This window comes from Peromyscus maniculatus, chromosome 5, assembly GCF_049852395.1.
Source record: "Peromyscus maniculatus bairdii isolate BWxNUB_F1_BW_parent chromosome 5, HU_Pman_BW_mat_3.1, whole genome shotgun sequence".
In the NCBI taxonomy this organism is placed as follows: Eukaryota; Metazoa; Chordata; class Mammalia; order Rodentia; family Cricetidae; genus Peromyscus; species Peromyscus maniculatus.
In genome coordinates, this window is record NC_134856.1 from 90239510 (window position 1) to 90311598 (window position 72089).

Genomic DNA, 72089 nt, shown 5'->3' on the forward strand with positions numbered 1-72089 from the left:
AAGAAATGCTCAATCATACCACAAGAGCGCTTGCTCAGCTATGTTCATATCAGCATTGTTTGTAATAGCCAAAACCTGGAAACAACCTAGATGCCCTTCAACTGAAGAATGGATAAATAAATTGTGGCACATATACACAATGGAATACTACTCAGCAGAGAAAAACAACGACATCACACGGTTTGCAGGCAAATGGATGGATCTAGAAAAAATCATCCTGAGTGAGGTAACCTAGACTCAGAAAGACAAATATGGTATGTACTCACTCATAGGAAGATGCTAGATGTGGAACAAGGATGACTGGACTGCTACTCACATCACCAGTGAGGCTACCTGGAAAACGGGATCCCCAAAAAAGACACAGAGAAATGGACGAGATCTACATGAACAGCCTGGTCATGAGTGGGAACAATGAAGGGCGACGGTCGAGCGAAAGAGAGTGGGAGATCCCAGCTGGATCAAGAAAAGAGAGGGAGAACAAGGAATAGGAGACCATGGTAAATGAAGACCACATGAGAAGGGGAGGAAGCAGAGAGCTAGGGAGGCCCACGGAGATCCACAAAGACACCCCAGCAAAAGACTGCTGGCAATGGTCGCGAGACGGCAGGAACTGACCTACTCTGGTGATGGGATGGCCAGACACCCTGATAGTTGTGCCATAAACCCCATCCAAGGACTGAGGAATCTAGATGCAGACATCCACGGCTGGGCCCCTGGTGGAGCACTGGGAGTCTAATTAGTGAGAAAGAAGAGGATTTATATGAGCGAGAATTGTTGAAGCCAAGGTTGGATAAAGCACCGGGACAAATAACCAAATGAATGGAAGCACAGGATCTATGAACCAAAGGCTGAGGGGCCCCCAACTGGATCAGGCCACCTGAACGGGTGAGACAGTCAGTTGGCTTGATCTGTTTGGGAGGCAGCTGTGCATTGGTGCCAGGTCCTGGGCTTGTTGCATGAGTTGGCTGTTTGAATCCTGGGACTTATGCAGGGACACTTGGCTCGGTCTGGGAGGGGGGAATGGACCTGCCTGGACTGAGTCTACCAGGTCAACCCCGGTCCTCGGGGGAGACCTTGATCTGGAGGAGGTGGGAATGGGGGGTGGGCTGGGGGGAGGGGTGGGCGAGAGGGGGAGAACAGGGGATTCTGTGGCTATTATGTTGAACTGAATGGTGTTGTAAAATAATAATAATAATAATAATAATAAAAAAAAGAATGGGAAAAAAAATTAGCCTTAGGGAAAGTTCATTAACCATGCTGAAATTGTTTTGAGTAATTTATATATTATCTGCTTATACATATAGCATCATAGAAAATATATTATTTACTCAATAATAGCAAGATCATCTCTGCTGTGGATTGAGGAATCTCTCTCTTGGTATTTTTCTATCATATGTATGGGAAGAGTCTTCCATTAAGAAGCATATATTTGGGTTTGGGAAAGGTCAAAGTGCCCTTTTAAGCAGAAAATAAATGACTCCGGATCCTTAGCAGCTCTGAGTAATCTATTATGCAGAACACCTCGCATAGCTCGCCTGCCCACCTGAATCAGCATTGAACACTGAACTCGCTTGCCTTCTCTGCTTCCTTGACCACATCTGCTAGTTTGAGACTTCTGACCCTCATTCTGTGACAAAGGGCATTTTTAAAGAAGCAATTCAAATAATTCCAGGGGTTTTCATCATGGAAACTTTCTTCTAACAATCCTTAGTAGACTCTCAGACCTCTAGATTTAATTGTAAAGTAGATTCCTCTTATAGTTTTCTGTGTGTGTTCAAGTGTGTACTAGTACAGATGTATGGGCAAATATGTTTACATTGTGCACATGTGTGTGGTTCACATAAGACAACCTTGGCTGTAATTTTTCCAGAGCCTTTTCTATCTTGTTATTTTGAGAAAGTATCTCTCACTGAACTGAGGACTTGATTCAGCTGAACTGTCTAGCCATTGAACCCAGGGACATATCTGCCTTCTTTTGCCTCCTCAGGGCTTGGATTATAAGTGTGTGCAACTGTACCCAGTTTGATGCTGCTGCTGTATTTATTTATTTATTTTTATGCATGGGTTTTAGAGATTGAACTCAGGCCTTCATGGTTAGAATGAAAACATGTTTTGAACAGGGCTATCTCTTTAGAAATAGCTTAAAGTGGATTTAGTCTGCTAAGAAGCCTTGACGATGAAAGGATGAAGCTGACCAAGCCTCACACCTGCAAAAGAAGAGCTCAAAGGCCCTTTATCTGAAAGCTTTTCCACACGGACCACCAAGCACCTGCCAGCTCCACTGTGGTCACATCCTAACAGCTTAGCCACTGATGTCAGGGAAAAATGAAATGAATAGTTAGAAAAGGATGTTCCTCTTACTGCAGCCCACTATCAGCCAGCAAAGAGCTGGAGTCAGCTCTGGAAAGTGATGGAGGGGAAAGATTAGCCTCTGGAACCCTGTGGTACCTGAAATCAGCACTATACCACTGAATTTCTTAGCAAAATACTTGACACTTAAAGAGGAAAATTGACTACAAAAGATGGTAAAGGTAGTAGAAGAGGCTTTTTCAATTTCATTAATTTATCAGGCAGCTAGATGTCTTCCTAACAATGGGCTCAGTGCACACTTGATAAGATTAGATGTTGATGTTGAGGAGTCAATCAAAATGCATGCTTGTGTGATAAATGAAGACTTCTAAAGACAAATATGTCTATGAAATGGTAGAATTTAGCCAGTTTTAAACAGATGTCTTCCAGAAGAATTTTGTCTGTCTAATAGGGTAAGCCTGGGTCACAGAAGATTATTGAACACACAAATTGTGGCTGATCCAATGAAGATCACTATGTTCCAAAATGTATACTTAATGGCCAAGGACATGGTTCTATGGATAATGTGCTTGCTGTGAAATCTTGAGGGCTGGAGTTCAGATTCCCAAAGCCCAGGTAAGGCAGATGTGAGGCACTCAACTGCAATCCCACTGTGCCTAAGATGAGGTAGAGAGACTAGAGAATCTCTTGAAGGTGCGAGGCACTTAGCTCATCGATATGTGGTTTATCAGTGTGCTGTCATCTTTTAAGGAAAAAGACAAGGTAAAAGGCAAGGACCTCTACACATCTGACCTCTACACATAAGCCATGGGATGTGCATGACCACATTCACACACATGTGAACATGTGCACACGCATGCACAATAAACATACACACATACACACACATACACACACACACACACACACACACACACACACACACACACATCATTTTGACACTATAAAATGAATATCCTGGCCAGGTGGTAATCACACACACCTTTAATCCCACCACTCAGGTGGCAGAGCCAGATGGTTCTCTGTGAGTTCAAGGGCAGCCTGGTCTACAGAGCGAGATTCAGGAAAGGCACCAAAACTACACAGAAAAACCCTGTCTTGAAAAACAAAACAAATGCCGGGCAGTGGTGGCGCACGCCTTTAATCCCAGCACTCGGGAGGCAGAGGCAGGCGGATCTTTGTGAGTTCGAGCCCAGCCTGGTCTACCAAGTGAGTTCCAGGAAAGGCGCAAAGCTACACAGAGAAACCCTGTCTCGAAAAACCAAAAAAACAAACAAACAAAAAAAAAGAACACCCTGATGCCTTTTTCATAGTGCTGAAGATTGAACCCAGAGCCTTACACATGCTTGTTAATCACTACTCACCTACACAGCCCCAAGCCCTAGAACTCAATGCCTTACTCAAGCTTGTTAATAACTCACCTACACAGCCTCAAGGCCTGGAACTCAATTTCTTAGTCATAGTATGAAAGTAAGATTGTGAACTGTCTCATCAATGTCTTCATATTTGTTATATCTTAAGATAACAAGATATTGAATACATAGGACTAAATATATTAGAATTTGCTTTTCCTAGTACCTTTTTATTTTTCTGTGTTATTATAAGAAAATTTCACATGGCGTAGTAACATACTTACCTTCTAATGAATACTGAGGCTACAAGACTCCCCTAGATAAGTAAAATGCTGAATTCCTCATGTGTTCCTAAGAGATGACATAGCAGCTCCCTTTTCCAAATTAACTTGACCTCTAAATTCTATTTTGTGAGCACATACAAATATTCATTGTAACACAAATTTCCCACAATGAACAGTTTCAGAACCTGGCATAATACCATCCTCATCTTGGGTGAAGTCCATCTCAGACTCAACTGTCATGGTTCCTCTTCTCACCACAACTTTATATGTGTTTCCCAAACCTGTTAACTGGCAAGATCAGGCTACAGCTTGGGAAACAGGCACCACTGCTCACACACCACTTCATATTCAATCCATTTACCTAAGTATCTGCTAAACCATTAGGTCTTGAAATATTAAGTGGAAACACCTCTTTAAATATTCACATAACTTTATATATAAACAATCAAGCTTACGCCACACAGCTCTGTACAACATAATTGAAACCATCAGTCCATTGTATAAAATTTTCTTAAACGTTTTTAGTATCTTAAAACACAGAAAAGGAATATGCAAATGATCAAATGAGTGGAAAGAATCATTATTAGAAACTGGTGCTTCATTAGGATTAAAAAATATTGATATTTAAGTTAAATTTCAACTTAATTGCATTGTTGCAGGTGTTGGGGGATTGGAGAATATTTCAGAAAAGCTAAATGAGTTAATATACATATGGAAGAGCCTCAACAACACTATTGACGTCCAGCCCATAGTTAAGAGAACAAGGAAGACACAGCCTTTCTTTTGACAAGAAATCCAGGCTAGCTGTTTCACCAGGCACCTAATACCTACGGACAATTGTATGTCTATTAACACATAATATTGTTGACTTACACTTGAAAATTTGCAGAAAATAAAGAAAGGGAAACTTGATATTCATTTGTTTAGCAAATTAAAATATTATTAAATATTTAACAAAATATTAATATAAGCATTTTGCACCATAAAATGGATAAATAGAATTGACTTCTGTGCCTTTGACAACCCATGTGATAAACCATGGGTTCATGGGTGAAGTATAGATTGCTTTAGAATATGTGAATTACCTTTCTTTTTCAATACACATGGCTTCCAGCTTCTAAGTAAAAAAAGACATTGACACCATATGCTTTGAATTTTCCTGAAATATTTGGAAAGTGCTTGAGGAAACTTCCCTCCACCTCCTGCTGTATCCCACAATCCCTGCCTGAGCTATGCTGAGATAAGCTATTTTGAGACGGACTCATCCTGTATGAGCATTTGTTTCTTCCAAACACACCACCTTTTCACAAAGCCAGCTGGAGTAATTATAGCTTAGAGATATAATCTGTCTCTCTAACTCATTCTGGATCATTAAGTCAAGTGCTAGCAGAGGCCTGGAGTGACTGTGAGCTGGCTTGGGCTGGGTGCACATTGGGACCTGCTTCTGTCCCACTTCATTATCTTCTCAAATTCTTCATCAGCCACTGAAATGAAAGATCTGGGTGTCACTGTCAGAATACTGAATGGAAATTCATAACCTCCTCTGACTTGTTATGGGACCGTCACTAAGCTGCCTGCTTGTGCCTCAGTTTCTTCCTCTAAAGAGACACAATCAACAATACTCACATTTAAATGTATTATAAACCTTAAACAAGTTAGTGGGTTCAAAACTTCAACAATGGCACCTAGCGTACCACCCATAGTTGAGAAACATTGGACCTAATCATTCTGTTTTCTTGCCTAATAGAATGATGGATGGAAAAGAGGATACTGGAGAGGTAAAATGCAGATTGCCCCCTTCACTTTCCTTTTTGGATAAAGGAAGGATCATTAGTCTAATAGAGATGTATCCTGAGCGTTATCTATGTTGTCATTTGCTAACTCTGCAACCCAGCAACCCTGACTCTTCTTTCTCAAATCTGAATTTCCTTCTATCAGATTCCAAGATCCAAAGACCCACAGAGTAGTATGGTAATATTTTATTTGTACTAAAATGTGATTTGCATGTTAATAAATAAAGTTGCCTGGGGGTCAGAGCTAATAGCAAGCCTTAGCAGAAGCTGGGTGGTGGTGGTGCACGCCTTTAATCCCAGCTCTTGGGAGGCAGAGCTAAGCAGATCTCTGTGTGTTCAAGGATACAGCCAGCATGGAGACACACGCCTTTAATCTCAATACCAACCATAGAAGACCTGGAGGTCTGTATAGACAGACAGTGACTAGAAGGTCATGTGGTTGGGTTTACAAGCAATGAGAAGGCAGAACAGAAACACTATAAAAAGACAGACGCACAGGAAGTAGGTCTCTTTCGGAGAGGTAGGGCAACAGCGACAGTCAAGGGTAAGGCTTTTACTCTTAGCTATTGCTCTGACCTCTTGGCTTTCATCTCTATATTGGCTCTGTGTTTCTTATTTAATAAGACAGTTGGTTACATCTACAGAGTAGCTGAAGCCACAACCACCTCCAGGAAATACATGTTGTTTCCTGCAAGTAGAATGCCCAGTGGATACCAGGGTCCTGTGCAATATGTAGAGAGCAGCCTCCCACTCAAAAGTGTTAAGAGTTTCCTGATATCCAAAGAAGAGTACCAGATCAAATCCACGATGGCATTTCAAAGCCTAGATCACTCATTAATTGTGCGGTTTAAGAAAAACTTAAGGCTCTCCAGACTCTGAATTTTATCTCCAAGGCTCTTAAATGAAACCTTCTTTAAAGGCTCAGTAAGTGTTCTACACTGATCCCATGCCTCTGTCCTTGTAATTCTGTGTTATTCCTTTAGATGACTGGGAATTAGCATGATAAAGAAAATATTATGGTTTTGTTTATTAAGTATAAACAATTACTATGCCAAGACTTCCATATGTATGGGTTTAAAGTTTATAAGTCCCCATAAAGTGGATATTATCCACACACCCACACCAACAGACACATACTCATTTTAGATACAGAAGTAACTGGAGGTAATTGCATAATTGATTCCTAGGAGTAGCTAAGGTACCTTCAAGGATAACACAGGATTTGAACCTAGTTCTTTTTGATGCAAACTGCTTTTTACTGTTCTGCTGTGCTACTGAGGAAAGTTTATTTAAAAAGCAACTGTCTAATATTAGACATTTTTTAAAGTTATTGAGAACAATAAAGGCTATGACATTATGCCCTTCATGAAAAGAAAATGCAGGTGATTTCAGTACCACGCTCAAGAGAGTGCCATTATCTACAGCGAGTATATATCTCCCCAAGCCCACTCATCAGCCACAGTACATTCACAGGACTATGTTTTTTCTCCTTATAAAGTCTTCCCCCTTATTCAGACTTGAAGGTTCTTGAGGTTCTAACTGCCCTTGTGGAAATCCATGGAGCCTTTGGTTTTTATTGTCATATTTTGCTGCAACACTGAGGATTGAGCTCAGGGCTTTGTATGTGCTAAGTCAGCCCTCTATCACTGAATTCCATTCCTATCCCATGAAGCTTTGCTACAGTTTGCATTTTTCTAAGTTAGCTTGGCTTCTGATAATCATTGCTTTTAATTATTCATTAACTATTCTTGCCTTCGCTTATCAAAAATGCAGTGAAAAACTGAAGCATTCTGTCTCTCATTGTTTTTTTTTCTGGAAAAAAAAAGATAACTAGCCCTGGCCATGTAACCCCTCTCTACATTTTAGCTGTTGATGAAATTCAATGACTAGGGATGAGGGGCTGTCTGACTCCCCTGTATAAATACACTCTAGTAGATTCTAGAGCCTGGATCAGCTTCCTGAACTGGCCATCTATAAAGGTTTATAGACTTGTAAAACTATGTCAGCAAAATTCTCCATGCTCAAATGGGCAGCTAAGACTAAGTCTATTTTTTTTAATGGGCAGATCTTTTAGAAAAGCAAAAAGCAATTCATTGAATTAGGTTTATCTAAGTGGACTGTTTAACCAGCTAATTTAACTTATGACATATTATTACTGTAGAAATAGCATTTCCACTGTATACCTTCATGTTAAAATAAACAATTTTGGTAAATTTGGGGCTATTTCTATTTGGTGCCTCATCCTATCTTTTTTCCAGACATCAGTTGGTTCTCTTTCTTCTTCCTTATATCATTCACCTATATAGTAAACAAATGCCCACAATACCATTGGCATTATGTCATTCACCTGCATACTAAACAGATGTCCTTAATCACATTGGCATCTATGTCATTTGTCTGTATATTAAATGGATGCCCTTAATCACATTGGCATGCATTACACCTGAGACAGTTTTAATATCCAAGATACACAGCACTCGATTCCAGTGATAGAATCAGGTCTTATATAGAGATTTTTCTCATTTAGATTAACAAATACAATATGTGCCTCCCCACATACATATGAAGGTGAGGGTGTGTGAGTTTTATCTCCAGAACTGTCAGCTAATGATGTAGTTGTTCCAATTACAGGTGCGATCTGAAAGTTTAGCCATTTGAGTGAAAATCTCATTCAGGAAAGTCAAATTATGAATAGTACAGGCTTTGCTGCAGGCTAGATTTTATTCACTTGTAAAGTTTCAGTGACATTCTTTCTTATACATCGTGAAAGAGTGCCTTATTACCTTGAGCTGTATAAAGCAGGAAGTTGAAAAAGAAAGAAAAAAGAGAATAAGGGAGAAATGCTATTTGCAGCAACTTTTACCTGAGTTTGCTCACTAGCAACTTGGAGATTAACCTCCAGACCATGGGAAACACTAAGAGGCTGAAAAATAAACAAGGGAAGAAGGGAAGGCCATTGGTGAACTATGCATTGGGGGCCATTCGTGTCCATATAGAAGTGGATCAAACTAGTTTGTTCTTGTAGTTTTGTCAGGGGCATAAAGACACTAGGGACTGGACATACAGCTCTGTTGACAGAGTTCTTGCCTTACATGCACAAGGACATTGGTTCAATCCCCTGTTCACATTGAAAATAAGAAAAGGATGCAATAATACATACATGTAATCTCAACACTCAAGAGGTAGAGGCAGGTGTATTAGATATTCAAGGTCATTCTCAGCTACCTTGTGAGTTTGAAGGAACCTTGGGCTACATGAGACCCTGAAGTAAAAAGAAAGAGTAGAAAAAAGAAGGAAGGAAATGAAACAAAATAAAAGGAAAGAAATAAAGATAGATAGAATAACATCAGGACATCTATGTAGGCCAACATTCATACACATAAAATAAAAATATCTTTTAAAATTATGCACTTATAAAACTGGAGTGACAATTGTTCATATGCGGTGGCCACTAGATATGAAGTAGATTGTGTAACTTTGACCATATATTGCTGAGTAGGGTCTCTTAATCATAAACTGCACTCCACTGAAGGAGCCTCGGTCCTTCCTAGACTACCTTCCTTCACCTTAAACAGCACAGCCAGTTACTGTTGCAGTCCCAATAATCTGGGAAGTTTTGAATCCCATTAAAAACTGTTCTTGTTTCATTTTGTGGCAAACATTATTACTAAAATCAATGTCAGGTAGGAAAGGATTTATTCAGACCACTCCCACAAAAAGACACTAACAAGACTGAGTGCCTCATTTGGATCTAGATCCATACTTGAAATGAAGAAGAAATATCTCTTCTTTTCATCCTGTAAGAGAATTATTCACTCAGACTCTAAGAGGATACAGGAGAGAAATGATGAATAAGATAGTTTTGTTAAATGTTTCTAAATATCGAGACTGAACCAATGTATTAGTTAGTACTTAAAATAGTTCATAAAACCAGTGTCACACAAGAGAAAACCAATGAATAATAGAGTTTATTATGCATTGCTAAATTTGGTGGAAGGAATAGCCTGGGAACTACTATTGCAGACATAACATCCTTAGGCTGAAATATGAATGCAGAAAGAATTTATGTGGACTGGAGTCATCTATTTAAGGATTCATAAGGCATAGATGGTTGAGTTGATTCTGTTGGGTTGTGTTTGCCCTGCTTATTACTACTCATCTGAGTCTGGGGGTTAAATAGCTAATGATTGGTATTTCTGTCTCTTATACCCCTTTCTCAGTCTATAGTAAGACTAGGAGATGTAGCTATGAGTAACAGGAACTACAGAAAAGGAAAAGAGCCATGAGATAGAAGATGTGAGCTTGTGTTCAGCTTTCAATATGAAATAAATTCTGAAGACTCATGCGATGATGGTTGGTCCCCCAGTACAAGGTTCAGAGGTGAGACTTGGGAGAAGCAGTTGAATAGTGAGTGTTCTGAACTACTCAGTGGAATAATAATTCATAGTTGAACTGAGTATAGGGAAGTAGCTGAAACTATGGAGCATAGTCCTTGGTGGAGAGGTTGGTGGCTAGGAGAATGACTGTAAAAAACACATTTTTTCCTAACACTCTTCTTTCTCTGTCCCTCTGCTTCCTGGCCCCCTAGAGTGATCATCCACATAACATGCTCATGCTGCTGTGAAGTTCTACTTCACCTGCAGCTTAGAACAGTGGAACCAGCTGACCACAGGTTGAAATGTTTGAAACCATAAGCCAAAGCAAAGCATTCCTCCTTAACATCACTTTCTTGGGAACTTTGTCACAGTAATTTGTAACTAGAGTTTTCCTGCCTTGTCCACAGTCAGAACAAATCTTTGTGACCTGCCAGTCCCACAGCCATTCAGACCCAACCAAGTAAACACAGAGATTTATATTGCTTACAAACTGTATGGCCATGGCAGGCTTCTTGCTAACTGTTCTTACAGCTTTAATTAATCCATTTCCATAAATCTATACCTTGCCACGTGGCTCATGGCTTACTGGCATCTTCACATGCTGCTTGTCACTGCAGAGGCTGGCAGTGACTCCTTCTGCCTTCCTGTTCTTTCTTTTTTCCTCTCTGTTAGTCCCGTCTATACTTCCTGCCTAGCCACTGGCCAATCAGTGTTTTATTTATTGACCAATCAGAGTAATTTGACATACAGACCACCCCACAGCAGTGATTAGAAGGTGTCTAACACACCCTGGAAAGAGGGTGGCTGCCAACTCCAATGAGAAAATATTGTGGAGGAAACCCACAGCAGTGAGACAGAAGAATTTAGATAGAACTTCCAGGGAAGACTCTGAGTCAAAGAACATACAGCTTTCTGTTGAGCTCAGCAGTTCACTCTCATAGAGAACATTTCTTCACCTGACTAAGAAGAGTGTTTTTTCAAGGATGGCTATGCAAGGGAAAAGCTTCACACTTTGTGCTGAATTTCCTCTCCTATTGAGAAAACCTATCCACTACCAGAAGACCAACACCAGCCCATATAAAAGTTGAAAATATTCAATGAGCACAAAATAATCATGCTACTCATCAACATAGCTATATAGTAAATGGCATCTCTAGATTCGATTTTCATTGTATTATTTTTTATTTTTACTTTGCTTATTTTTATGTGTTCATTTCTATATATGCCTATGCACATATATTAGTAGATATTCAAGGTTATATTGGATTTCTTCCTCAGATGGTCTCCACTTTATTTTTTGGTTTGAAGGCTTCACTGAAACTGGGGTTTGCACACTTGCAGGCGTGACTGATAAGCAGATGCTAAGGATCCTTTGGTCTCTCCCTCCCACAACTGAGATTAAGGGCACATGCCTCCATGCCTAGTTTTTTATGTGGATTCTAGAGAGTCTAACATGGCTTCTCATGTTTGTATGGCAAGCATTTGACCCATTCACTGGGCCATCTCCTCAGTCCTCTAGTTTTCATGATCTGAAAAATTAAATAGCCACTAGAACAGTGGTTCTCAATCTTTATAATGCTGTGACGCTTTAAAACAGTTCTACATGTTGTGATGACCTCTCAACCATAAATTCATTTAGCTGCAACTTCATGGCTGTAATTTCGCTACTGTAATGAATCATAATATAAATATCTGATATGCAGGATATCTGAAATGGGACCCCCAAAGGGATTGTGACCTGCAGATTTAGAACTGCTGCACTAGAATGTCCTGTGAATGAGTATCACTAAGGAAGCTGTGCCTCACTCTGGGTGCCATCTATTAGGTGACCCCTCGTCCTGAACTTCTCATCTGGGAGTGTGGTGTCTCTCCCTGGCAGTCAGGTTGTGTGCTGTATCACTAGTCCTATCCTGCCCTTCAAGGATCTCCACAGCCATGGCACCGGTTCCTCCTGTGGATATGCCAACTGTGCACTGTAATTGTACATGTCATCTGACTGCATCCATGCTGCTGACATCACAGTTTCCATAGCAACTAATGTATTTCAACAGGGAGAGATGGAGAGTTCTCAACTATAAATAGAGTGAAAATTGAAGAAAATGAGCAATAGAACTAAATGCAGGTGATGGGCTTGTGCTTGTGGCAGAGGGAACTTGCATATTAAGGGTGAAGGTCAATATTAAGGGCTGAATTCCGAGCTTTTGCTGTTGAGATTGCCAAAGTCCAGGTCATCTTCAGTTCTATGATCTGTATGACACTTTCCATGCTCATTGAGTACACAGGAATACTTAGCTGTTTTCAGAGAAAATCATTCTCTCTCTCTCTCTCTCTCTCTCTCTCTCTCTGTGTGTGTGTGTGTGTGTGTGTATGTGTGTTGTTTTTGCAACCACAAAATGATAATTACAAAAGATTCTGCAGCATTTCAATATAGCTGTATGTAAATCACCAAGTCTGATACAACTAGGGATTAAAATAAATGTCTTGCAGAATGATCTATTGTTTTAAAAGCAAAAAAGAAAAAGGAGCGAGTAAATCATTATAGATTAGTCAACAGTGAGCTTGCAGGGGTTGTCACATAGACAGGACCTGAGGGAAAGTGGTTCAAAAATGTGCAACTCACTCTACAACAGATGCAAAGAGGAATATCCAAGTATCTAATTGCCCCACCTGAGTGTCTGCAGCACAGACTTCTTTACAATTGTCTTTATGAATCCAATCTACCCCGGGGGGGGGGGGGGTAGTGACAATTCAGAGCATTAATTATTCAGACTAATCACAGAATCACAGGTTTTGCAGGGGCATTGAAAGACACCATCCAGCCCTCTCCTTTCCTTCAGGCTAGATTGTACTTATCATCCAAGATTACAGATTTCACCATGATCAATTTTCCATAGAAAGAAACATTTCCAGACAGAGTCTTAAGCATTACTTGAGCAAAGAATATACCAAAAGACACATTAACACAGAAGGAGAAAATTTCATGGGGCCTCAACCCTGACAAAGAATTACAGACAGCCAAGAAATGCCAAGAGTGGCCAAAAAAAGGAGGCTTTTTCCAGGGAAAGAGCCCCAAAATTGGTTATCTAATACCAAGTGGCCATCCCTGAAGTCATATATAAGTAACATTATATAGACTAAGCCGCTGGTTTTTTTTTTGTTGTTTTTTTTCGTTTTTGTTTTTGTTTTTGTTTTTGTTTTTTTTTTGTTTGTGTGTGTGTGTGTGTGTGTGTGTGTGTGTGTGTGTGTGTGTGTGTGTGTAACAACAACTAAAGAAATAGAGGTCATGAATTTGAGAGAGTTCATAATGGGAACAATTCCACCTTCTTTGGAGATGCAAAGAGAGGTTGATGCAAGGGTTCAATCCTCCTGTGTGGCAGAGCCAGGTGTTAGGGGGCTTCAGGGTGTGCCTCTCCGGGTTATTCACCCTCTAAAAGAAGATGAAGAGGAGAGGGAGGGAAAGAAGATAAGTGGGGAGGAAAATAGGGAGGACGGAAGTGAAAAAAAGAATCAAGAGAAGGAGGGAGCAGTGAAAGAAAAACCTGCTCACAGCATTTGTCAACTTTGTGATGTAAATGTTCATCCTGGACAGTTTGCAGCAGCCGAGGTGATGTTACTGATCTCAGAGTCAGGAGGGAATGTATGCTATTGACTCATATGAATTGGAGCAAGCCAATTTTAACACATCATTGGACACAGTCTCAATCTTTTATGTTGCTTATGGATGATTCTATGAATTTCAACAATCATTATAAACAAAAGTTCCATGTGTAATTGAAAATCACATTTGAGAACTGGGAAGATGGTCAGTCAGAAAGGGCTTGGCTTGCAAGCATGAGGAGCTGAGTCCGATGCCCAGTCCCCATGTAAAAAGCTAAGCATAGTGGCATATGTGTGTAATCTCTGTCTGCCAGACGAGCCTATTCAGTGAGCCTCAAGTTTCTGTATCAAAGAAGAATGGATAGCTTACAAGGAATGACAGAGTTGACCTCTAGCCTCCACATCACATGCACACATATACATCTGCACATGCATGGACACCCATCCTCCCGACACACACACACACACACACACACACACACACAATATATGGTAGATGGATTATAGATAGATAATAATGACACATAGATATGTGATAGATATGTATATGACAGATAAATAGTTGATAAATAGATGCATATATACAAATAGATATATAACATATGTATGGTTGATAGTAGAGATAGATAGATAGATTGATAGATAGATAGATTGATAGATGATAGATGCAAGAGAAACATACATAGATAGTTAGCTAATAAATAGATGTTTAAAAAGCTAAAAAAACAAAGAGTAAAACTTTTCATGAGCATTATACTATATGAAAAAATAAATTCAAAGTTATCACAAATTGGAATTCAACTTTTTGGCAAAGCTAGAAGGCAATTTTCAGATCTCAGTCAGTTGAATACTTTGGGAACAGGACACCAGACTCAGACACCACAAGGGGAAACTGGGACAGTGAGCTTTATCGAAATAAAAACTGATGCTGTGAAAAACCATGAAAATGGATGAAAAGAAGAGCTGCAGGCTGTGAGATGGATGCTGCATCCCAGCATCATGTTAAAAGACCTGTGCTTAGCATCACATTTTCAAAATCTCCATGGTAAAATCTAAACAGCTCATTTAGAGAACATTTCACCAAAGAGCAAGGGATGGATGTAAGAGACCAAGCATTAAAAATGTTCAACTCCGCTAGCCATTGGCATTATGTGAATGAAGTGGCAGAGGAGCTCTCAGTGCCCACCAATCAGCACAGCTGAAATGAAATGCCATTATTATGCCAGCTGCTGGCATGGTGCAGAGAAGCTAGATCACTCATGCAGGACTTCAAGGGGGGACCATGCTGGGAAACAGTCTGGTAGTTTCTTGGAACACTAAACACAAACTTCTCATGTAACCCAGCAAGTGTAGGTTAGGCCATGCACCCTGAGGGAAAAAAAAAAAGACTTAACATGATCATGACAATTACAAAATCTGTCTTCACGTCACCAAAAACATGAACTCATACCTCCTTCCTTATATGCCTAAAAGGCCATATACACCACAGCTCATTCATTCACAGAATAGATGACTACTAGCAGGACCAAGCAGCTCCCTTGTGACGTATGCTATAGTGGGGTAACTCTCCAGGGTGTTAGACTTGGTCATGAAAGAGCTGCTCTTGTTTGATTTCATTGAGGAAACATTTTCTCAATGATACCAGAGATGGAGGAAACAGTGACTGTGGCTAGGGGACAGGCACCAGGGATGGAAGTGGAGGAGCGGCACACTGGAGTGTGCAATATTTCTACACTAAAATCTATCTGCTAAGTGGGGTTAATTTACTCATAGGTGTGATGATATTTTGTGGTGATATTGTATTTGTGCTTTAATAAATAAAGTTTGTCTGGAGATGAGAGGAAATAGCAAGCCATTTTAAGTAAACAAAGAAGTCAGGCAGCAGTAGCACAGGCCCTTAATCCTGTCATTTAGCAGGCAGGATTTCTGTGAGTTCAAGGCCACACTAAGGAACAGAGCCAAGCATGGTGACACATGCCTTTAATCCCAGTACCAGCCATAGAGACCTGGAGGTCTGTATAGACAAACAGAAAGTGACAGAGCTGTGTAGGAAGAGGAAGTGAGGTTGCTGGACTAAAAGAGCCAATGAGAAGGCAGAACAGCAAGGCAATAAAGGTATGGGTAGACAGGAAGTAACTCACAATTGGAAGCTGCAGAGTGGATGAGGTAAGGTTGGCTGGTGGCTTTCTTTATTTCCCTGATCTCAGGCTTTTACCCCTATATTTGACTCCATGTTTTTTATTTAATAAGACCATTTTAGAAATTCATCTACACATAGGATAACACTGCCTTAGATGCTACACACACCTCCCCACACACAAACACATGTAAAAATGGATAAATGCCAAATAAGGTCTATGTGATACAGTGAATGGTACTGTACCAAGAATAAGTGGTTCTCCACCTTCTGGCTAAGAACAAGTGAAACTCTTAATGTCACAATCGTAGATCTGACTTTTTACTACTGCCATGTAAGATAACATCATTGAGAGAAGCCGGCTATAAGACATGAGACTGCAAACTAATTTACAACTTCCTGGTATTTTGTGATTATACTGTTACAAAGAGTATTTTTTAATCAAATTACAAAGCAGTAAGTAATATCATCCAAAAGGATGATATTAACAATGTCTGTTAAAAAAAATCACTAGGGGCTGGCAAAATGATTCAGCAGGAAAACGCACTAACTGCCAACTCTGAGGATCCAAGTGTGATCCACAGGACCCACGGGGTAGAAGACTAGAACCTGCAAGTTGTCCTCTGATCTACACACTTGCACCATGGCACACAGACACCAACAAATGAAAAATAAATAAATGTATGTAATTTAAAATTTTTAAATAGGGGACTGCAGCAACAGCTCAGCAATTTAGAGCACTTGCCAAGGATGCAAGTTCAAGTCCCAACAACCATGTAACACCCATGTTGGTCAGATCACAACCACCTATAATTCCAGCTCCAAAGATCCAACTGCTTCTGACCTCTGTAGGCATTATACTCAGTGATGGTAGAGATCTACATGCAGACACAAATATATACACATAATTAAAAATTATTTCAAGGAAGTACACTAAAAAAATAAAAGTTCATTGTGCCAAATGTCACTCTTCCTATAACCACCTTACTTCACTATTTAAAATTTGCTGAAGGTTGAGAAGTGCTAAGAAACAGTTGAATGTATTTTTTAAGGGACTATAAATAATTTCAGGGCATGTTTTGAATCCCCAAAGCCCACCCAGAGATTGAGCTGGAACTCTCAGGAGATGGAGTTCAGTGTACATTGTGGGACAGAATACCTGCCCACCTAATTGCATGCTGTTCTTTCTGGTTTTCTCCTTGGTTCATTTCCATGAAGAGGGTCATGTATTCTCACCCTAAAACCTTCAGGCATTCTCAGCTGTCGCTTGTGAACACAACTTCTTCCTCCCGCTGCTCTTGCCAAATGATGGGTGCTGGCAGTTTCTCCCTGCTGTGCTGGCAGCCCCAGGCTGTGAAATCAGATGAACAAATAACCAGAAATGTGACACACCTGGAAAGGGACAAAGTGCACATTTTTCACTAAGTGTTAAAACACCAAAGGAACTATGGCTATTTCTTTGAATGGAGACAAGTTGCAGAAATGGCATACAAATGACAACACTTGTGCCACATATTCTGAAAACAAGTGTTCTTCCTACTAAAATTACCTAATTCAAAAAGTCATTATTATTATTATTATTATTATTATTATTAGTAGTAGTAGTAGTAGTAGTAGTAGTAGTAGTCAGGCACGTAGCTCAGTTTGCATAGTGTTCACCTAGCATTCATGAAGCTCAGGGTTCAGTCTCTACCATCAGATAAACTGAGCATGGTAGCACTAGACTCTTATGTGATCCATGTAACTTAAGGGGCAGAGACAGAAATGTCAGAAGCTCAAAGTCATCTTTAACTCCACAGTGGGTTCAAGGCTAACATAAGATTCATGCTATAGTATATACATATATAGTTATATACTATGCATATATAGTTATTTTGATGCTGCCATAAAACTCTTCTAAAGTAACCACAATAATAACACTCCACCTCCAGGAATTTGAAAAGAGAAATGAAGAGATAAAAATCAGGGTGAAAATATTAACTCTTGGCAAGAGGATTTCTTCTAATATTTAGAAGTAAAGGGAATATAGAATACATTGAATCTAAACTTTTATCATCCACCCTGTATCTTTTCAAAGATAATGCATGTGTTTCACGTTTTTCAATGGATAACAGCAAAATGGACTTGCTCTGATCAACCTGGAAGACCCTGTGTCACTAGCTAACACAGATTCTGCAGTCAACACCTCCCAGCACAATGTGCCATGATATAATTACCTCCTGTGCAAGTCAGCCCTTGGGAACTCAGTCAGTGCCAAGCACAGAACACCAGCAGACAGACATATGGTCCTCTCTCTCCCTCTGTGATATTTTTATTCAGGAATTTCCGTGCAGGCCCTGGATTTTGGCTGCTATGTTCCTGAATCTGTCTTGTGAGGCCTCTTTGCCCACAGTAACTCATAGGAACTGCCTTTGGATATAGGGAAAAAATGATACATAATTGAGCCAAATAGATTATTTTAATGGACCTGGCCCATGGGATATCAAGCTCATTTTATGAGCAAATTTAATGAATTGTAATGAATGTCCTCATTTGAAAATGGTGTGTGTGTGCCATAAAGGTACCCCAATGCATATCATCCCAGGCTCATATGGAAAGGGACAATAGGGAAACTCTTCATAAGGAATGCTTATGAAGCCAGAATTTTATATACTTAAGTACTACATATGGATTTTAAATAAGAATAATGAGATACATAAATCTAATACATATGACCTCCAAAATAGGAGTCAGCAAAAAACAAGTAATGTGTACCAAATTATCATCTGCTTCTTACAAGCTTTCTAGTCCAAAGGTTTTTCTTTAAAGGAAAATATTTCTCGTCTGGCCTGGTGGCTCATGTGTGTAAACGCAGCACAGAAGGATTGCTGTGGGTTCGAGGTCAGCTGGAGATATGGAGTAAGCTCTAGGCCAGACTGAGCTACACAATGTAGAGTAAGACATGTCACAAAACAAAAAGAAACAAAGAAGTAAGGTAGGGGTGGTTAAGTGTGATCAGATTGCACTATATAATGTATGAGATATCAAAAATAAATTCAAAATTCAAAATAATGTATATAGAAACAGAAGGAAGGAAGGAAAGAAGGAAGGAAGGAAGGAAGGAAGGAAGGAAGGAAGGAAGGAAGGAAGGAAGGAAGGAAAAAAGGAAGGATGGAAGGTGAGAGAATACCATATATATATATATATATATATATATATATATATATATATATATATATTAATTTCAGAAAGAAGCAAACAAATGAAAAAAATTCTTTCCTTTGGAACTAAATTTCAATTTCTACTCCTTGTGGAGGCTTCTTCAGAGCCCCCCACTGCCACCACTGAAAGCTTCAAACATCTGGGTTCTTCCAGCCTAGCTTTGCAATGACCCTCAACCTATGGTTGTCTGCCTCTGTCATCAGGAAAGACCATAATTCCCCAAGTCAGGGATTTTTACAGTAACTTCCTTCAGTGAACCAATTGTCCATGGAGGAGACCAACAAGGAAATGTTTGCACAGTGCCATTTATGGGCTGCGGTGATGGAACAGCATGGAGCAAAGCTATTTCTCCACCTTAAGGAAGCATCAGAGTTTCAGGAAATCATAGCTGATCTGTAGCTTAATGGAGTAAACATCACCTGCTGATAAGTTCAGTGCCTTCTCCTTCAGGAAGTTGGGTGTTGTGATCACTTTCATAAGTTCCTAAAATTCTGGTGATGCCCTTTAGTGGAGCACAGTGGAAGATGAGCCTGTGGTGGGAAGAGAAATGGCCAGGTTTTTATTCCCTGTTCTATTGCAGGTTTGACATGGGTGCTCCCCAGTGCTTTCATGGTTCTACAGCTCTTTCCAGACCTTGAGATATGAGTACATTATCCCACACCCAATAGTTACATAGCTGTAGTGAGCTACCTTTATCCACCAGGTAGGTAAACCTGGCCAAGATCTATCCAAGACAAATCAGAAAAGGGGACATGCAAGAATGTAAGAGGGATGAGGCCACTTTTTTACAGTTTCAAATAATGTTTTTGATGTGAACACTTAAGAAAATGGGGTGTGGGAATAGAATGAGTGGGAAGGGAAATACAGCCAATGAGAAGTGTGTGGACTCAATCATGAAGTGCCCTGTGTTCCACACTGAGGGATGAGAAACTTACCCAATAGACTAAGGAAAGATGAGCTGAGTGAGAAAGTAGGAAGCCATGGACATTTGGGGGAAAGCAGGTATAAGATATCCATTCATTCGGGAAGTTTGTAAAACTGAAAAGGCGTGCTTTGGTTTTGTGGTTCTAGAAGCCAGCAACACAAACATCCTGATGTGAAAAAATGGTTAAAGGAACCTCAGCTGACACAGACTGCACTTCAGACCCATGCTATCTAAGCATTTTTATGGCATCCGGTTCTGGTTACTCAGCACAACTACAGACTCCCTCAACAATGAAGCTGGCTTCAAAAGAAAAAAGGAAAGGAAAGAAAAAAGAAACTAAGGGAAAGTGTTGAATGAGTCTTTAAAGAGAGTTCCATTCAGGATGCTTAGTTGCTTACTTTGTGCAAAAGAGAGAGTAGCTTTTGTGAGACGTGGGGCTAAAGAGATGGCTTAGGAGTTAAGATTGCTTACTTCTCAAGCATGAGGACCTGTGTTAGAATCCACAGCACCCACATTAAAGAGCCAGGTATGAGTCAAGTGGTGGAGGCACATGCCTTTAATCATAGCTCTGGGGAGGCAGAAGCAAGTAGATCTCTGTAAGTTTGGGGCTAGCTGTCTACAGAGGAAATTCTAGGATAGCCTACACAGAGAAATCTTGTCTTTAAAAAAAAAAAAAACAATAGAAATAGCAGAAACAAACAAACAAAAAAAATCAAGGTGTGGCTTTCTCATATGTGTGTTTCTATCTGAAGCACTGGTAGAGGAGACACAAGAGGATCTCCAGGGCTTAAGAGCACCTGTCTCGAGGGAATAAGGTAGGGTGCAATAAAGGACATTCAATGTCATCTTTTGGCCTCCACACAAATGAACACGTATCACAAATATGTCGTGTATACACCTACAGACACATGTGAATACATCACACATATATACCACATATACATACACAGAGAGTGCTGTGAATTTGAGGCTAGCCTAACTACAGGGTAAACACAGTGAGTGCCAAGCCAGTCTGGTCGGAAGTTCTTGTCTCAAAGAAATGAAAATGAAAGAAAAGAAAAAAGAAAAATTCAGAAAAAACACAAAAAATTCCCATTAAGTAAATATTGAATCAATTTTAAAGAAAGCAAATTGATTTGCAGGTTTGCCAATTCCATTTTGGCCATTGAAAAATGGAGCCTCTCCCTCCACTCCTCCAAGTCCATTCCCCCATTCTCATGCCCAGCTCTGTAGCAGACCACCTGCTGAGGCCTCTTCTCACTCTCCCCATTCCCAGGGAAATAAGTGGATCATAGTAGATCACCCTGATCTCATCTCTCTAGGGATCCCTTGAACACCTCCCTCTTAGCCCATCCTCATTCCTACATTTCAACTCCCAATACCTAAAACCTCTAGTGGCCACACCTATCAGGATCCCAGAAGAATTTCCTATCAGGCAACATACAGCCACCACACTCTCCTAAGAATCAGAAAGGGCAACACAAAACAACCACCCAACAAAGTCAAGACAAGATATCAGCACCTAGAATTACAGCCTTCCCAATCCCAGATTCCTAGACACCAGTATAAAAGCAATCAATAACCACTAGGATGACATCCACTAGAATAAGTGATCCCAGTCCAGCAAAGCAGAAGAGGAGAAATACACACACACACACACACACACACACACACACACATACACACACTACACACTACCACCACCACCAACAACAAAGTAACAGGAATCAGCAAACACTGCTCATTGATACTGCTCAACATTACTGTTCTCAATTCCCCAATAAAAAGACACTGACTAACAAAATGTATGTAAAAATAGGTTCCATCCTTCTGCTACATCCAAGAAACATACCCTGTAATAGCAAGGATAGACATCACCTCAGGGTAAGAGGATGGAAAAAACATCACAAGCAAATGAACCAAAGAAGGAAGCTGGTGGAGCCATTTTAAAGCTGACAAAATTGACCAAAATTAAACCAAAACTAATCAGAAGACATAGGGAAGGATACTACATCCTCATCAAAGGGGAAATCCACTGAAAAGACATTGCCGTTCTTAATATCTATGCACCACACAGAAGGGCACCCATGTTTATAAAAGAACCATTACTACAGCTTAAATCACATATTGCTCTTCACACTGTGAAAGTGGGAGACTTCAATTACCCCACTCTGTCCAACAGACAGAGCATCCAGACAGAAACTAAACAGAGAAATGCTTGAGCTGACTGATGTTACAAACCAAATGGACCAAACAGAACATTTACAGAATATTTCATCCTAACAGAAAAAAATCCATCATCTTCTTGGCCCCTCATGAAACTTTCTCCAAAACTGACCACATAATCAGACACAAAGCAAGTTGCAACAGATACAAGAAAACTAAGTTAACACCGTACATCCTATCTGAGTATCACAATTAAAGCAGGACACCAACAACAACTGAAACAAAAGAAAGCTTACAACTCATCAAAACTGAACAACTCTCCACTGAATGAAACAGTGGACAAGACAGAAACTAAGAAATTAAAGACTTCCTAGACTTGAATGAAGATGAATACACAATTATCCAAAGCTATGTTATACAATAAATGTGGTTCTAAGAGACAAGTGCAAAGCACTAACTGCCTACATACATAAATTGGAGAGGTCTCATTCTAGTAACTTAACAACACACCCGAAAGTTCTAGAAAAAGAAGAAATCACACCCCAAAGAAGTAGCTGTCAAGAAATAATCAAACTCAGGGCTGAAATCAATAAAATAGAAACAAATGAAAAAAAAGTACAAAAAAAATCAGTGAAACAAAGAGTTGGTTCTTCAAGAAAATAAATGACATTAACAAACAATTGTCCAAATTAACTAAAAGGCAGAGAGAGGGAGAGAGGGGGGGAGAGAGAGAGAGAGAGAGAGAGAGAGAGAGAGAGAGAGAGAGAGAGAGAGAGAGAGAGAACCTAAAATAACAAAATTAGAAATGAAAAGGGGACATAACAACAGACACCAAGGAAAATCAGATACTCATAAGAATGTGCTTTAAAAACATGCACTACAGTTGGGTGATGGAGGTGCATACCTTCCATCCTAGCACTCAGAGGCAGAGGCAGGCAGATCTCTGTGAGCTCAAGGCCAGCCTGGTTTACAATGCAAGTTTCAGGACAGCCAGAGCTACACAGTGAAACCCTGACTCAAAAAAAGATAAACTCAGTCCAGTATTATTCTTTCCAGGTCTGTGAAGAATTGTGTTAGTATTTTGACGGGGATTGCATTGAATCTGTAGATTGCTTTTGGTAAAATTGCCATTTTTACTATGTTGGTCCTGCCTATCTATGAGCATGGGAGATCTTTCCATTTTCTGACATCTTCTTCAATTTCTTTTTTCAGGGACTTAAAGTTCTTGTCATATAGGTCCTTCACCAGGTCGATCTCAGTCCTCAGGGGAGGCCTTGCTCTGGAGGAGGTGGGAATGAGGGGTGTGCTGGGGGGAAGGGGAGGGGGGCAGGAAGGGGGAGAACAAGGGAATCTGTGGCTGTTATGTAGAACTGAATAGTATTGTAAAATAAAATAAAATAAGAAAGAACAAAAAAAGATAGAAAGAAAAACATGTACTTCATCAAATTGGAAAAACTAAATAAAAAAATGGACATTTTTCTCCATATATACCACTTGTCAAAGTTAAATTAAGAACAGATAAGCAATTTAAATAACACTATAATGCTGAGTGAAATAGAAAACATTATTAAAATTCTCTCAGCCAAAAACCACAGGGCCAGGATGTTTTAGAGCAGAATTCTACCAGACTTTCAAAAAAAAAGTTTATGACAATACTCCTAAAACTACTCCACAAAATAGAAACAAAAGGAATATTGCCCAGTTTATTTTAAGAGGCTACAACTACTCTGATACCTAAACCACAAAATGACCCAGCAAAGAAAGAATTACAAACCAATTTCCTTCATGAACATAGATGCAAAAATTCTCAATAAAATACCTGCAAAAGGATCTATAATCCAAGAACACATCGAAAAGATCTTCCACCATGATCAAGTATGCTTCATCCCAGAGATGCAGTGTTGATTCAACATATGTAAATCAATCATGTAATTCACCATATTAAAAAAACTGAAAGAGAAAAATCACATGCTCATTTCATTAGATGCAGAAAAGACCTTTGATGCAATCCAATACCCCTTCATGATAAAAGTGCTAATGATATTAGGTATATAAGGAACCCACCTCAACATAATAAAGGCAGTTGACAGACAGCATATAGCCAATATCAATTTAAATGGAGAGAAAATCAAAGCAATTCCACTAAAATCAGGAACAAGACAAGGTGGTACACTTTCTCCATATCTATTAAATATAGTACTTGAAGTCTTAGATAGAACAATAAGACAACTGAGGAAGATCAAAGGGATATAAACTCAAAAGAAAGAAGTAGAAGTACCCTTATTTGAAGAGAATATGACAGGATACGTAAGTAACCCTTAAAATTCCACTAGGGAACTCCTACAGCTGATAAACTCTTTCAGCAAGGTAGCTGGATGAACGGTTAACAAAATTCAGTAGCCCTCCTATATACAAATAACAAACAGACTGGGAAAGAAATCAGGGAAACAACATCTTTCACAATAGCCTTAAATAATATAAAATATCTTGAAATATCTTTTACCAAGCAAGTGAAAGATTTCTATGATAAAAATTCAAGTCATTAAAGATAGAAATTAAAGAAGATAACCGAAGATGGAAAGCTCTCCTGTGCTCATAGATTTGTAGTACTAACAGAGTAAGAATGGCCCTCCAACCAAAAACAGTCTACAGATTCAGTGCAATTCCCATTAAAATTCTAACACAATTCTTCACAGTTCTTGAAAGGACAATTTTCAGCTTCATGTGGAAACAAACTAACAAACAAAAAAGGATAGCTAAAACAATACTGAATAATAAAAAAAAGTGCAGGAGGTCTCACCAAGCCCAATTTCAAGTCATACTATAAAGCTATAGTAATAAAAACAGCATGATATTGACACAAAAATACACGTTGATCAATGGAATCAAATTGAAGACAAAGCCATAAATCCACACACCTATGAATTCTTTTTATAAATAAGCTAGAAATGGACACTGGACTGGATGAAAATAGAGCATCTTCAACAAATGGTTCTTATCAAACTGCATAGCAGCGTACTGAAGAGTCCAAATAGGACCATATTTATCATCCCGAATAAAACTCAGCTCCAAATGGATCAAAGACCTCAATATAAAACCAGATACAACTAATTAGATAAAAAGAAAATGGGGTATACCCTAGAACTCACTGGCACAGGAAAAGACTTTCTGAACAGAAAACTGTTATCACAGGCATTAAGATCAAGAATTAAGTAATGGGACTTCATGAAACTGAACCACTTCTGGAAGGCAAAGTACACTATCATTCAGACAAAGTGGCAGCCTACAGTATCGGAAAGCATTTTGCCAACTACACATCCGATAGAGGACTAATATCCAAAACTAAAAAGAATTTTTAAAAATTGGATATCAAGGAAACAAATAATCCAATTAAAATATTGGGTACAGATCTAAGCAGAGAGGAAACAGGAGGTGTGGGATGGAAGAGAGGTGACAGAACCATGTAGCAGATCATAGATTTTTTAAAAATTGGTTAGTTAACTTATAAGATCTAGTTGGGAAAAAGCCCAACCTAAGGCCAAGCTTTTATAATTAATAATAAGTCTCTAAATCATAATTTGCAGGCTGACGGTCCAAAAAACAGTCTGACAAGAAAACTTGCTACAAGGTACTGTACATGCTACCAAAAAGAAAATGTAAACATCAACCCAACCAAAACATATTTGATCTATAATGCTGTCCTGTTTGCAAGATATGCTAAAGAAATGGTGACACCAAGCTTATTTGAATAATCAACCCATATCTCATTTGACTTAATATCCATTCCATGAGTTGGAAACCATACCAGACACTGCTTGAATGACCAAGAACCTGAGAGTAGACAGCCCAGGGCCATAGGATAAAACCAAATACTACTGTTCTAAAAAAAAAAATAGCAATAAAATGACACCCAATGACATTCTACTATACCCATATATCAGTGCCTTGCTCATCCATCATCAGAGAGGCTTCCTTCTGCAGCAGATGGGAACAAATGCAGAGACCCACAGCCAGACATTGTATAGAGAGTGAGGCCTTGGAACACACTTCCATAGATGGGATGTCTCCAGCAAATCCTTCCCCTCAGGGTCCAGGGAACCCTACATAAGAGCAGGGAGAAAGAGCGTAAGAGCCAGAAGGAATGGAGGACACCAAGAAAGTAAGGTCCTCTAAATTCCCATGATCAAAGCTCACATAAACTCACAAAGACTGAGACAGCATGCACAGCACTTGCAAAGGTGCTGTACCAGGTCACCTGCATATAAATCATAGCTTCCAGCTTAGTGTTTGTGAGATTCCCAAGTGTGTGAAGGAGTGGGTGGGTCTCTGATTTTTGTATATTCTCTTGGACTCTTTTCCTTCTGTTTGTTTTGTCCAACTCAGATGTATTAGTTTTTGCTTTATCATAGTATATTATTTTATATCATATTATATTATACTGTTATTCCTTACAAGCCTGTGTGTTTTCTAATGAGAGACAGAAAGGGAATACATCTGGTTGAGAGGGGAAGTGGGAGGAACTGGGAGAAGAAGAGGTGGGGGGGGAGATGTAATCAGAATATATTCTGTGAGAAAAATCTATTTTTAATAACAGGGAAAAAATTCAGAAAAAACAGCAAAAAAACTTCTCCCATTAAGAAAGTATTGAACCAATTTTATAAAAAGTAGATTGATTTGAGGAGCCGCCAATTTACAAGTCAAAGTTGGACCCTTAGAGATTTCATCAGTCTGAGTAAAAGAAGAAAATTCACTAGAATGCTCTATGAAATAGTTTGACAAAATCAAATTTTAATTTTAGGACAACAGAAGTGGCTCCCTTGGAACTGGATAGGTACGACAAGGACAGAAGATTATCCTCCTGAGTGATAACTCAAAGGGACGTAATATCAAGATAGAGACAAGGAAGGAGCAGAGGGTGACCAGGAAAGGCTTTGATGGAACCAATGAGAGACCACAGGAATCTCAGGACTCCAACATCACTTACTGTGCTACTGTGAGAAGTCAGCTCCATTTCCTGCCACAGAAGACAAAAACCCAGAAGCTTTTAGGTATCAAACAGTGACAGAACAACCACTGAAAACTTGAGTAACCGAGTAAAGAAAAATAAAAATGAAATGTTTTGTACTTCCTATTTAGCTATTGCAAGGACAAACATTTTTGGTCCTTCATGTATTATTTTTATCTGAACATGTGTGCCTATATGATTATTTTTATACTGTATCTAAATGTTCATATTTTTATACCTAGAAAAATACTTCTGAATGTCCAGATTCAATCTCTTCCCTGTGAGAGGAACAGAATGGCATAACTGAATATAGGACTTCTTAAATAAATATACCATGGAACTGTGAGTACAGCTCACTGTGGAATACTTGCCCACCTTGCATGATAATCTGGGGCCAAGCCTCAACACAAGGCAAAGAAAAAGGCCAAGGGAGTGTCTGTGGCAACCCAGACTTACAGAGTATGAGAGCACGGTCAATTCTGACTGTGAATTCTCCTTTGAGGAATTGACCCTACTGAGCAAAACTACCTTTATGGGATAGCTATAAAATTTCAGTGTATGTACAGTGGAAACTTACGGTTGCATCTCCAACAGTGCAGAGAACAACAACAACAACAAAGATTAAGGATAGAGAAACTTCATTGACTAGAGGGAAATAAAAGAAAATTAGGCAAAGACAGAGAACAGGAAATATATAGTAGAGGCGTGAGAGGACTGTAGGTAATGCAGGTGCAGCAGCCTGTTGACGAGGAAGGAAGGCAAGGTCAGCTTTGCTGCAGAGGAAAACAAAGCTGGAAGCGCTAAATGCAACACACAGCTGCGGAGCTGAAGACAAACAATGACTTCCTGTTCCTAGGGGACTGGAACACAAGACCCTCAACAGGAACTCCTGTCAGAGGATATGCCACCGACCACATGATATCATCTTTTTCTCAGCTTTGTGTTTATATACCTGCTACAGCAGACAGCTGTCGGGGGAGAGGGGAGGGGTTTAAGCTCTTCTCCACTCAGTCCGTCTCTGTGGAAGAACAACTTTTATGGCAGTATAGTGAGCATCACTTGGCTGATGTCTTATTAAACATGCTTTCAAAGAACCTACCCTTAACCACGGTGGAAATGACTCGGGAAAAGGAGAAAGGTGTGAAAATAGGATCCTCGAAGTTGACATTTGGGTTTTTAATCAGTAGCCTATATGGGTTTGGTCGAAATCCACACAGATAAAATCACCTAGTACTAAGCTGATAACAAGCTTTGGGCATCCATCACTTAGATCTTGATCACAGGCTGAATCACAAAATCATAGAGGAGCAAATGCACAGGAATCCAATGACCTACTTTCTCAGCCAGCACCCTCACAAGCCGTGGATGCTCGACTACTGTGTCTTTAGTTTGATGCTGGTCTTTGTCTGCAGCTCGAGGAAAAGATCTCTAAGTTACTTTCCAATTTTCACTTCTCTCCTACAAGAAGTTCCGTGCAGAGTTTGAGGAATGATGACACTGTGTGCTTGCATTTATGAAGCTGCAGCTTCTAATTAAAGAGACATGGTTATCTATATATATTTGATTTGATTGTGTATAAAATCTCATAACACAGAAATATATTACAAGCTTTCTCATGAGGAGTGCAAGTGGTGAAATTATTAAAACTTTCAGCCTCTGTAAACTAATATATGATATACATGACATGTTTTTTAAGTAAAGGAACAGCCACATGGTGTCCATTGGTTGAAGTTCCTTTTCATCTCTCCGTGGTCTCGAAAGCTTTCAGAGTGTCGTTCTTTCTGATTTGTGTTACATTGAGTGGTGCACAAACCCCGACAGGAAGCTCACAACAAAGTCAGGTGGAACAGGGAGACAGCACAAGAACAATAATGACTTACTGTGTAGAATATTGTGTATGAATGTGTGTGTACATGAATGGACAGATGTAGTCACCTGTGTATTCATGTACAAAAGTCAGAGGTTAAGTCTAAATATCTTCCTCTGTCATTTGCCACCTTATTTCGAATTTTTTCGTGTGTTTGTGTGTGTGTGTGTGCGCGTGCGTGCGTGCGTGCGTGTGTGTGTGTGTGTGTGTGTGTGTGTGTGTGTGTGTGTGTTTATACCTGTATTCAGTTGCCTTCAGAGGCCAGAAAAGGATGTCAGGTTCTGGGCATTGGTTCCTTTGTAGCTGCAGTTACAGACAGTTATGAACTTCCACACCTCAGTGTGGATGCTGGGAACTGAACTCTGTTCCTCTGAAGGAGCAAGCAGCAAGCACTCTATAGTGCTGAGCTACCTACCTCTCTAGCATGCTCTACCCTGTTGTGTGAGACAGGATCTCTCACTGAATCTGGAGCTTGAGTTTGCCCTTTCAGTTAGACTTTCTGGAAAGTAAGCCTTCCTTCATCCATCTTCCTGGCTCCATCCCACCCCTTATCATTGGAGTTATGGAAGTGTGGTACCCTACCATGCCTAACTTTTAAGAGGATATTGGGGATCTGAAGTTATGCCCTTGTGCTTTCATAGAAAGCACTCTACCTACTTTACTCCCAAGTTCTAAATAATTTTAATCAGAAAATTAGAGAGAGGGCTAGAAATATGCCTCAATTGGCAGAGTGCTTATCTGGCATGCATGAGGCATGTACATCACCTTTGAAATCGTGGCATGAGTAAACTAATGCCCACTAGCTGTTTGTTTGCTTGTTTGTTTTTGTTCCATTGTTATGTTGCCAATATCAACAAAAAGCTTCAGTGAGTGACAATAACAATGTATAAAATAATCCTCAGTCCCCCTTGGAGGAGTCAAGAGGTCTCCTCCAACATGAATGATGAGGCATTATGATTTTATGAACACATCTGGTCCATGTAGACACTTTCTTTTGAAGACTGTATGCAAATGACCCTAGAAAATCTTTTTGATATTATGCTCATAAGGACAACCACATTGGCTGATTCATTCAGATATCTCTTTCTAGCAGTTAAAAAAAAAAAAAAAGGTATGAGTTTCCCAGAATCCTCAGCAAACCACCACCAAATGGGTAGCAATATGTTCTGATTTTAGAGGACAAATATCCAAAATCAAGTTATCAGCAGGAACATGTGGTGGTATTGTGTTCCCCAAAATATTGTGCACACTAATAAACTTACCTGGGGCCAGAGAACAGAACAGCTACTAGATACAGAGGCTAGAAAATGGTGGCACTCACACCTTTAATCCTAGCCTTCTGGAAGCATGGATCTCTGTGAGTTCAAGGCTACACTGGAAAGAGCCAGGTATGGTGACTCACGCCTTTAATCCCAAGAAGTGAGTCTTTAATCCCAGGAAGTGAGGGCAGAAAGCAGAAAGGTATTTAAGGCGTGAAGACCAGAAACTAGAAGCTTTTAGCTGGTTAAGCTTTTAGGCTTTTGAGCAGCAGTTCAGCGGAAACCCATTTTGGATGAGGACATAGAAGCTTCCAGTCTAAGGAGACAGGATCAGCCAAGGAATTGGCGAGGTGAGGAGGCTGTGGCTTGTTCTCTTCTCTGATCTTCCAGCATTCACCCCAATACCTGGTCCGGGTTTGTTTTTATTAATAACATCTGTTAAAATTCCTACTATAGGAACATACCTCTTCTGTGACAGACTCAGAGAACTTGGAATGTTGACTGCACACAAAGTGATGTGCTGTATGTAGTTCATAATTATTCACAGGAAGTGATTTGGCCATTTCCTCCCAACTCGGTATTGAGCGACATCATATTGTTAGCTGTAATTGATCGTGATAGAAGTATTTACAACACAGAAATTGGTAAAAGCTAAGCTTCAGGGTTTTGTTTTGTTTTTTTCTGGAGAATCAGTTTGCTAACATAGCTCCTAATACACACTTTATAATGACTGATAACATGTGTCTCCTGTGATGAGTTCTTCCTCATCTCCAGTCAGTCATCTTTATTGGTCATTATCAGCAAATGCTGGTCCCTTCCCTTCATTCCTCCCACACCTTACTAGTGGAAATTCTTTTATAGTGAGACTTGTTTCTTCTCCAAATTTATTTATTCATTTAGTTGTTTTTTTATCTTTTGAAAGTGCTTTAACTACTTAATAGTAAATTCATATTCACAATCCACTTGAGTTATATAAATATAATACATTGTACCAATATGTATGCATTGAAGAAAACCAAATTAATGTATGCTGCCACCTTGTTATATTAATATATTTGTGTTTAAACTGTGGGCTGCAGTATTTTTTAGCTTTTTCTACTGTGAACCATTTAAATAGGTCATTGATCTGGAAGTTTGTAGCTTTTCTCAAGGATGGTCTATAAGATATGTATGTGTGTGCCTGTGTGTCAGTTTGAGCTGAGCATACCCATCATCTGATGCTATGTAAGCAGTCACCATTTATATGAGTCTTGATACAGTGTAAATGAAAAACATACTGCAAAACAAAAATATAACTGGAAGTTAAAGGTATCTGATGCTATGCTCATCATCCATAAATCTTGGTGCCAGTGGATGTTAAATAATACGGTAATGTCAGAAGCTTGAGCATACAAAAAATGTATTCCAGGAAGAAATGGAAGTAGTGGAGCAAGGAGGAGGGGGAGCAAAATGGGGGAACATTAATCCTAAAAGAAAAATTAAAGAAAGAAATGAAGAGATGGAATGAGATAAAGAGAAGTATAGAAGGGGAGGAAAGAAAGGAAAGAATAATGGCAGGGAAGGAAAGGGGTTGAGGGAGGAAGGGATGGAAAAGGCATGGGGAGGTAAAGAAAAGGAAGGGAGGGGAGGGCAAAGCCAAAAATCGTTTTCTCTCATAACTATGCTTCATACACAAGAATATCAAATACAAGCAATCAGAAGCAAAGGATTTCCACATCAAACACATATTTTAATAACATAGAAACATGCCTTCCAATCTCCCTAATGGGACATGTATTTACTAACTTTTACACCTCCTTGAAATGCCCCTGTTTTTACCCTGCTTGAAATTTTCTCCATGTTACTTTTAAGAACTGTCATTCATTTGGGTTTTCTGAATATCTGTTGTGCTTGGTTGGACCCAATTTCCAAGCTATTCAAACATCTTTCACTTGCCAATCCTTGAATTTCTAAGAGAAAGGCTTGAGATTTAACTTCAGAAAAGCACGTCAGCCTTAAATGAGGAGCCTTTGTGTTCCTTTGTGTTCATGCCTGGTGTTGTCTCTTTGTGCTTCTGGAACAACAGTCAACCTTGCAAAGGAGACTTTCCATAAGCACAAACACTTGATACAAGCAAATAACTGGGACAATTTTCAAACATTTGCAAGAGTCTAAGTTTAGTTGTAATTTTCTCCTCTGTAAATACAAACTGTAGAAACAATCCAAATGTTAGTTTCATGTAATTCAGTGGCAAATTGATTTTCTAAGTATTTGGCAGGAGCCCTTAAGAAAACACAACATTCTCTAAAAAGAAATCTGAAGTGGTCTCTGCAGGCATTGGTCTAACAAATCTCATTGCATGCCTGCATTGTGTCAGGCATTATTCTGATATACACAGCAATATATAAAAGAGAGAAGATCCCCATCTTATAGATAGGCATGATAGTGGATAAATAAGTAAATTAGGACATATCTTGGAAAGTATAAAGGAGAAACTTTAAGACACTATAGGGATGAAGTAATGGGTGAAACACACATTGCAGTTTTAAATGTGGTATTCAGGATAAAGATCTTAAATGAAGTGACTTCACAAAAAAACAGAGTTGTGTCAACAAGGCATCTGAGGAGATAACATGGCCAAATGAATCAGATGCACATTTCTGCCACTTTGCACTATGTTTATATGAAGCACCATATTCAGCATTGGTGATTATAAAATCAAAGGCTAAAGCAATAATCAGGATGATACAAGTAATGGGGACCATATGACCAGTCACTGATGCATGCAAGGACTTACCATTCAATGTATTTAATATTCTAAGTGATGGAATCATGTCACAAGTGGAATTAGTAGAGCTTTCAGGTATGTCCAGCCTATGACTCATGAGCCACGTAAAGCCACATGCGGAATAGAATGCAGCCCAACATAAAACAAACATTTTGTTAAAGCACTATGATTTTTTTGTGAAATATTTTGGTAAATTTATTGTGCAGTTCTTGTGCATAAACTTTGTAGATAACAATGATTTACTGCAATGTTGAAAGATGAGACATACCTGGAAGAGTCTAAGCCTTAGACCAACACGGAAACAGTGTTGGTCTAAGTAAGAAAGTGTTGGGTGTTTGGCCTATCTTTAGGGGAGGCGATGGATTTGCTGACTAATCAGCTCAAAGATCTCATTTACATTCTTGTCTGAGCAAAAAGAAACACAAGATTGCCAACAACTATGATGGGAAGCAGATATAAAGACAGGTGGGGTGGAGCAAGAGAGAGCTGGACTTTGGTATGAAGATGCAAAATATGTGAAGGAAATATCCATATTCTAGCAAGTTCCATCTTCCTAATATGTGAGTCATGATGCCAACTAAAAGTGAGGTGGATGAGAAAAATCTGGTGACATTAAAGGCATCTTAAAATGCAAAGACCAAAAGTTAATTCAAAAATCTACCTCTTGATGAATCCCAGGTGTTCATAGCAACACTCACTGTGTTGGAGCACAGAACTTCACTGCAGCCCGGGTTTCTGAATGCTTTGAATTGCATGTGCTGTCAAGCTACACAACAGGAGCAAACACTGCCTGATACACCTCCACGCTCAGACTCCATGACTGGATTTTATGAATTTCAGCACTGTTACTATACACACAAAGTCTTCTGCTCTTAGAAAAATATTAACATTGTTATTATGGCAAAGAATTATTTTCCTGCCATCAGTTCTTAACAAGAAATTACCGTAGTTTTGAGTTGCATTGAGATAGAATGTTGATTTTAAAAGTTGTTATTGAGATGATGACGTTGAGCTTCAGAAAAGAATCAATAAATTAATTTTGGTTTGGAATTAGGACGGAATTTCTAACAATATCTGAAACAGTCCAAATCATACTTCTGCCATTTTGTGCTCTGTATTTATGTGAAGCAGCATATTTGGCACTGATGTTATAAAATCAAAATATCAGCCGGGCAGTGGTGGCACACACCTTTAATCCCAGCACTCAGGAGGCAGAGGCAGGCGGATCTCTGTGAGTTCGAGGCCAGCCTGAACTATAGAGTGAGTTCCAGGAAAGGTGCAAAGCTACACAGAGAAACCCTGTCTCAAAAAACCAAAAAAAAAAATCAAAATATTAATCAAGTCTGAAAGATATTTTAAAAGTTCTGTGTACTACAGCATCAAATATCCAGCCAAGATTTAACTCTTTGTGTAAAAGAAATAAGCATATCCAACACAGCATGTAAACTTATCTCTCTTTACCAAATGACAAAATTATGTTATGTTAAAGAATTATTTAAAATAAGTATCTTTATGATTTTTATCATTGTTTGAATTTTATACCTATCTTATGTACATATGTGCCTGAAATAATATAAAATTTTCTCAAACTAAATGGGAATCACAAATGAAGGATGTTAAGGAAGTCATGGTTCATATGCATGGGATGAACAAATCTCATCCTAGTAAAAAGAAATCCATCTTGATATTTATACTTGCCCATTATAGGCAGACAAATGATACTTCAGAATGAGTTACAACGCAAAGGTCATTATGTATAGAATATGTCTAAGCCATTTTCCTGGAACAAATCCCTACTGGCCCTGTTTTTCCTTTTGACTGATGTGCCCTATTGGGCATTGCCAAAACTGAGGTGATAGAGTATTTGTGATATGATCTTCCACCTGAAGAGATGCTAACAATCACATGAGTACTGTTTTCACAAACATGGAATGGTCTTTAAAAGCCAAAAGAGCCTACTACACAAATTGCCTTTCTTTGCTGTAGCTCCTTTAGGGTTAATACAGAGAGAAGAATTCCAAAGTACTCATTAGAGAATATATTAGCTGCCCAGGTAAAGGGCAATTTGCCAGTCACGTTCTGGAGCAAAGGTCTTACTTGAAGCATGCCCAGCTGCTGGCAGATGGGAATGGAGTGTTTTTTGCAGCAGACCTCCTTTAGATCACACCATGCTAATCACGGCTGGTTGGCTTCATGTCTGCATAGGGCTTAGCCTGTGCAGCTTGGGGATGTGCCAATTAAGCTGCTGTAAGTTTTCCCTTAAGACCAGAAAAAAAAACTGTGTTCCAGGAGAGAAGCTCCAGAGAAGGAAACGCACAGTCATTTTGAAAAGCATGGTGCATTTCCTCCCCTCACTCCTCTAAGAGCAGGAATCAAGCCTTCCTGCAACTGTCTCAGAGGAAGCCAAGCTGCAGCAACTCCAGGGAGCACCAGCTACCTGCTCATCTTGCAGAAATAGAACAGCATCTTGTGGCTTTTTCACAGGCTTACCTACTCCTTTCTGGAGGCACAAATTGAGTTCCTTTCAGTCGTGTTGAGAGGAATCTAATTGCGTAATTCATTCCATGCAGACTTTTCCACCTTTAACAATTTTGTCCTTGTTGAAAGCAAAAGCCAATTTTACCTTGATTGAACTAATACAGTGTTTTGTGCAAACACAACCTCTTTTTCTGAGAAGATCAAAGTCATTATTTCTAATACTCTTTCACAGCAACCTGCAAAGTATGTAGGAGGTGAGTATTATTATTCATAGCAGATGGGATGGCAAATCACAGCACAGATGAGAATAGATCTAGTTATTCCGACTCCTAGATAATTTTTTATGATTTTTGTCTCATTGCTCCTTTCTTCCCCTCCTTCTTCTTGTCTTCATATACATTTTTGATTATAGATACTGCTAGTCCTCTATGAGAGCAATGCACACTCAACCACTGAGTCATCTCTCCAGCCCTATTTTCTGTGTATTATCAACATCTACTCACTCATCAGAACATTGTAGCCAGCTGTTTTCTTGAACATGGCATACAAACTGCTCTTACTAAAATCAGTACCAAAGGCATCCAAGTTGGCCAGTCCTTCTCTTGTCACCACCTTCTAGCATTATGGTGCTTTGCAAATGCTTAATAAATATTTACTCAGCAAATGTACAGACACCTCTGGACATTCAACTACTAAGGACAGGACAACTTTTGTAGACAAATTCAAAGATTTCATTTATAAAAAGGTAAATTACATATGTATTCTTTATGTATTCCTTTATGTATTCATTCAGCAAACACTGACTGGTTCCATGCACTGTGCTGGTCTCTGGCTAGGTGCTAGAATAAAAAAAAAATGTAACTAGAAAAATATCCTGCTCACAAGATAATCTCCTTGGAGAGAAGCAGGTAATATAAAAATAATGTGCTTAAATGCAGTCACAGATGTATACATGGAGTATTAATACTCTCTACATACTCTCATTGTGCTAGCAAATAAAGGAATATAGGCATACAAATGTCTAAATTTGTGAAATACTCCCCCCCCAAAAAAATATATGGGAGACCTTTGGCGGTTCCTAGTCACATATTAAAATTTTTAGGGATAAATAACATCTTTTTTATTGGATCTGAAGATCTCTCATGGGAAGAAATACACACCTGGTTATCTCTGTAGACCTGTTCAAAGTATCTGTGGCTGAAATTATCACAGGTACTAGCAGGGAATGTACTACTAATACTAAGCTAAATTAATGTGTAGTCAAACTGCCTCTAAATGTTTATATTAGTATTAATATTAGTATTGCTATGTGCCTTGCCCAAAGAAGTTTCTTTTTTCAAGGGACAGTGACTAATAAAAAGATTCATAACTGATGAAAATGCTGAGAATCTTCCTTGCATGATGCAGAGAACATTGTGGAAAATTGGACAAAAATATAGTAAGAGCTGGAGGATGGGGAGTCTTGTGAAATGACTTGTTCAGGATATGACCTAGTTGATGTAATCATGAACACACAGTAGCTATGGCTATCTGCATAAGGCCTGAACAAAAAAAAATGCAAGAAAGTAGAACAGACATTATCTGTTGGGAAGAAGAGGATGGCCTATAGAAATAAGAAGAGGATAAGTGAGGCTAACAGGTTCCCATTACAGTGAATGACAGAACTCTCAAAAGTAAATAAAAATAATAATCTGTTTGGATATTGCTGTAAGTTTTGCTTTCCTTGTGAGATTTCCAGTACCATGAGCCACTCTATGACATGGGACAAAAATTAGAAGATGACTTAGTGAATAGTTCAGAGTTTGCACTGCCTTTGCAGAGGATCCATGTTTGGTTTCCAGCACCAACACAGGGAGAGTCATAATCATCGGTAATTACAGCTCCTGGGATTCTGATACATCCTGCAGGTACCTGCACTCATGTACACACACACACACACACACACACACACACACACACACCTCATATTTGAAAACATAAATCCTAAGACTCCATTTCAAGCACTAATGACAAGAAAGAGTGGAATATTGGTAATAACATTTGAATAAAATAATAGTGTGCCACTACTGTTTTAATTTTAGAAAACAGTTGCAACTCTTGAAAGAGAAGAAGCATGGAATCAAATGGTACTAGGACATCACCACTGCTAATCACCAGGCATCACTAACTTAAAATCCAGTCTTATATCAGCAACTGTAGATTTCCTTTTGTGCTCTCTGTTAAGGAGCCCCTGATGTATGAACATTTCATTAGCATAAAGTCGTGGACTCTCTTAGTCTTTGAGTGATCACTCAGCTACTCATCAGGGCTTGAACTGAAGTTCTGAAGTTCTGTCCATTAACAGTTTAGAGATGTTTGGGAAATTTGTTAGGACATTAGTTGGGTAAGCCAATCAGAATCACAATTAAATAAAGAACCTCAGAGACTTTGGAGACAGGATTCATTCCACAGAAAAGGCAGCTGTACAGGCAGCTGTGCTAGATTAAGGAAGAAAAAGTTGTGTGTTAGAAAGGATGAGGTATAGTATAGATCAGTAGGGTTTATGTTCATACTTAATATCCCTACATGAGACTGTAAGTAGCAACTTTAGAAGTTTTTTCTTCTGTTTTGTTTTTTAGCTTTTTAAGACAGGGTTTCATATACACTTACTGACCTCAAACTCTTTATACAAGTAAAGATAAACTTCCACTCCTGATCCTCCTGTCTCCATCTTTTAAGTACTGAAATTAGAAACCATTATACAAGTTAAAAGCTTTTTCAGTAAAATCTTTTAGCCCTCAAGTTCATTCAGAGTTCTCTAGCCCTTACAGATGTGTGACAATCACTCCAATTTCATTGGCATGCACCTAAGATTTCAGCTCATTTGGCATTGCCTCTAGGAGTCCCTAGGATGTTTCCAACAGTCTCATCAACTCTCCCTGTCATTTCTCACTACAATTTTCTTCATGACAAGTGCCACTGGAGCAACTGCCTAAGGACCAGGTCTTCATTGCACCCTTGAATCTAAAATTTGGGTAGTACTATTGGTTCCTGAGTCAGTGTGTCCCTCCTATATGTAGAGATAAGTCCTGCCTTATTCTATTCCCAAGAATACACAATGTCAGATTGAGAAGAGAAGAAACTGTCACTTATACATATGTTAAAATCCAAACATATAAGTTCTTTCACAGCTTTGACCTTGTCTTAACTAGCTTCAGCTCTTAATTTGACACAGCCTGGAATCATCTGAGGTGCTCTCAGTTGAAGGATTGCCCAGATCAGATAGGCCTGTGGTCATGTGTACAAGAGAATGTTTTGACTAATGATTGATGTCAGGGAGAGCATCCCATTGTGAGCAGCACCATCCCTGGGCAAGTGTGCCTAAGCTATAAAAGAAAGCTACCCGAGAATTATTAAGTGAGAGAACCAAAGAGTAAGCCCTAAAGCAGTATTCTTTGATGGTTCCTGTCTCCAATTACTTTCCCACTTTCTCAGTGGTGGATTGTAATCTCAAGGTATAAGATTAATTAACCACTTTCCTCCTGAAATTGTTTCTGGTTACAGCAATGGAATGAACCTAGAACAGACATCTACTAAGGGAATTCGAATTTCCTTCTAGTCTCTATGTCTGTGGAGATACATCTGGTGGTCACCATGGTTCCAAGTGAAAGAAGATCCAACAAGGGAGAGAAAGAACAGCACATGGCAAAAGCAGCTGAGGGCCAGCTGGCCAGACTGTGAATGGGCATAAGAAATACAATCTATTCATGCTTGGACATACTTTAGAGGGAGTCAGTTTACTATGTAGAGATATGGGTCCAAAGCCCAGTGGATGGAGATATAGAAATTAAAGACACCATGTCTGCACATTTCAGGGATGCTAATTCAGGAACAACAAGGGAAACTTTGATCAGTTTTCTAGTAAACAGGAATGAAATACCCAGTCATCTGAAGCTGGTGCTATTCTGTAAGCATGATATTAGGACCAGCTACTCACAGTGTTGAAAATCTTCTATATCAAAGACTATGAATGTATTCAAATCTATTGTTTTCCTGAATAGCAAAAAAGGGTTGTTCAGAACTGCATTCAAATGTATGACGATGGCATTCCGGAATATCATACCCAATGTTCAAAGGAATATTCCAACCCAATCACTTGAACCTTGTTGCCTCTTTTCTGTCTTCTTCATCTTTCATTCCCCATCTTTCCCTGAAGTCTTCCTTCCATCTCAGGACTGTCTCAAAAATTATGTGATATTCTTTTTTTGAATTAATTAAGACAATAATAAAAACTTTATTCAGTGTCTCTTGTTAAGTTGATGGAATAAGAAAAAAATGAAAAAGAGTAAAAGTTGTGTCTGGTAAAGTTGTCAGTTGTCTAAAACAAATTCCAAACCATTTGAAAACTTCATAGGTTTTAGCAAGGACAATAAGACTCCCTCTTTGACAGTAATGGTCACAGAGAATACTGCTAATATGTTAGAGTATTGGCAGGCTCTAGCCAGCTAAATCAGATATGGCTAAACATAATCAATGAATCCAACCTTTAATAGATATTGAAGTGGAAAAATGATGATAGCAAATAGAAAAATTTCATAGAAATTAATGTTTTATTAAAATAAGAGACAAAGTTTCAGAATAAATTAGATTACAATAATGAAATTCATTTCCTCTATGTAAATTTGTCAATCTTGCCAAAAACATTGATTAAAACATATTTTTACATAGACAGAGAGTTTATGAATACATAAATCCTGAGAGGTTACATGGATAGGAATTATAGCAATCTTTGTCTAGCAATATTTTTTGGCTTTTGTACACCTATACTCACTTTCATATAAGTTTTTTCATTAAGATGGAATTAAATCAATAAGGCTGATATATTTAGCAACTCATTTGTGCTTCAACAGAAGAATGTCTTCCTCCTGACTAGTGCTGTGATTTGAATAATGCTCCTCAAAAGTTCATACGTTGAATGCTTCCCCTTACTACTTAAAAATGTGATTGTATTTGAAGATAAGACTTTAAGGAAGTAACTCAGTTAAACTGAGGTTTTAGAGTGTGGTCCTTCATCCAGATTTAATAGCACACTTTCAAAAGCATAGGAGCATCGTGATACACATTCAGGTGTGCAGCAAAATGAGCATGGGATTGAGAAGACAGCCATGAGGCTGATGAGATGGATCAATGATTAAAGATGCTTACCGCAAAGCCCCATAACTTGAGTTTGGTTCCTGGAACCCATACTATAAAAGGTTGTTCTCTGATCTGCACTTGTGCACCATGACACACATTCCTATGCATGCATGCACAAACACATGCATAATAAATAAATAAATAAATAAATAAATAAATAAATAATAAGTAAGTAAATAAATAAATACATACATACATACATAAAGCAATGAATATTTAAAAAAAACATATAGTCATTTTCAAGCCACAAGAAATAGTCTCAGAAGAAGGAAAACCTGTTGATACCTTGAACTTGCACTCCTAGCTTCCAGAACTGTAAGAAAATAAATTTCTGGTGCTTCCACCCATGTGTGATATTTTGTTATGCTAGCCTTAGCAAACAATAGATTTAGGAAACATAGACCACATCTCTCAACTAGAACAGCTAAAGAAAGAGAATAAATTGAAAATACAGCAAAACAATGAAAATACAATCCTCGAGAACATATAATCTATGCTATTGAACCTGACATTTGGAGACAGTGGCCACCAAGAGGTCTTGGTGAGTCCAAGAAGGGTAATTGAGAAGCTTAGAAGCTGAGCAGAACTTTTGGTGACTTTATAGGCACAGAAAGGAAAGGTTACAGCTTATCACCTGCCCACAAGTGAAGACTCCTTCAAGTGAGACTACCCCCTTCAAGTATATCAACCCTTACAAAGTACAATATTTGCTTATTTGTTTATTTATCTATTTGTTTGTTTGCTTCATGTGATGGATGTACATGTACACATGCAGTGGACAGAAGACAACTTACAAGAGTTGGTTCTCTCCATACATCATTGGGTTCCAGGAACCAAACTCAAGTCATCAGACTTGGTGGCAGGTGCTTTCCCACTAGGCTTACAAATGAAAGTGTTGGGCCAGTAAGATGCCTGCACATCTACCCTTTTAACACTCAGACACAGTTGTCATCAGCAAAGTTCATGAGTAAGAACTGCGCAATGAAGTTATGAGAAACTTGTAAAACTATCGTAGCTGTTTAATAAGTTCATGGCTTTTGTGTTGTGCCACATCTATAGCTTAGCTGCATGTAGCCACAGGCTACAGCTTGAAAATGCCTACATGTTAGCATTCATAAGAAACAAAGGTCAGTTTAAAATCTTGCAGTTGCTTCAAACAGCTGAAATCATTCCAGGATTCCCACATACTTTTCAAAAGTCATGTGTGTTCTCACTGAAGAAAGAAAATATCATCATAGGCATCATTAAATCAGGTTTAAATTTTGGTATATTCTGTATCTAGCACTCAATCAAGAATGATAAGTCTATAGACAGGAGTGATAACAGACACTAATGACAACACTCAGAAGGCAGAAGCAAGTTGATTTCTGTGAATTCAAGACCATTCTGATCTACACAGGAAGTTCCAGGACAGTCAGGTCTATCTAATGAGATTGTGTTCCAAATAACAACAGCAATAATAATAATTGTAGCTAGAGTTTTTCTCTCCAGGTCCCACCAAGTCCTGGCAGTCCCGTAGCCCACTTATAAAATAAACATACAGACGCTTATATTATTTAAACTTCTCAGCCTTAGCTTAGGCCTACCATTGTCTAGCTCTTCCTCTTATACTCAGCCCATTTCTGTTAATTTATATGTCGGTATTCCGTGGTTTTACCTGCTGTCTCTACATGATGTTCCCTGGACTGCAGGCTGGCGCCTCCTCCTCTCTGACTTCCTGTTCTCTCAATTCTCCTCTCTGCTAGTCCCACCTATACTTCCTGCCTGGCTACTGGCCAATCAGTGTTTTATTTATCAATCATCCACAGGAAATAATAATATTAATAATAATAATAATATTAATAATGCTTTCAGTAGAAAATGTCAATTACTCAATAAGAGAAGCAAATATGAATTTAGATAAACATGCTATATATACATATGTATATGCATATATATGCATATACATATATGTATGTATGTATGTATATATATATAAACAAAATTATCAGGTATCATTAGTACATTTAAAGAACTAAAAATGTTAAACCAGGTATCCCTGTAATCTTAGCACTAAGGAGTCATGGGCCTGGAGATGAAGATTTGGAAATAGCCTTAGCTACATAATGAGTTTGATGACAGTCTGGCTTCTGTGAGACCCACCTGAAGAAAAGAAACGGCTTTAAAAATGCACAAAAAAAGCCGGGCGTGGTGGTGCACGCCTTTAATCCCAGCACTTGGGAGGCAGAGGCAGGCGGATCTTTGTGAGTTCGAGGCCAGCCTGGGCTACCAAGTGAGCTCCAGGAAAGGCGCAAAGCTACACAGAGAAACCCTGTCTCGAAAAAACCAAAAAAAAAAAAAAATGCACAAAAAAAAGTTAAAATAATCAAATGAAATTTCTAGAACACACATGCACATAAACTAAGCTAACTAGCTTAGTTTAACAGCATCTTAGACAACACACATGAAGAGCAAATTGGTGAGCTGGAAGGTAGGTAAAAAAATGTTCAGAATAAAACATCAGGACACAAAGCCTGTAGATTGGATCTTGTAAGGAAAGAAAAGGGAAATAGAGGATTTCCAAAAATTGACAAAGAACATCAAGATACAATATGAAAATGATGTAAATCAAACAATTTAAATGAAAAGAACTAATATATATATATATATATATATATATATATATGTGTGTGTGTGTGTGTGTGTGTGCATGTGTGTGTGTGTGTGTGTGTGTGTGTGTGTGTGTGTGTGTGTGTGTGTGTGTGTTTTACCCTAGAGTCATCTTCCTAAAGGAGTGGAACATTTCTGCTTTTGTTTTATATCCACCCAGGAAGGTGCATTAGTCAGGATTCTCCAGAAGAAAAAGAAACAAGATAGGTATGAGTTGGTTCACAGAATTATAAAGGAAACAAAGCCCCATGCTCTGTTGTCACAAATAACTTGAAGAGCCAATAACATAGTGAAATCCAAGTCCAAAGTCTCTATGCTGAGGAAATGCTGATGTCCTAGGGCAGTAGAAAGAGAATCTACCTTTTCTCCAACTCTGTTCTCTGAAGATGCTTGGTGGATGGGGTGATCTGTATTGGTGAGAGCACATCTTCTTTTTCCAGTCTTACAATTCAGAAACTAATCTCTTTTAGAGACATGCTGATGGACACACTTACATATAATAGTTCACAAGCTATCTGAACAATCCTTGGCTTGCTCAACTTGATACAGAAAATTAGTCATCCAGTAATTTGCTTACTCTGAAAGAAGAATGTCTTTAGTTTATTCCCCAGAACTCATGTTTTAAAAAGCTAGAAATGCTGGTATGCATTTGTATTACTAGTTCTGAAAAATCAGAGATCAGTGGATTCCTGAAGTTTGCTGTCTAGACAGCCTACTCAACTTGGTAACTTCCAGCCCAGTGAATTATAGTTTCAAAAAAAAAAAAAAAAGATTGATGTGCTTGAAGAACAATATTGGGAGTTGTCATCTGGCCTTAAGACATACCTATACCACACCTGCACACACACACATACACACTCACCATCATCATCATCATCATCATCATCATCACAGATGTGAATTCTCTCAAACTTCTTGCAAACACACAGTCAAATCAATAGGATCCCTTAACAATAGTGGAGACACTAAGATAAAAATTAAAGACATATTGGAGATACATAAAACAAGTTACACATCTTTAATAGGTTTCAGGGAATGTAAAACGTGAGCTCACATTCATGTGACATAAGTCGAGCAAGCTCCATTGTCAAATACTAGAGTATCAATACGTCTGCCTCTCTCTCATGCTCTCTGAATACCTTCCAATCCCTCTCCAGTGGCTTCTACTTACAGTATGATTTATTTTCCTTTGGAGGTCAAGGATAAGAACAGCAATGCTGTTCCTTCTGGGATATAATTGAGAGTATGGATACTCTTGTTCAAAGACAACTAGCGTGTTTTTATGAGAAAACTAAGCCTGTTTAATTTTGATGTCATTAAATTAATAAAACTCTAGAGGCTGGCCCATGACAATCTAATTAAACTTTATAGAATACAATCCAATTAGGTAACCAAGTGGGCCGACTCTCAGATAGATTGGCTTTTGATACACATGACGATTTAATCACCCCTCTTCTGTATCGTGTAAACTGAGATTGTCACTTTGTCTCACAGAATCCTCAGCCCAATCCAGCTTCATGTCAGGGTCTTCTTTTGCAGACAGAGGTCAGCTCTCATGGCTGCAATGATTACTGATGAAGGTGTGACTGCCACCAGGCTGGAATTTTTGACCTGGGCAGAAATTGGATGCACCTGCTTGTTTTCCTAGCAACATCTCACCAGACTAACAAACGTATTCAGAGATTATGTCCCTGCTTTGGAGAGACACGATCTCTCCTTCAGAAGATTGGGAAATATTATAGGAGAAAAGGTACACAATTTATGACCCCAAAGATGCATATTTGTGCATGCTTTGAAGAAAAATCTTCATGTGTATTTACAAGGAGACAGGTTTAAGAATATTTCTGCTTTACATGTCATTAACAGGGTCAGGAAATACCTAAGTATTCATGGCAGGAGGATAAATATATATATTTCAGGGTATTTTTGCAGTGGAAAAAGCATGAGTAAAAATGGGTGAATTAGAACTTATTATATCAATATGAATAAATCATGGAAAATTGTGAGTGAAAAATATGAGCTGTAGAATGACATTTATAGTACCATTCCATATCTATAAAGTTTAATTTACTGTTCATGGTTACATGCCCTCATATAGTTAAAAATGAAAGCATTGTTGGGGCCAATTAAACACCCAAACTAGGATAATGATTATCTTTCAGAAGGATAAAAATGGAACTCGGATGCATGTAAAGAATATTTAAATTGTAACTATATTGATTTATTTCTTCAAAATACTATAACTGAAGTAATGATGCAAAAATATTATTTTAATGAGCTAATTTTATGAGTGTTCATTGTATTATTTTCTATTTTTTGTGATGCTTGCAATAGTTCATAATGTGGAAAATGCTTCCCGTGAGTTCCAAGTTAGGGCTTCAGTCCTGTTAGACTAGTGCCTGCAAGCAACAGACAGGCATGTTGTAGTTGCTTTTCATGTTGCTGTGACAAAATAACCCAATAAGAAGCTACACATGGAGTAAGGGTTTTATTCTGCCTCAAGGTACATAGTCCTTCCTGGTGAGAAGGCACTGGGGCAGGTTTGTGAGGTAGCTGGTCACATTCAATTCCCATCAGAGATGAGAGGGCTGATAGAAGACACTGCTTCCTCATTTTTATTCAGCTCATGATCACAGCCCACTGAATGTTCCTGCTCACACTGGAGGTGGGTTTTCTTTCCTTGTTTATCCCAATCTGAAAATCTCTCACAGACGTGCTCAGAACGTTGTCTCTTAGGTGAGTCTAGATTCAGACAAGTTGACAATTAATATTAATCATCCCATATAACAAGAAGGAAAAATGTCACCACACAACACATCCTTATTGGCTATTGCCACTATCAACAAAAGTGGGACAATGACAGCTTGGATCTGGATTTTGGTACGAGCAGACTTGATGTGACAATCTTTCTTTATGATCAAAATTTACTCCCAATATAACTCACTTCTCTTTCTATAATTTTTTCTCTCTAACTGTGGTACACATACAAACAAGAAGGTCAAGCAGCTCATGTGGAAATGGTGTCACAATAAAGGTAGAGGATGCAGGAAGATACCTTCACTAGCAGTTGTCTGTTTGCAAACCTGATTTTATTACTAATTTAATTTACTGTGGTTGGCTTGCTATAGAAAGAATAAAGACACAGGTGGCTCTGAGCACCTGCAGATTTTTGATGGATGGCAATATTGGCTTGAGCATGTCACCGTCCACAGCAGGCTCAGCTGATGGCATCAGATCCACAACTCCCTGCTCAGCTTTTCTTCTCCTAGCTATTTAGGAACTGTCTGACATTCCACTTTTAAAATCACTTCACACATAGATGCATTTGGCAGACTCAGAGAAACAGTCAGTAGCCAAACAAATGGGAATAATTTCAACCACAGATCATAAGCTCCCAGTGGGCAAGAGTGAAACCTTCATCTGTTCTCCAAAATGTCTCACACAGCCCTGAGGACATCCTTTGATGCTGATTGGCATAACTTGGATGGTGCATTTATGTCTCATGGGGATGAGCTTGTACATGATGGAATGAGGAAGTCAAATTTACTCTCTTCATGTTCCCTGATACTACTTAGATACAGGCCCCAATACAATATTCTTATTACAGTGGCATTTGATAGATATTATTATCACAGATCCATTATTCAAGACAAATGAAAACTATTGGTTCATAAAGAGGGGAATACACACAGAAGTCTAAAATAATGCTAGGAGATTTTTGTTTGTTTGTTTGCTTGTTGTTGTTGTTTTTTATCTTTGTAGATAATGTGTTAAATGAGTTAGTGATGTTCTCTGGAGTTCCATGTCATGTCACTTTGGCCTGCATGTACCTTAAATTAGTTTATGCTACACAGCTGCACACAGACACACATATAATGGAACATCCTACCCCACTGTCTGTAAAATTGTAAAATGAGGAAATAATAATACTTATTATACGGGTGTGTTGTGAGACATAAATAAGGAAAGGGATTAACCTCTTCCTGGCATTTAGCAAGAGTCATCCTATCATCTGCTCTGGTGATTACTCTGTATTAGAGGAGAAGGGTGTATGTGGAAGAAAAGTGGAGTGTTCCTGCACCAGAGGGACAGAAAGTCAGATCCAAACTTCACTAGTTAAAAAATAAATGATCTGGGGTCAATCATGCTATCTTCTTGAGTCTTGGTTTCCTCTTGCAGACACTGCATAAACCTTTCAGAATGCAATGGTACAGATAGTTTGGGTGAGAGTTTCATGGTTCTCTGTCCCACATTTTTCTCCTATATCACATAGGCTCCTGAGAAGCAACAGGAAGCACAAACCTTGGTGGCAGAATCTGGACATGTGAAATCAGAAAAGTATAAGGAACAGACACTCTAATTTAGTCTGCTAGACAAAAGATGGTCACTGTGGTTTAAGTGGGAAATGTCTCCCATAGATTAACATGTTTAAAGAGTTAGTCCTCAGTAGTTAGCCCTGTTTGGTAATATTGTGGAACCTTTAGGAGATATAGCCTCCCTGTAAAATGTGATCCACTATGAGTGGGTCTTAAAGATTTATGGCCACACCTCACTTCCCAGTCACTCACTCCCGAATGTGTGTGCAATGTGACCAGCCTGCCTACTGTTCCCTCCACTATCTCTGCTCTGCATACTGCCATGTCTTCCTGACCATGATGGGATAGATCCTCCTTGAACTATAAGCCAAGACAAATCCTTAAGTTGCTTTTCTGAGTATTTTATCATAGCAATGAGAAAGTAATAAGACAATAGAGAACCACCTCTTCCCTTCCCCATCTGATCACTAAGTACAACACTGAGTACTTGGGCAATGCCTTAGAACTGTCTGTGTATGTCTTAGGACTTTATTGATGCTTCTGCTTATCACCCATTCTTTTCCCTAATCCTGATCAACATTTCTTTAATGCCTAACTAGATAAAAAGAATCCCAGCACTCCAGAGGCAGAGGCAGGTGTATCTCTGTGAGTTCAAAGTCATCCTGGTCTACATAGCGAGTTTCAGGGCAGTCAGAATTGTATAATAGAGCAGTGATTCTCAACCTATTGGTCATGACCCCTTTGAGGGTCGCATATCAGATATTCTGTATATCAGACATTTACACTGCAATTCATAACAGTAGCAAAATTACAGTTGTGAGGTAGCAACAAAATAACTTTATGATTGGGGGTCACCACAACATGGGGAACTGTATTACAGGGTAGCAACATTAGGAAGGTTGAGAACCACTGTAATAGATCCTATTTAAAATAATAATAATAATAAAGATATGTCCAGAGACCCAAATGCTAGTTTCATGTATTTTAAACTTCACACCTGATTTTTTCATCTCCTTCAGTACAAGCTTATGCTCCATCTCAAATCTTTACAAGGATGTGTAATGTATATAATCTGTGTTTTCTTCTTTGCTTTTAAAAGAAGAAAATTCTTCCCTTTTCTTTCCCACACAGACTAAGAGAAATCAAAGATGTGAAAAACATTCTGATGATGAGTAGAATCTTTGTTATTTTGATACTATGGTGATAATGATTCAACAACTGTCTAAACCAGGCGGTGGTGGTGCCCACCTTTAATCCCAGCACTTGGCAGGCAGAGGCAGGTAGATCTCTGTAAATTTGAGGGCTGCCTGGTCTACAGAGTGAGTTCTAGGATAGCCAGGACTGTTACACAGAGGATCCCTGTCTTGTAAAACAAACAAACAAAAAAAGACTGTCTAATTGTAATTGTACATAGCCGTCTGCTGAGTACTGTACCTCCATACATATGAACTCCTGTCTTTTTCAATATATAGTCTATCCCATCCCCAGTTAAGGATAAAATTTGATGCTTTTGCCTTAGTTACTAGTGAAATCTAAATACTGAATGCAAACTCTTAAGCTACAAAAAAAAAACCCTAATATCTAATGTGATTCAAGAAGCTTTTAAACGTCACTTCTGAGTTCATAATTTGAATAAAATAAAAACACAGTGTTGGAGCTGTAGAGATGGTTCATGGGTTAAGAGCACTGACTGTTCTTCCAAAGGAACTGGGTTCAATTCCCATTATCTACAAGACAGCCCACAACTGTCTGTAACTCAAGTTCCAGAAGATCTGATGTCCTCTTCTAGCCTCCATGGGCACTATCCATGTAATGCATGTATGCAGGCAAAGTACCTACAGGCTTTGTCAAAGTCAATTATAGGACAAGGTCACATCGGCCCTGTCTGCTGCTTGCTCCCCTTTTGGTGGCCTCCTCTGGTGACCATTGTCTCAGACTGCATCTGGACTTGTCTAGTCATGAAAGGGCTTATTTTCACCTCCTTCCTCCATTTCCATTCTCTCCATCCCTTCTGTCATGTCATACCTCACTCCAGCCCCCATGAAGATGTGTATTTTAAACCTGCAAGTAGTCCAGTGAATGTCCACCAGTTTCAGTCTTTTCATAGAAGTGTGGGACAATATATCTAATGCAAGTAGCCAGTGTGATGATTGTTGGTATCCACAGTGAAGAGACCATGAGCTTATTCTAGGTTCTTGGTAAAATGCAATTGTTCCCTACCATCTTTTCCTTTATATTTCCTTATGTTGTTTGTTTTGTTTTCGAGAAAATGCCTGGCTATGCAACTCTGGCTGGCCTGAAACTTGTGACAATCCTCCTGCATCAGCCTTTGAGAGTACAAGTGCTATAATTACAGGTGTGGGAGCCAACACACTGACTCCTACTTCATTTGGTTAAATGTACATCACTTCCCTGAGTCCAAATCTAGGCAAGAAAGTTTCATAAATATCCACTGACTCCTCCTTCCTCCCCTTTCACCGTAGAGCCAAGTTTTTCTTTTCCTTTTTCCCTTTACCCTCTCTTCCTGTCTTCCAAAATTCAAAATGGACATAATTGAAGTAACCAACATTGCAGAAAGTTTAAAAATAAAAGATGATTCCCTTTGCTACTGCTCCATCCAATCTTGCTTTTGAGTGCTAATGGCTTCATCGCTTTTCAGTGTTTCTGCTAGAATTGGCTCCACAATTGAGCTACGGGCTCACAGTGTTGATCTTTCGTTACTGCTTTCAATTAGACTGCTTTACTTGAAATCATGGTCCTCTTTTGCTAGCCGAGGATGTAGCCCTCGTTTATACTCCAATTACTGTGCTCCTCGGATGTGTTAACATACATGGGAGACAAATCAATAACAGAAACGTATCTGTTGTAACCAGTTAAATGTTTTTCTTCACAATGCCAAGTGCAGCCCATGTGCTGCTTAATGATGGAGGAATATGTTCTGAGAAATGAGCCATTGGGAGATTTCCTCACTGCATGAACCTTGGAGTGTACTTATGGAAACCTGCAAAACACCTAGCCTACTACAAACCGAGGCTGTATATAAAGCCTATTGCTCCTGAGCTATAAATCCATACAGTATCTTACGTGCTTTTGTATTGAGTACTAAAGGTATTAATAACAGCAGTAATTATTTATGCATCTAAACATTAAAAGGCACAATAAAAATATGGAATAATTTTTAATATTGTTTTTTTATAGATACTAATATGAATGGTGCCTATAAAGTAGAAATTTCTCTGGCTAAGTTGGTGAGTGACAGAGGAATGTGAAGGCCTTGAGTACTGCTGTAGACTTTATAAAGTTGTACATTTAGGTTATTATAAAATTATATTTTCTCAGTAATACATTGACTTTAGCATCTTTTTTACTTTACTTACCTTAAATTGTTAACTTTCAGACTTTTTGTAGTACATATTGCTTCGATACAAATACACTGAACATCTGTATAAACACATTTTCCTTATTTATTTAAATACTCTATAAGCATTCTTCTTTTATTAGTTTTATTTTTACTTTTAAGCTTTCTTTTAAGAACTAAGGCAATGGTATATTAATCTAGTCCAGAATATGATGTTACTGTCTTTTATATTCACATCTTGTCCTACTACAAGGTCATTAAGGATAATGATTCTCCTGGAATTTCTCCTAAAGGATCTGTCTGGAGGTCTCCTTGTAGAGGCATCATTCTTTTTAGAAATATGTCCATGGTGGTATACTTGGTTTGTGTCTTTAATTTGTTATAGATTTTCTTCTTGGATGGACAAGCTATGCTTGTTCCACGTTTTTACTATATTTATGAATGTTGAGTAACTTTTACCAGGGAGACATGAACAAACATCTTTTTGTCCTAGTAAGGACATTGATGTTGAACCAAAGAAATGATTGCACCTAAATCTGGTTTAATGAACCAGAGGGTTTATTAGTGGTGCTTATAGGAACATGGGTGAGGAGTCACTTACGGAAATATGAATGATTCAAAGGAAGCTACACTAACCAATGTCCACACAAACTTGACTCATAAAAGCTGCGTCCCTGGAACATCCTACACAACTTTCAGGCAGCTCTTCCTATAGGAGAGTCTCTCCTCTCCTTTGCAGTTATTACTGTTTATACAAGCCTAGCAGTTGGTGGGTGGAAGTGCCTCACAACCCTTATAAATTCCAGGAGCTTCCTGAGACATGCTTATTTCCTCATCCTTGTAAGTTTAGTTTACTTCCTGAGTCTGGATGATTCTCTCTCCAAGAAGGAATGGGAGCTTGTCTAGGACCAAAAAAATATTTCTACTTGAATGCCTCACTACCTTTTCTTGGAAGTTCTGTTTTTTCTTTGTTTCCTCTTTTCCTGCTATGTATTACTATTTCAACTGTTCTGTTTCTTGGGAATCACCTCCAGCTCCCAGAGACACCTGTTCACGGGGTTGAGTCACTTGCTATCTCAAGCACAACCTTATTGATATTTGAAACCTTTTATCCTCGGGAAACTGCTTGAAGTCAATGGTACACGTCTCTGGTGTGTTCTGCCAGATGTGCTTTATACAATCTGTGAAACCATTACTCCAAGTGATGTCCTTGATGCAGCTATAGATGGTATGACCATCTTAGAGTCTTCCTCCATTGCATCACCATCCTCAGGTAACATACATTGGAAGCAGCTCTTTTTCCAATACCCACAAGTTGGACCAAAAAAAGGCAAAGTTTGAAAGTAGAAAAACTATTTTCCAATTGAGTTGAAGATGATCAGAAGGGGGTATTCTGGAGCACTACTAATAAGCAAAATCTTGAAAGGATATTACATTTTAAGCATGTGTATTTCCAAGAATGTCTATTTTGCTGATGTAGTTACTCAGGAAGCCATATTGGAAGAGGTGTTGGAATAAGAAAAAAACAACTTCGTATAGCTTCTATAGTACACTGGGCGTGTGTCTGTATTGATATACTTGAAGGTCCTGGGGCTCTCAATGTTCCAGGACACAGAGTGTCAATTGTTTCCTATAACATTGTCCCAAGCAAAGCTGTCATTCTGTCCCTTAAAACCTTGAAACCTGGTACTGATTTGCTCTCACATCAGACCAAAGTTTTTCAAGAATCTGTCTCCATAATAGGAACAGTATGATGCAGAGATCCACGGTCAGACCCCAGGTGGAGCTCCAGGAGTCCAATTGGTGAGAAAGAGGAGGGTTTGTATGAACGAGAATTGTTGAGAACAAGGTTGGATAAAGCACAGGGACAAATATACAAATGAAAAGAAACACTTGAACTATGAACCAATAGCTGAGGAGCCCCAACTGGATCAGGCCCTCTGGATAAATAAGACAGTGGATTAGCTTGATCTGCTTTGGAGGCACCCAGACAGTGGGACCGGGTCCTGTCCTCAGTGCATGAACTGGCAGTTTGGAACCTGGGGCTTATACAGGGACACTTGGCTCAGCCTGGGAGGAGGGGTCTGAACCTACCTGGACTGAATCTACCAGGTTGAACTCAATCCTCGGGGGAGTCTTTGCCTTGGAGGAGATGGGAATGGGGGGTGGGCTGGGGGGAAGAGTGGAGAGAACAAGGGAATCTGTGGCTGATATGTAAAATTAAATTTAAAAAATGAAAAAAAAGAAATATGAGCATAACAACATTTAATAATCTTCCTGTTTCTAGACAAAAGAGAGATTGAGAAATAAAACATAATTCTTACAAAAAAAAAGATATGAGAGTTGTTACCCATATAACATGGAAGTGTGTTTCTCTCTCCACAATAGGAATAGTATGATATAAGATATGAGAGTTGTTACCCACATAACATGCATGGAAGTATGTTTGATAGTAGATAGTTTCCATTAGATACAGTTAATGCTTAAACAATAATGCAAGGTTCAATAAAGAAAATACATTATCCAGTTTCATATTCATTTGTAATCATTCTTAAGTATTATATATTATATATAATTGTATGTGAGATACTTTCTACATGTGTATATGGTATGTGTGTATGCACATTCACATATGTGTATGCGCATAATGGGGAGTCTTGATCTATATTGAAGTTTTACACTGGCAATTAATTTTCTTCCACAATCAACTTGAGTTTCAAGAAGTCCTTCAGCTATCTTCTCATCAGCACTCACAGATTTTCCCCCTCACTCTCCATTTCTTGTGTACAAAAGAAGACCCTTTGCTTTGGCCTTGGTTACCATCGTTAGTAATTTCTCCCTTTCTGACATAGGCCCTTCTTGAAGTTGAATTTTCCAGCATCACAATTCTGGTCCAATGGGACAAGCCTGACTGACAGGCACTGACAATCACTGATTTCCTTAATCACTTTTAATTTCGTTTTCAAGTCTGTCACTCAATGTGGCCTTTTACTGACAACCTTAAAAGTGGCTTTTATATACTTAGGAGACATGATAAACTAGGAAGCGTGAGATTAAATCAAGTGTGAGATTTTATAAAACTCTATCAAGAGACTCAGCAAGCCCAAGATATGTGAGTTGTTACCCACATAACATGCATGGAAGTGTGTTTGATAGTAGATAGTTCATATTAGATACAATTAATGCTAAAACAATCATGAAAGGTTTAAAATAGAAAATACATAAGCCAATTGCAAAGTCATTGATAGTCATTACTAGATATTATGTACTATACATACATAATTAGTTGTAAGATACTTTTTACACGTACATGTGGTATGTGTGTATGCATGGTCACACATGTGCAGATACTCATACACATATGTACATGTACATGTAGAGGCACAAAGCCTCCAAAGTTAGGTATCTTACTTAATTTTTATAGTGTGTTATAGTTTTGGTTGTGAGCCTAGCCTTTAACGGCTGAGCCATCTCTCCAGCCCTATCTTATTTGATTTTTATCTCCTTTATTTATGGGGCTTTCTCTTGCTGAACCTGGAACTTGATAATTCTGGCTAGTCTAGCTACCCAGTTTGCCATAGGGATCCTCCTTCTCTGCCTTCTAAGTGAGGGGATTATAAGCAGTTGCCATGCCCGAGTGAGTTTCCTATAGACTTAGACAACTCAAGCTCCACATTTGTAAAGCAAACACTTTATCCACTGAACTCTCTCTTCAGCCCATAAGAGGCATGTTTACACAATTTGCAATGCACTTGATGTCTTTACTCCAGCATCACTATCAACAACCCATGAGGAACACACTGACTCTAGAAAATGGGGGACAGAGGGGCTTGCTCCTCCATATTCATATAGAACCACTGTTGCATCATGGCATAGCATTGCTTGAAATGGTATGCATGGCTTCACTTTAGCATGCTGAGATTTTTCTCAATTTCTTTTCTTTTTTTGAAAGGCTAACAGGCCGGGCGGTGGTGGCGCACGCCTTTAATCCCAGCACTCGGGAGGCAGAGCCAGGTGGATCTCTGTGAGTTCGAGGCCAGCCTGGACTACCAAGTGAGTCCCAGGAAAGGCGCAAAGCTACACAGAGAAACCCTGTCTCGAAAAACCAAAAAAAAAAAAAAAAAAAAAAAAAGAAAAAAGAAAAAAAGAAAGGCTAACAATTGCCTCATCTATTACTTACATGAAACCATTCTCAACCTTCATATCAATCTCTCACCCCTGCTAAAGATTATCCTTTTAGATTCCTGGAAACCTCCCTCCAGAGACTTTTATCCTGGTCCACTTAACCAGTTCCCTTTCAACTTCCTATACATCTGCTACTCTGGGACGTTCTGTCTTGGTCTTTGCATGCTAAATCTACTATTTCTTTGTTCTGCCCTTGCTGCTCCACATGTGCCCTCTGACTGAGCAGCTTGTGTCCTGCCTGGCAGTATTTGAGAAATGGAGACTCACAAGCATTTTAATGAGATCCTGAGGGGTATGCATGGGGGTAAAGTTCTGTAAGCAGCAGTCAAGAGCCAGACAGACTGGGATGCATCTTCTCTTGAAGAACATGCCAGGACCTGACCTCCGTGAGATGTGTGGCAGAAGTATCATTCTTATGTCTTTCTAAGGTGCTGTATTCAGGACACAATGTCCCAGCATCATTCTGTCAGCTGTCCTTAGGACTCGCCTCTATGGTGTTTGGAGAAAGAACCAGGTTAAAGATCATGGAGACTCCAGGAAGATGTGAAGTTGTACAGACTTTCTCTCACAACAAATGCTAAGATGCTGTCACCAACCTTAGGAAATATTCTCCACTAGATGTGAAAAATCATGACCCTAGTATTACCTCAGATAGAAGATACATGTCAAGGGTACCCCAACTCCTAGCAGTTCTTTCTGACTTTAAGCCAATTCAAAGACATAGGAGATTTTCACAAAGACATAGACGATTTTCACTTACTTTCTTCTAATTTTCTCCAGTGAGCACATTATTACCTGCCAGAAAGGGGAGTCATCACAATTAATAAACACACTGACGTGCACTGTGAAGTAAAAGGAATTCTTGTTGTGTACACATCTCATTACTAGTCCTTCGGATTCCACAGTTGAGGCTCAGGGTTGGAAGAATGTATATAACTAATCTTGAGTTTTCTGCATTACACTATTGATTTACCTTTTTATTAATGGTACCATGACTTGTGGTTGACACCCTGTACAGCTGAACTTATTCCAGGTAGGCAGCTCCAGTGTCAATTCAGGAATACTTATCTTTCAAATGAGCATGTGGTAAATGTAAAGGGAGGCTCATGATAGCTCCATCCCATGTGGTGCTATCAGCATTCTCCTCCCAAAAACAAATGTTGCATTCCAGATTTCAACACAAAATGTCCTAGTTAGGGTTATCATTGCTGTGATGAAATACCATGATCAAAGCAGGTTGAGAAGGAAAGGATTTATTTGGCTTACACTTCCAAATCACTGTTCATCACAGAAGGAAGTCAGGACAGGAACTCAAATAGGGCAGGAACCTAGAAGCAGGAGCTGATGCAGAGACCATGGAGGAGTGCTGCTTACTGGTTTATTCCCACTGGCTTGCTCAGTCTGCTTTCTTATAGAATCCAGAACCACCAGCCCAGGAATGGCACCACACAGAATAGCCTGGGCCCTCCATCATCAATCACTAATTAAGAAAATGCTCTACAGGCTTCCTATAACCCGGTGTAATGGAGGCATTTTCTTAGCTGAAGTCCTCTCCTCTCAGATGACTTTAGCTTTTCAAGTTGACATAAAACAGTCAGCATACCAAGGAAGATAGAAGAGTCAGTGTATGGGTTTAAAGAATATCAGTATACAGGTCTAAAAATGGTGAGAGTTCAGCCTTACATAATGGCAAAGAAATGATCAAAGCTGGATAGAAAAGCATTCCCATTCCCTTGTTTGTTATTACTGTGAAGTCTGGGTGGGGCAACTCCCTGATTTCACTGTCAGTAAGAAAATCCAGTGGATATTTTGAGAATCAAAAAATACTTTTATTAGGCACTTGTATACTTCATGAACTGAGTTAAAAATCCATCACAGGAAATATGGTTCAAAAAATAAAATGTTTGCTGTGAAAATACTAGAATCTTAGTTTAGAACCCAGAACCCACATAAAGCCAGGAGTGACAATGTGAATCTGTAATCCTATCACTCTTATTTCAATGTGGGAGACAGACAGGAAAATGCCTGTGATGCAGTTACTACGGTGCACCCCACAGTGAAAAAGAGACCCCATCTTAAAAACAGAAGTCAAAGACATAGACCTAATGTCCTCTGCCCTCCACACATGCACAATGGCGTGCTTGTTGGTTCATCCACACATTATATGCACATGTGCATATACAGAGAGAGAGGGAGAGAGAGAGAGAGAGAGAGAGAGAGAGAGAGAGAGAGAGAGAGAGAGAGAGAGAGAATGAATTAAAACCCAAAGAGCATAAAGAATGCTATTTCCTTCATAAAGTGTTGGAACCCCCTGCTTAAAAACATTTAATTCCACTAATATTTCCAAGGGATAACTGAAAGGAAACCAAACACCATGCTGGCCCAAACAATCACTCCATTTGCCTTCATGCTTTTTTTAAAAAAGCCCCTTGTGCAGCCTTCTAACATGAAATGGGGCTGACATTGATTCCAATTCATTATGATGTCACCTTTAACTCCTGTGTTTGTAAGAAAACCCTCTCAGCTGCTCTCCAGCAACGTCTCCCCTAGGAATTGCGCTTTCCAAGTCCTCCCACTCCTTTTTATCTTTCTCCTTTTATTTTCTTTTCCTTACAAAACAAGAATGAACATTTCCCTTTTGATGGACTACAACAGAAACGCCAGACCATCAGACACACACCATTTTTTTATGACAATACATCCCAGCAAGTGCAGCTGTTCTTTGAATCGATGTCCTCAGGTGCCTGGAAAAGAGAAGCGCTGTCTTGTGTATTTGGGCATCTCAGCATTCGTGCTGGGACATAAGACCCGGTATTGGGTTCAGCCCCTCTTCTCTCTCTTTCTCCCTATCTCTGTGATCTGTGTGTCTTCCTGTCTCTGTTTTCCTCTGTGTCTGTCTCTCTCCTTCCCTCCCTCCCTCCCTCTTTCCCTCTCCTTTTCAGAAAGCTCTTGGAAGGGCTGGGGCAATAGCTCAGTCAGCAGTGCCTGCTGCACAAGCATAAGGAACTGGTTTTGACTCCCCAGAACCCACATATAAAGTCTACTGTGACAGTCCTGTAATCTCAAAACTGGGAAGGCCAAGACAGTAGGCTCACTAGCCAGCTAGACTAGCTGCATTGGTGAGCTTCAAGAAAACCTTACCAAAAAAATAAAGTTGAGGGCTGGAGAGATGCACTGACTGCTTCTCCAGAGGATCTGGGTTCAATTCCGAGCAGCAACATGGCTGTTCAGGTCTATAACTCCAGTTTCAGGGTGTCTGATACCACTCTCACCTCCAAGGACATTAGCCAAGCACATGGTAAACAGATGTGCATATGAGCAAAGCAACCATATATTTATACATATATATGTGTATGTATGTATGTGTGTATGTATGTAGTATGGTATATATGTATATCACAAGGTGCACAAACATGTATACAGGCAAAACATATATATTTATATATGTATATTATATATATAGTATTATATATTTAAAGAAATCAAAAATACTTAAAAAATAAATTGAGGAGCAATTGAGAAAGATGATATGTGTTGTTGATGTCTGACCTCCACACACTCACATACATACATTTGCACCCACTCACACATGCACATACACATGAACACGTACATACTCAAAAACACACACAAACCTCTTGCGCTGGTTTGCAGTAGAATGCTTCATAGCAGTTAGTAGCTCTGAACCAGAGATGTTTGGAAGGAACATCCTGAAAGACTGTAGAAAGAACACACACTATGTAAAGCTTTGATATTTGAAACCCAGTGTTGCTTGTCCTTTTTGAAGCAGAACTAGAAGATTCCTTATTTTAGCTCTGCTTTGACTTTTCAGGCTACCTCTGGCTTTCTGTCCACCATGACTCAATGCACCAAGACATACATTATCCTTCACAATCATCTTTCTTGACTTTTTGTTTGGTGTCACAGTTTAGGGAGTTGCTCTTTCTTTATTGTCAATCACATTGTCCAAAAAGAAAATGCCATCGAAATGCCATCTCCTATGCTGCCAATCACTTCAGAAGGAGATGGCTGACATACCTGGAATGTCACTCAGGTTACATTTGCCCTCCTGGGCACTCACATATCGACAAGATTCTGCCAATGCACCTGTTGAAATGCCCGGCTTGGGAAAGTCAAGTTAATTCCTGTCACATACAGCCTTCTCTGATGCCATTGCAAATGGGTAGCTTGAGCAACAGAAGCACCTATCACACCCATGCTCACCTGCTAGGGAGTCAAGAGGAAGCACTCAAGAGCCAAGGAGGTGGCCATAGCCATTTGGAGTACAATCTCTCTACCACCCAGTCTCCCTGTATGTCTTGTGTTCCCTTCTGTTGATTGACATACACTAGACTTTTTTTTTTTTTTCAGTAAGAAGAGGGGGATAAATTCCTAGAAAGGTACTACGGGCTGAGGAAATAACTTAGTTAATTGTTTACCATGCAAGCATAAAGACTGGAGTGAAAAAAGCATTCAGAGGAGTAGACATCTGTAATCACAGTAGAGAGATGAAGACAAGAGTATTATCCCTGGAGCTTGCTAGCCAGAAGGTCTAACTGAATCAATGAGATCCAGATTCAGTTAGAGACCCTGTCTCCAAAAAAAAAAAGTGCATTGAAAAACAGTTGAGGAAGACATCTGACATCAACCTCCAGCCTTCACATATGGATAAATACCTGTGCAATTTTACATACACACACAAACACAGACCTCTGAGACAGAAAGTGACATCTGCTCTTCCAGTTTCCAAAGTCAAGTTTCTCTAATTCTCGGACTGATAGGATATTCTATTTCATATCTTCCATGAAGATTGCAAGCAATCTAGAAATTATTTTGTCTTGATGCTCTTTTATGAAGTAGAAACACCTAGAAGAATGCATTTGTGAGATCAAAAGCAGCATGCTTTTTCTGCAATATCTTCATAGATAGATAACAGCTTTGCCATCAGACATTGACAAAAGCCTCTCAGAACAAATCAAATCACAGCTATTTCTCCTTAAACACTCTTCCTCCCACAGCACACAAAGGAGATGGCTGAGCCAGTTGCCCTGTGGAACATAATTATCCCTCTCTTGCAGCACCTAAGACTATACACAGATTAATTTTAAGCAGAAGGAAGACATCCAGTTTCAGAAGATGCTGCTGATTACTTTTCTTACAACTTCCATTTGATTGCTTACTTATTCTGGGAATAGGCTTTTCATCTGGAAAGAAAGATCACAAAGGATGAGTGCCTCAAAATATGTATCCCAAGCAGTCTTTTGCAAAAGGAGAATTCTTTTCAAGTATCACCTCTCTGACTGGCTGCTTCTCAGCCCCTTAAAGCACTTCTATGCTCACCCCACTCACACCTCCTTAGCAGGAAGCACAGAGATGGCGAGATGGTTGAGCTGGTAATATTTGCTCATCAAGTATAAAGATGTGAGCTTAATACCCAAAACCCATGTATGAAAACCCAGGCCTATAAGCATGTCAGCATACACACCTGTAATCCCAGTCCCAGGCAGACAGGTACAGGTGGATTTCTGGATCTGGCCAGTCAACCTAGCCAGTCATCGAGTTCCAAGTAAAAGTGGGGGGGGGGGGGAACCCTGTCTCAGAAGAAAAAAAAAAGATGAAGGGCAACTGAGTAAGACACTCACAGTAGAAACCTGACTTGCATATAAAGAAGCATATGCATGCATGTTCACACAGACAAGCATACACACATACACAGATAAAACCAAAACATAGTAACCACAGCAGCAGCTGCTGTGTATCAAGGACAATGTATTGACAAGCATCCAAGCATCTCTGCCCCAGATTACAGGGTAGAAAAGCAGTAACTGTTATTTATGTCACACTGTTGATAGCTAATTGCACAGAAACAGCCCATCATTTAAGAGGGAGATTTTAAAATCCTTTCACTGAATGCAGTGCAGTGTTGTTTAAATCCAACCTTTCCCTCCACTGCCCCACCCAACACATGAATGCAAGCATGTGCCCACACTCACACACTCCAATTAAAAGGGTAATAAAGTCTTGAACCAACAAAAACAGAGTCCTTCACTCTACGATATCTTTAATTTTAGTATGTTGTTTTCTCACTGTGTGTTTTCTTTGTCAAAGCATTCACATGGGTCTAGACATTTCCTGGGACCATGGGGATGCTGACATTGTTCAAAGTATCTAGAATCTAGATATTTTCTAGAATCTGTATAACATCCTTAAGTCAGAAATGTGTAAGACTTGCACCACTTCCTTTATAAGGCTCTCATTGCCCCTGCGAGTTGATGGTTCCCACAGTTTTCACAAAAGCGTTTATGTCATACCCAACTACTTCAGATTTACTAATGATTAAGAAATGTTTTTTAGCCGGGCGGTGGTGGCGCACGCCTTTAATCCCAGCACTCGGGAGGCAGAGCCAGGCGGATCTCTGTGAGTTCGAGGCCAGCCTGGGCTACCAAGTGAGTTCCAGGAAAGGCACAAAGCTACACAGAGAAACCCTGTCTCGAGAAAAAAAAAAAAAAAAAAAAAAAGAAATGTTTTTTTAGTTATTATTTTCAATTATGTTTGGGTATTTTTTTGAGATAGGGTCTTACCGTGTAGTAAATACTTCATGAAGGAGTGCTTTCTGTTTGACTACTTGTGTGCTGAGGTATTAAAATAATTTGCATTAAGATAATACATCTAGTTGTCTTTAGTCTTTTATCTTAATAATAATTGTTTATTTTCCTATAGATGTGAGATGGAAATGTAGAATATATGTATATGTATAAATTATATTTCCTTCCACTTAGCAATTATAATACCTTATATATTTGATGGATGCTGTTTTAGGTGTTTTTGGAATGGTTTGTGTTGTTTTTTCCATTGATTATGTGAGAAACATACTGTCATTTCTTTGTTCTCTCTGGAGAAAGTGAGGCATGGGAAACTGAAGCCATTTGTGGTTACACGGCTGCTAAATAACAAAGCCAGGGTAGAAAACCTGGACATCAGATTCTGGAGTCCGAATTCTCAATCAGACACTGTGCATGTCCATTTTATTCTCTTTTATCAAGGAAAGTTAGAATATTTTTGATGGAAACTTTCAGGTTGTCCTATAATGACCTGGATTAATTTATTGCTTGAAATGCATTCCCAAATGATGGGTAGTTTTAATCTATTAGAGAAAAGCACTGCTAAAAAAAATGGACTCATCTGTGCAAAGTAATCCACACCTAGACATGGATTAAGAATTATAGTCTCCGAGGCTTCAGATTGTTGACTATTTCAATGGCTCATTGAAATGGTCAATGATGCTGCACTTTATTAGAGGTTGAACAAAGAACCAGAATTTCAGCTCAGAACTCAAGAGTGTGAGCCTGTGACCCTCAGCCCTTGGTTTAAGGTTTCCTTTAGGATAGACACCTGGATACACTACAACTACCCTGGATTTTGCTCAGAGTATAGGAGTATCAGTCAAGGCCTTGTCAAATGAATTGTTCTATTGAAGAAGAGGTTTAAAACAGGACATGAAGGCTTGCAAGGATGATAGAAAGACACATGGGCAAAGGACAAGAAGGTGCATTAGAAGAATCATGCAAAAGTCATGAAGAAACCTCTTCATCTTTAGAAAAACACCCAAGGGGTTTGGGCAAAGCACCACAAGCATCTCCTGCTGAGTCACACTGCCTGCAGTGGCCTCTATAGCATAAAGGCTTCTCAGTTCCTTCTGCCTAAAGTAAACCCAGTAGGAGCACTTTGGGGCCTGTATAAAATCATCAAGTGGTAGCTGCCAGAGTGGATGGAGGGATATCAAGAGCCCTCTTCAGGAAGCCCCAGCCACCCCAGGTTGGTAGTGAATCCTCGTCAAGAGCTTTACTCCACATTCTCCACCAGCTTGTAGTCCACAGCTGCTCTTATTCTTCCACTAACCACCATAGGGCCTGCACAGGGGAGAATGTGCTCTTGATTGGTATGTGGCCATGCACTTCTGGAAACCCAACTGTACTCTTAAAAAAAGAGAATTTTAAATCGCCATAATGACAACTCACTTATAAATGTTTACTTATCTTTTCCCTGCCACACCTTTTTTATTTTTAGTTTACAGGATAAGTGCTATGGTGCTACAGAAAAGCATGAATGCCCTAAGTAACATAGAAAATGCAACCAAATTTTATACAATTTAAAGAATTTGAGTTTGATTTTACATAAATAGATGTTTGGAGTAAAGCACACAGACTGCTAGATAGATCTTTGGTTGAGACAGTTTTAAGTATTGTGTGATTTTTCAATACCAGGCAAGTTTCTAAGGCCTAGGGATAAATATAGAAGACTTAAAAAAAAAAAAAAAACAAAAACCTCAGTATCAAAAAGTTAAGTTCCACTGTAGAGAGTCAGGTATCAAAAGAATAAATGCATAAAATTGACAATGGGAATATGTGCAAAGGGTAAAATAAGGGAAAGAATGAGAAGGATGGAAAGAGTAATTGTGGGAATAATAGTTTAGAATGGTAAACATTGAGAGAGGACCCAAAAGAAGGATTTTATACATCTACTTTCTCCAAGATGAAACATTCCCTCCTGAGTGGGAACAGAGAGGGCACACTAAGAACCAGAACATAGCACTCAGGAGGCAAAGACAGGACGATTTCTGTGAGTTTGAGGCCAGCCTGGTCTATGGAGCTAGTTCCAAGACAGCTAGGGCTACACGAGAAACCCTGTCACAAAAATCCAAAAACCAAAAAAAAAGGAAAGAAGGAAGGAAGGGAGGGAGGGAGGGAGGGAGGGAGGGAGGGAGGGAGGGAGGAAGGAAGGAAGGAAGGAAGGAAGGAAGGAAGGAAGGAAGGAAGGAAGGAAGGAAGGAAGGAAGGAAGGAAGGAAAAAGAACCAGGACATAAATGAAACTTACAAGGCTCAGGAAATAAAGAAAACTCATTGGGCTTAGGAATATACTGAAACCTACAAGACTCACAAATCCCCTCCCTAAGGTTAGGTTTACAGTAACAATTGCTGCTTGAAAGGAGACTTTCTGATTGCCAAGGTACCTGCAATGTATGTAGGGACATTTAGGCATGCAGCCTCCTTGGTTGGGAATCATGAGCCATTTTAGGTGGGCTTTTGCAAGGTGCCGCTACTCCTGTAAATACTCTTTATTCCATGTTCCTATAAAGAACCTCAACAAACTTACTGGATCACTGTTAGACTTAAGTGAAATCCTTTCTTTGGTCTGTTATCAGTGCTCCATCTGAGGTTAATAGGCATGTGTTTATATCTCCACAGAAAAGGTTACACAAAAAGTAGCAATATGGAGCTAGAGTATGCAAAAAGGAATGCACTTAATGGAAAAGAATAGAGCATTTAAAAGACCCATAGGAGATAGCATCAACTATGGTTGCAGTATCAGGCAGAGAAAAGTGAGTAAGAAGCTTAGGTGAGGCTAGAAGAATGCACTGTTCTATTAGCCACTTTTCTGCCACTATGATAAAACACCACACCCAATGACATACTTCCTCTAGCAAGGCCACACCTCCTGAACCACCCCCAAACAGCAGCACCTACTGGTGATCAAGAATTCAAATGCCTGAGACAATAGACATTTCTCATTCAAACCACTATAACTGTGCATGTGCTTAAAGCATCACAGTGGATATTTCACATTTGACTCCATGTAAGATGGAAAAGCATGGCAGGAGTTTGAACAGAGGAAGAAAGGAAGCTGGCCTGGCCTGGATTTTAGAATGATCACACTAATTCTTGGCAAGAAAACAGAGCCCTCACCAGGCAAAATGAGACTGGGGGGATGAGTTAGATTAGAATACAATACATGATATCTTAGAATATAGCTATAGTAGTTCAGAAAGATAAGATTGCCCCTTTCTTAGTGTGTTCTGTAGGTGGAGAGACAGACCATTCTTGTGAAAGAGACCAAGAAAGCTGATGTAAATGGACAGAGAAAGAGCTAACCTTGGAATGCACACAGTATCCCTGCTCAAATAATCCTATGCCTGTGCATTTGAGGATGCTCTGATTTGTCATCATGAAATCATGTGTGTGTGTGTGTGTGTGTGTGTGTGTGTGTGTGTGTGTTCATACGTATACATACAGATGCTCATATGTGTAATGCCAGAAGGCAACGTGTAGTATCATTCCGCAAGCACCTCTCATATCCTGTGTCTTGCCAATTTTGCAAAGCTGATTGGCCAGTGAAGTACATGAATCAGCCTTTCTCTACCTCTCCAGTGCTGGGCATTACAAGTGCATCACACCACACCTACCCTTTTTACATGGGTTTTGGGACTGAATCAAGGTCTTCAAGCTCACAAGACATGCATTTTATTGGCTGAGCCATCTCCCCAGCCTTCCTTCATTATTTTTATCATAGAGTTTACATTATCTTACTCAGCTGTAATAACAAAATACAGCAGCCTAAGAAGAGCACAAGAGTATATAAGGAAGAGAGCAGGTGGACATGAGAAAAAAGACATCCCCCTCCTTACAATTATTTCTAGCTCTACCACAGTTCACAAAAGGGTGACACCACAATGGTGTAATTTGATTAAACCTGCTTCCATTCCTCTTGCAGACACAAAGCAGCAAACTTTGGAAGCTTCCAGATCAGCAGTAACAAATTACTGTTGATTCTACACAACCAACCATGTTACAGCATAGGCTTTACCTGCAAGCAAGGCAAAGCTGCTCAGATGTACTCATGTGCTCTACAGAAGTCCATGCCTCCATGGATACCTTACTAACTGGGAGGAGGTGAGGCATAAGGAGAACCCTGACTTCTCATCTGATACAGACTGTTGCACACAGTGCCAGTTTGTCTACACACTGTACAATTTTGTCTGCAAGGAAGCAGAAAGAAAACGACAAAGGAATTTGCCCATGAAATGTCATATAGGCTATGGCATGGTAAATGCCATTAAAATTTATTTTTTATAAATATATAAATGTATTGGTAAGAGAAAAAATGCAAAGCCAGGTATAGATGTGCTCACACATGTAAAATCCACAGATGGACTATTTACATAGATATAAGTATGTATACACACACACACACACACACACACACACACACACGTCCTTATATGTATGTGTAACTGTAATATATTTGCTACTGTGTATTCAGTTGTTTGTGGCTTTTATAATAATATACTACCCACCGGCACAGCAATACCAGGTCACTTATAAATATTTATGGTGACATTTAGCTCTTCTGAAAGCAGCCCTTTTTGCCACCATTCCAAGAAGTGAAAGGAGGTCCCAGGTTGGCTTTTCAGCTCTGACATGACAGGCGAGCTGAGGCATATCTCCTTGGACAAGCTACCACAGGACATGCTCTCTTGCTCACTGATGGTGGGTGAGAGCAGAGAAGCTGTGTGCAGCATTCATAAACAAAAGCAGCTTTCTTGTGCTTGCTCTTGGACACTGTATTGTAGCAGTTAAAATAAAGTAGACATCTCCCACTTATTTGGTGTGTGTTGTGCTGAAATACACTTGAAAAATTACAGACTGGGAGACTAGAATAACATACAGGATAAAGATCACAGATGTGAACCGACGGTGTTTTCTATTCAACTCTTCTGTAAACCAGATTCTCTTCTAAAAAAACAAACAAACAAACAAACAAAAACAAAGTTGTGAATGTGTGTGCATCTGTGCATCTTCATGTGGGTGAATATATGTGCATACATGTGAGTACATGCACATGGAACTTAAGAAACAAATGGGTGCTATCTACCTTGGTTTTTAGAGGACCTCTCATTGGCCTGGAGTTTGACAAGTAGGCTGGCTAGCTGCTTAGCAAGCCAAGGGGTTCCTCCTTACATTCTATTGAAAGGTCGTAGAACCCTTAAGAAGTGAGGTCCAGTAGTGGAGAGAGTGCCTGAACTGAACTGGCTTACCCCAGTGATCAGATCAGTGAATACCCTAACTGTCATCACAGAGCTTCTCTCCAATGACTAATGGAAGCAGATGCAGACATTCACAGCCAAACACCAGGCAGAGCTCTAGGACTCCAGCCAAAGATAGAGAAGAGGTATTCTATGAGCAAGTGCATCAGGATCATGATGGGGAAACCTGCAGAGATGACCAAACCAAACTAGTGGGAACTCATGAAAGTTAGATCAATGGCTGTGGAGCCTGCATAGGACTGGACTAGGTCCTCTGTATGGCAAGAGAGTTGTGTAGCTTGATCTGCTTGGGGGGCCGCTGGTGGTAGGATCAGAATCCATCCCTGGCGCATGAGTGGGCTTTTTGGAGCCCACTACCTATGATGGGACACCTTGTGCAGCCTTAAGGCAGGGGGAAGGGCTTGGATTTGCCTCTACTGGATGTACCTCCCCATGGGAGAGGCCTTGCTTTCTTGTGGGGAGGAGTGAGGGGTGGGTTGGGAAGGGGAGGTTGGGGGGGACAGGAGGAGGGAAGAGGGGGATCTTTGATTGGTGTATAAAATGAATGAAAAAAATCTTAATTAAAAAAAAAGAAAGAAGTGAGGTCCAGTGGCCAATCACTAGTATTTGGGGCATCACTTTCCAAACAGAATCATGCTTAGGATCTTGGAGGAGTTGAGTGCTTGCTGTGAGAGTGGATTACTCTAACAGACCCTTGCTTACACTGGGTATCTTAACACAAACCTTCCTACAGTAGTGGAATCCAGCACAAACCTGCCAGATGTGAGTGCCTGAGCTTGGAGTTTTCAGCCTCCAAGTCCATGCATAAAGCCCTGGATAAAATACCCAAAATAAGCCACATTTCCTTGTAAAACACCTAGCCTTGGATATGTTTGTATAGCAACATAAAATAGCCTATCATCAGAACGGAAGGCCTTTGGTTTTTTTCACTATTTATTTTTATCACAGAGTTTGCAGGCTTGGTTAGTTTTGAAAATTCATTGCAATATATAGAGTGAAATATATGTCATCAACTACCCATTTGTTTCTGTTAGGACTCTTACATTTTAATTTTTCTTTTTCTCAGTATTTTCCTTTGTTTATTGTATTTTGCTTTTGTTTAAATTTATATTTACATTTACATAGTTAATAAGACACCAAAGAATCTGTAGTTTACATTTCTTTCTTTCCATTTGCTTTTGCATGCTAAATATTTTCCCATTATACAAAATAGTCTTACAGCCAATGAGAGGGCTCAGAAGGTAAAGGAATTTGTTCCAAGTCTAATGACTTCAACTTGATCCTCCAAATCCATGAGATATTAATAAAGAACCAACTGATCAAGTTCTCTGACTAACCCCTTACACACACACACACACACACACACACACACACACACACTGATTTTCAATTAAATATTCTTTAAAATATTTTGTTACTAAGCAGACATATACTAATCTAATTCTGCCTTTCTCTTAAATATTCAAGTAGCTTTCTAGTTTGCAATATAATAGCACAATAAATTTGTCCATCATTGGTAAGGACATTTCTACATTTGTAAAGAATGAAAAGATTGGCTCAAAAATAAAAGCTATCTTTTTGAGACAAGGTATTAGGCACTTAGGCTGACCTTGAACTTACTATGCAGCTAAAGGATGAACTTAAACTTCTGATCCCTCTGCATATACCTCCCAAGTATTGGGATTACAGGCATGAACCACCACACTCAGTTTACATGGTGCTGGGGTTCTAACCCAGGGCTTTATGCATGAAACCTACCAACTGAGCTATATCCTCAGAACTCCTGTCCCCACCCCAGCCCAAATAAATTTCTAATAATCTTAATGACTTTGACAAATTGACTTTTCAAAAGGTTTTGACACTGTGCTACCAAGGTAGTAGGATACTTCACCTTTAATGTTACTTACTTTAACAATACTTACTTGTTATTGAAATGATTACTAATACCTTCCATTACATTTGAGTATACCTTGTTATTACTGAGATTTAGTGTTCTAATTGGTTAGCTGTTTAGATGTAATTCTTTCATTGATTTGTTACTATGGTTATGATAGACAATTTTCTCCATATATCTACTGAGATATTATTTTCTTTTGGATTGGCAATACCTCTTTGTTCATAATGAACATTTTTATCTTCTCAGTTGTTTGAGATATTGTAAGTATTCTAAGGAGTTATAATTCCTTTATATTTCTCACATATTGCACAAAAGTTATAATGAAACTGACTCCCTTTAAAGATTATTGTGAAGATAATATGGTAATATACACAGAAATTTGTGGGTGACAAAGATACCTGCCAGATAACTCTTTTCTTATTATACAAAGACACCATTTTCCATTTGAAGGTGGAAGACTGGGTTTACCTTTTGACTTTGTTTGACACCAGGAGCAGTAGACGTGGTCCTCTGACTATTCTGGGTCAAGTTTATAAAAAATTCAGCAACTGTCTTATGGTGGAGTCCTAAAAATCATGTAAGAAAGCCATCTGCCCTCTCAAAGACATGTAGTACTTAGGATAATCACTAGGGCCCTTGCATATGGGAAGGGCCTTCTAGCCCTGCCCTGCTGCCTGCTGAGCACAGCCTCCAAAGAATCCCCATAGCATCAGTCAAAAGACCTCCCTGAGAACTGCTGGAGTCTGCCTTGAAGTGTTAAATTTGAGGATTTCTGTGGATGCCTGAAAGAAAAGATGGCTCACAGGTGTCTGCAATTATCTTGCCTGGAAGCCGCTGACAGCAGGTGTTCAGTGAATACCAGAGTCCCTCAAGTTCCGTTCCATGTCATTCTTAGAACAAACTAAACCATACTCACCAGGAAAGCAGAAATGTGTGTGCTGGGTTCTACTGCATTCTCAGATTTTACCACAGCACCTGCAATAAGATACCTGAATAAAAGAAACACAACTCTCTGTAAAGGGACCACGCCTTATGACAAACCTTAACTTTCAGACTTGCCATCATCAGTAGTAAGGTTTCAGAACTTATGGTGACAGCTGAAGTGCCTGTCAGTGGAAGGATATGTATGATTCATCCATTAATTTCATGCAAACACAGTGCAAACTTTTAGGTGTATCTCACCCCAGTTGTTTGTATTTAGATTAAAAGCTACGCTGAAGTGGAGGCTTGGAACAATGTCTACAGCAGTGGTAGCACACAGACTTTTCTAAGTCCCTTTATTGTTTTTATACTGCTTTACATCTTCTCTTGCCTTGTTCAGAAGCTTTTAAGCTTTGCCATTTAAATACTCATATGTTTATGAAAGATTAACTCTTTAAGAAGTTAGAGCACCCGCATGCTTGCAGAAGGCCCAAATATGATTCCCAGCACCCACATGGCAGATCACAACCATCTGTAACTACAGTTCCTGGACATCTGATGCCTGCTTTTGGCTTCTGAAGACACTATACATACATGGTGTCCATACAGACAAGCAGGTGTGCACATACTCACACACACGGGCCCAGACACTAAAAATAAATAATTTTAATAGAAGCCAGGTCGTGTGTGCGTGTGTGTGTGTGTGTGTGTGTGTGTGTGTGTGTGTGTGTGTGTATGTGTGTGTGTGTGACTGAGACAATATTATTAACATATAAACATAGGAAGTTTTACATGACCTTGGGTCAAAAGAAGGTAGTTGAGTATTGCCAGTAGTGAAAATAAGCAATGCACAAATTTCTCATGTCAAAATGCCACCTTTTATTTACTGCATATTAAGTCCTTATTATGCTCTACAAACAATAGCAACAACTGAAAGGAAAGAGACACTCCATAAAATTAAATTGTGAAAACTAAATTATTTATGTGATTTCATTTGGTGGATGTATTTCTGTGTTTTGTGTCATTGAGGCTCACTTCTTTCTAGCGTCATAACACTATTAGAAGCTGTAATAATCTTCAGGGGAATGTAAGATTTATCAACCCTTGTAGCACGGGATGAGAGCCAAGGCAAGCGATTAAGGGATACTGGTGAAATTAATCAAGTTTCTCTCTGTGTACTGGCCAAGAGGATACAGGAGATTATTATTCAAGCACCCCACATGATGGAAACACAATTTGACCACTACCATATGCCGACTTTGAAGTTACATGCTAGCCTTTTTCCAAAAGCAATCTCATAAAAATGTCAATACTTTCATCATCGAAAGGCTTTATCCACTAAAGGTGGAGTTTACATAGAAAGTGAAGGAGTGCTCATATTCCCCAGCTCTTGGGAAACATTCCATTTTAATCCTGTTATTGCAGCATCAAACGCTGATCTACAAACCAAGGAGCTAGCAGGAAAACAGATAAAGACTCCCCAATACATCACTCTTTTTCTGTACTGTAAAAACAACGAGGCGTCCGTTTCTTCCTAGAAGGTGAATGGGCTGCAGTCAGTGGCCTTGAAATACGAGCTTTTCCTGTTCACTTGAGGCCACATTGATGTTTTCAGAAACAGACAGAAGCCATCATTCCAGTCCTTACACAAAATGAAAGCGTCATTGTGGGAGCAATTCTGAAAATGTATGAACTTCATAAAACGTTCCATTTTCTACAATGTGAGTTTGGCTACACAATCAGAACATCAAAGACCAGGAAAACTACCTATTGAAACCTCAACCTTTTATAATTGTTTGTATACTAACAGAAAATAAAGCATTTGCCCCTGTGGAATGTCCATCAATAACAGTATAAACAGTAAATATATCCCTTTGTACATGCAACATATAGCATCTTAAATGCCATGAAAGAATGAGGGACCCAAGGTATTGCAATTTTTTTTTAAATGAGCTCCTTCTTATGGGCTCCTTCTTGAACTTACAGTGAAAATAGGAGGTATGGAGATGCACACACCCCATAAAAAAATGTACCTCCGTTCCTCAATGAAGATTCTACACACACACACACCACAAACTGTATGCATATTCCTCAATGAAGTTGCTTCTCTCTCTCTCCATGTATATGAAGCCACATTCCCAAATTCCATGTGATGAGGTTTAAAAACACTCTTCCCTAGGTCTACATTA